At 39.2% G+C, this 72,089-nt stretch overlaps 1 protein-coding gene across 1 annotated transcript; it reads right to left on the minus strand.

Moving 5' to 3' along the window:
- Positions 1-11,573: 11,573 nt before the first annotated feature.
- RhoGAP100F (Rho GTPase activating protein at 100F) lies at positions 11,574-40,078 on the minus strand. The gene is made up of 23 exons (XM_028322136.1): positions 39,984-40,078; positions 39,170-39,299; positions 35,787-35,870; positions 35,155-35,253; positions 33,002-33,160; positions 32,207-32,324; positions 31,422-31,551; positions 30,168-30,332; positions 29,696-29,836; positions 29,439-29,572; positions 28,883-29,360; positions 28,709-28,794; positions 28,216-28,367; positions 27,552-27,804; positions 26,566-26,825; positions 25,988-26,173; positions 24,603-24,825; positions 23,515-23,715; positions 22,190-22,471; positions 21,099-21,179; positions 20,068-20,180; positions 19,274-19,484; positions 11,574-15,643 (listed from the first exon to the last, which is right to left on the minus strand). The coding sequence occupies exons 1-23, from the start codon at positions 40,076-40,078 to the stop codon at positions 15,333-15,335; spliced, it is 4,092 nt and encodes a 1,363-aa protein (XP_028177937.1). The 3' UTR covers positions 11,574-15,332.
- Positions 40,079-72,089: the final 32,011 nt, after the last annotated feature.

The raw sequence follows: 72,089 nt of genomic DNA on the forward strand, positions 1-72,089 counted from the left end.
CCTGGCCGATGAGGCCAGGCAGCTAATGATCCAACGTGATTAGATCAGAAGCTAACGCCCATTTTATTGTTTCTTATGACAGATGAACTTTTCAATACTTTATGATATTTTAATAATTCTTCTAGCATGTGTGCTGTAACAGCCTTGGTAAGAGACCACTAATTGAAACTCCTTTTGGTTATCAATTTATTAGCTAAAAGATCACTTACCATTTAGGTAATGATCATGATCACGTATAATTACTTGCTTTTCTTAGGGCACTGACATACACAAAGTGAACATCGAATTTTAATACGCTTTAAAATTACAGTAGGTACCTACTCGTATTGGAATTGATAAACACAAGATGAAAATTGTATATTCATTTCCCTTCGTTATTTGTAATAGGAAATTAAAAGAAAACATCGCCCAATTGTAGCAGCTGTTTGCTGTGCCAATATTGGAATAGCAGAATTGCTAAGATCGCTTGTGTAACCGGCGAGGAGTCACTGGCGTGAGCCAAGTGTCTCTGAGTGCACGCGGCAAACAATGTCCCATCTCGTATTCATTCCACAAATACGTCTTAAAATCGTCTCGATATTATCTGGATATACCTACTAGGATAGGTTACTTAGGTATGGTAATTTTATCACTTTGACTACCTTTTTATCCTTGTTTGTGCCTTTGATTTCAATTTGTCTTCAAGTTTTCAAGATGACAAATTTTGCCTTAAATCTTTTGCACTGTCCCTCGCGTCTATAAAGGAGACAGCCTAAGTGGGTGCCCTAAACCGCGCGACGTGACCACACGCTCGGGCTGGAAGACCTTAACCTAGTAGATACAAAATTCCAGATCGTCGTACCCGACGAAGACTGCCCCAATGATCATTAGGGCTTTTTTTCTTTTATTTCATTATTAAATACTACATTCCTTAATACACCTTTCAGTAAAACAATTGTATTAAAAAGTTCAATACTTATTTAGATGTTCCACTTTATGCAAAAGCCACAATCTCATACCTACAAAATTACACGCCAATTATTAAATTGGCGCTCGCTTTTTTCGATGTATGGAAAACAAAGAGCCACAATGGCGTTTGTGTCTTTATTTCTAGATGAAATTAGTTTTTTACTCTATTTGTATACAAATTGCTCTTTTTGATTTCGTGGATCTCTAGGGTATAATAGGATTACTTCAAAGAATCGAATGGCATCAATATTTTTTACAAGCTTTATATTGACTTCACTTGTTAGTATGTGTGCGTGGGACAAATCTTGCAACTAAATTTAAGACCAGTTTTCCCCAACCGATTGAGCTGAAATTTGGTATACTTATGTAAGTACGATGACAATGCAATATTATGGTACCATTGACCTGGTCTGATGATGGAGTCAGGAGGTTGCCATAGCAACTCCTTAACGAATCGACGGAATCGCATCGAATTTGGGTTCGTTGGATTTGTCTTTTTGAGCACTTTAGTGCTAGTTGATGTTCAGGATCCCGAGATTGATAAAAAACTAAAAAATGTAAAATAAAATTATAATTAAAAAAAACTTTTTTAAAAACAAGCTTTATTCTGAAATGCAGTTGTAATAAAACGAAAAAAATAATTGTATGCAAGATTCAAATAATTTCGAAAGCTTGTAGCGCAAACAGAAGAAAAGCGGAATAAATTCCATGCGCGATCAAGCTTTCGAAATTATTTGAATCTTGCATACAATTATTTTTTCCTGAAAAGTTGCTGTTTTGCAATTAGGGCAGTTTTCGTCGGGTACGACGAGATAAGCCTCACGTCATTCTCGAGTTAGTATTCTGCCCTCGCGCTCAGTTTCTTATTTCTTATATTTGCTTCATTCATGAGAGGTTTCGGCTTACTTATCTGTTAAATAACATACCAACTATGTTCCTAGTTTTTCTTTATCGTGTATCTGTCATGTGACCTGAGAGATAGAATAATCTAATACGTAAATAAGTAATAAATACAAATAATGAGGCTGTGCAATTTTCAGTCTTAGGTTTTATTATTTATTCATACCTAATTTCTTAATAGATTTAATATTATTATGCATGCTAGCTTAATCCGATACTACTTATGAATCTTTTGTTGCGGGAGGGTTAAACTGCGATAAGCTTAGGGAAGCTTGTGTTGAATGTCCATGTTTCGCCCTACCCAGTTTCAGTTCGGAACTCAATTACTCGAAATTGTTGACAAGTATGTCTACCTCGGACAAACGATTCAGCTAGGTAGGTCATTCATTAAAATTTAACTTTAGGTAGTCACCTAACCCAATATTTGAATTTGCATTATCTTTATCTTAAAAAGATCCAGGTTACCATCTGGATGGTAATGTAATAGATACATTGCGTATGTTGTTGTAGTACCGTTTCGGTATTCAAATCGGACTCTATGAATTTATTTAGTAGCTCCACAACGATATTCAAAGTACCTGTCACAGTGTGTTTCCAAACGAGTTCATTTAGCAGGCGCCGGCCCGTGCGCCGGACCCCTGTAATGCGGCGCGCTGACCCGGTTCGCGATATTAAATCAAAACTCAAATAACATCGTGCGTAAATCTGGGACTCGGCCGATATAGTGTAGGAAAGAGGGTGCAAATATATCAGTTTCCGGGAATACTTTAAGTTCTCTATATTTGTCCAACTCGTATTTACGACGAGTATAAGGTGTTTTCAACCGACTTCAAAAAAAAGGAGGAGGTTCTCAATTCGACCCGTATGTTTTTTTTTTCTATGTTTGTTACGCGATAACTCCGCCAATTATGAACCGATTTGAACAAATCTTTTTTCGGCGTATAGGTAATACCTCAAGGGTGGTCCATTTAAATTTAATAATAGAAAAAACAACCCCCAAGGGTGGAAAATTGGGGATGAACTTTTTTATACGCAATATTTTTAATTTTTAGTTTTTTTTTGTGTTCACGCATTTGAAGTCGGTTTTATTTTTAAAAAAAGTTAATTATTGCTTTCTAAAATATTATATCCCACCAAAAACATTGTCATATAAAATTTTGCCAAAACAAACCGTATGACCTGCACTGTGAAAAAGTTATTAGACCGCATGTAGAGCCAAGTTTAGTTCTATCGCAAATTCACAAGTGACAATAATCGGTGTAATGCTTGTTAGACCATACATGAACTGACCATGGTTGATCTGCTGCTACGAACAGTATCGAAAGTAGAGATGAAACGGATATCCGGTAACTATCCGGTAGGCCGGATATCCGGCCTAAATTTACTATCCGGCCGGATACCGGATAGTAACTCACTATCCGGCCGGATACCGGATAGTAACTCACTATCCGGCCGGATACCGGATATTAAAAACTAAGACAATTTCCTATTTATAAAATGTATTTCACATTAATCTTTGAAGTAAACATCAATAAAATGGCTTATAATAATGACGGCTTTTATTTAAAGTCCAAAAAGTTACAAAAAGTCATATTAAGGCCTTTAAAAAAGCTAATTTCTTTTTCTGGGCTATTCACTCTAATGACAAATACATAAATAGTAAATATCTGTTATAGCCCGACCAGGAACATAAAAACCCTGGCATAGAGGCGCGTCAATTGCATTTGATAGTGCAACACTGAGTACAGTCGTACCTGTGTTAAATTAATAGGCTAACTTTATCAGGATTCAGGATTACGGGCTAATTTGATATTTTCATAAATTAACGATTAAAGATTATTATTATAGGTAACCTGGTTTAAATAAATTAAATGAAACAATTAATCGAGTTAGTAGGATTTATTTTATTATTCATCAATAATCAAATTCAGAACTTGAATATTCAACTGCAATGTCTGCTCATGGCCGCTTCAAACTCGGTACTTCTTTTACAATTCCATAAAATTCAACACTTAAAAAGTGACAAAAAACTTTAAAATAGGTAGTTGAAACAAACCACAGCTAATTTTTATAGTGGACTGTACAATACAATATACATGTCAGTCAATTTGACAACCTTTCTCGGAAACATTATTCAATGAAAATATTGTCCGAACCCTTAGTATTTCTCTTCGACAAATACTTTAACACATTGTGAACCACTTTTCTTTCACGACTATAAAAAATTTTTAGCAATTTAATTCACAAAATCAATTGCACACATTTAAATAAAGTTTGTTTACACTTTGACAGCAATAGACAGTTTAATTATTGACATGCCAGGTGACATGTCAATGAAGTTTTCAGTTACTGTTGCCATTAAAAGAAATTAGTACCATTAGTTTTCCGCAACATGGCGAGGGTTTTTATGTTCCTGGTCGGGATATAAGTCGAAATATTGCCAAATAAAATAGGCGATCTTTTTTTCACTGATGATGATCTGATGTCATGATGCAGTTCAGTCAGATTTATGCAGCTAGTAAACTAATTTAATTTTCGCTATTCAATCACACTCACGAAGGCAACCGAAATAGCCCGAATTGTTCTTCCCCCTAGACAAGTGGCAAAATTTGACATTCTATTCGGACTTGTTCGATTTTCGAAAAGTGGGACTAGTCCACTGATCGCGTTTCAAGCACCTGTGCGGCGCTAAACTCGTCNATGCCACGCTAGACGTAAACGCTCTTAAGCCTAAGTAAATCTATTCCGTAACAATACCTAAGCCATGGTCGCAGGCTAGCTGCAGCAGAGCCTAAAAACTATAAACCCTTACAAATTGCAGGAGGCCTGAGTCCTGACCTATATCAGCTTAATTAGTTCCGAGAGGAAAATGAAACTCGCTTGAAAGTGGATCGCCGCTGATTGCGCGCTCTTTTTGTTGGTAAGCCGATTGGAACGGACTTCGGATCAATTGGAAGAAATATTTCCAGGTTCATTTTAACTTTTACAGTGATCTGTCGATAGTTTTGTATTTTATTTTAGCTTTTATTTAGTTTCATCTGTCCCGGTATCATTATAATTCAAATGTTTTCCTCTAAAGCTTACTTAATATGTTACCGTTGTGTATTTCTTGAAATGAGGACAAATCTAAGTGAATTAATTAACAAAAACACTGAATTCTTGTTATTATAACACCTTTGTTAATCCTTATAAGCAGATCACGTGAGTCCGACAAATCGAAATGTATAGACACATAGTATCATAATAATTGTGTAATTTAGATCTAGATCCGACTAGTATTTACAACGAGTGTTTTATTAATTTATATTCTAATATAACCTAATACGAGTGATTTCAAACACACTCATATAAAATTACATACGATGAGTACGTAGACGCGTCGTCCTTTTTGCAGAGATAAAACACCACGATCACATGTAGGTACGTGATTCTGAATATATGCAGATACTTGTAGGAACAGGGGGGTTACTCTTAACAACGTTAACCTAACTTTCGAATGGTGCCATCCCTCTCATGCAAAGTGAGATGCCAGCATGAGCGACAGTGACAGATAAACCCGAAACTACGTAAACAGCGTTTGGGAATAGTCTTGCAGGTAGGGAGGGAGTGCCCTCACGAGGACCTCTCGACCTCCGTATTGGGGTCAGGCGTAATAATTGTGAGCTGTCACTAATGTCATTACTTCTCATTCGGAGCGTCGAAAGTTATGACTGCAGGAATTTCATACTTTTAATGTTAATCAAATTACGTACTTACAAAGGTGAAGTCGACTAATTAATTTGTGACTTAAAGGTTATAAAAATTGTAGGGATATCTTTAATTTGTACCGGCTAGTTACCGGCTTATAGGTAGATTTATTTAGGTAAGCAATAGCTGGCAACCTTAGAATAATTACACAATGTACCTATGTGTAACTTATCTTTCAAACTAAAAAGATATGGCTGTCGAATCTCAAACGTTCTAGGCTTACATTTAGGAAAAAGCTGAATGCTTCAAAGATTCATCATGAGTTGAATTTAATGATTTTTAAGTAGTTAGTAAAAGTTACTAATAGTTAAATCATTCACATTCTTTACCTTTAGCCAAGTAGGTACTATTTAATACACAAGAACTATAATATCCTGTCGAGCACAATGGCACTATTGCAAAAGTATTCCTAAAGAAAAATATTCCCTCAATGTTTTATTAAAAATAGCAAGAGCGTGACTCAGATAGGGCACAGTCTACGTTTGGAGCTTGGAGCTATGCGCCAGTCTCAGTGCACTCGAGTGCACTAGAGGTATACCTACTCCAATGTAGGGTTATTCGATACCACTTCTGACACTTTGCTCGGCTAAGCCGGCCTTTAATATTGTTCTAAAGTATATCTGAGCTAAAGAAATTATTGGTCTACATTTTTACTAGATTGTAAATACTATTTAATTTTTAGACTCTTCATCTCATCTTGCCTGTAAAGCCTGTTTGCTGAAAATCAATGACTTTATGACTCATCAAATTAAACCGGCAGTTACAGATAATCTTAAAACTGGTCCACTGGAAATTTTATGATATTTCTGTAGTCTTGCAAAGTAATACTACTTATACCTATTATTGTTACGAAAACTATAACTAGGCTAGTAAGGTAATAAATACAATCCCCGCAAAAAATACCCAATATTTAAATTTAGCTTACAATTTTATTACCCTTTGTTTTTACATTTAATTTTCAATTTCACAGGTCTAAGTTAAACGAGTATATATGCGACAGCTTTATTTGTGATAAGTGAGATATCAGTGTTCCAAACTTTGATCAATTAAACTGCCATTTGCCTGACAATTAATCGTTCCATTAATTGGAGTAAAAGGCAATCGCGGGATGGAGGCGTACTTGAAAATAATAGCTCTTCCATTGAATTGATTTTATGGCACTTAGTGATATATTACTCCGGGCTAGCGTCGCCAAGAATATCTCCAAGAGGCATGAATTAAATTGCCTTAACATTTTATATTTCTACTAGCGGCCGCCCGCGACTTCGTACGCGTGGATTTACGATTGGTATACGTTATGTATGGTTCTATATCAGTAGATCCGTCGGATATTGAAGCAGATAACTTGGATCGCGACCACAGCGGCGACCAATCACCAGTCAGTAACCAAATCACATTTAAACGGTATCAGACATCGAGATTAGTCTTGTGGTTCTAATTTCCGCTGATAAAATGACGTCCCTTAGAAATGCTAGTAAAAACGATTTTAATTAAGTACATGCTAAAAAAAAACCGACTCCAAAAAACCTACACTAAAAAGTAGAAAAATAATTACTTATTACCTACTTATTTATTAGGACGAATTATTAATATTTATGTAGGTATACCATGATTGATACTTCTGGAGTCGGTGCCAAGATTATGAAACATGTAAAGTTTGCCTGCACCGACTCCAAAAGTATCAATCATGGTATACCTACATAAATATTAATAATTCGTCCTAATAAATAAGTAGGTAATAAGTAATTATTTTTCTACTTTTTAGTGAAGGTTTTTTGGAGTCGGTTTTTTTTTTTTTTATAAAATTTAACTTATTTCTTGCTTTTTAGTTGACTAATTATTACCTTGATGTTACCTCTGAAGGTAGGCAGTACATTGAGACCATATTATAAAAAAGTTCATCCCCAATTTTCCACCCTTGGGGGTGAAATATTTTCTTCAAATTCGCATGAAACCACCCTTTTGATAATACCTATTCAACAAAAAAGTAATCGTTCTAATTGGTTTATAATCGGCGGAGATATTGCGTATAAAAAAGTTCATCCCCAATTTTCCACCCTTGGGGGTTGTTTTTTTTATTATTAAATTTAAATGGGACCACCCTTGAGGTATTACCTATACGCTGAAAAAATATTTGTTCAAATCGGTTCATAATTGGCGGAGTTATCGCGTAACAAACATAGAAAAAAAAAACATACGGGTCGAATTGAGAACCTCCTCCTTTTTTTGAAGTCGGTTGAAAATTAGCTCTATCACGACGTCTGAGCTGAAGTGGAAAAATTTTATAGCTTTTTCTTGGAACGAATTCCGATAAAACTTTAAGGAATAAAGACTTACCATGACAAAGTCCAAAAAAACTGCAGCCGAAGAGTTCACGAGCACACCGCCGATCACCGACTCCGACCGATCAAGAGAGATTCCCGGAATAAATATCTTCAAAATGTATCACATACACATATTAGGTACATATTCTAGCACAACACTAATACATCCGTAATTAGCAGAGCATTACAGCACTTCACAGCAGAGTAATAATATCAGTACCTACGTTTATTTATGACTTCACTAGTCCAAAGCGCACCGTTAGAATTTGCAAATCGCAGAGAGAACTAACCTACCTTCATTTTTCATCCCAGTATTAGATTTACCCATTTAATATTGAAATTAAATGCTGGATTATTTTTCTAAAATGAAAGTAGCCTAAGTTATTTTTAATATCAGCTATCTACTAATGAAAATTTCATCTGAATTGATCCAGTCAATATCTCAAGGCGAGATTGGAGCCTACAAAGGCGCACTAAGCTCTATTTAAGTTCACCTCCTGATCGGTGCCATAAACACCTGCCTTTAATTAAGTATTGCAACTTTTTCTCAGAAGAACTCCGTGATTGCAAAAGAAAGTGACGTTCACGTCGGAAAGAAAGGTTTTAATATTCATAAAACAAGTACTTTATATTCAAAAATGAAATTAGTATGCCACTCAAATCGTGATGGAAGGCATTTTTCATGAGATATTAATTAAAAACGTGTCCGAGCCCCTACCGGCTGCGTAAAGTACGCAGTAATTTTTGTCGGCCCTCTGCTTCCTCATTTTTGGCATACCTGCCAGAGGTGTCCTTAGATCCCAGCGCATATTTTACTCTTCATAATTAAGCTGAATACGTTTTTATTTTTCGGGTTAAACCTGCCAACAAGCTTTGATAAAATTCAACCAAAAAAGAAATTGGCAAGGAACTGACTCATTACGTAAAGTGCTTCTTTGTTGATATTCGCCTTGAAATTAATTCAAGAACAATTGCTCTGGTCATAAATTCCATGAAAATACAAAAAAGTTTTTTCCAATATACTTCTAACCAATAATATTAATGGAGCAACTGATTGATTTTTTCATATTCCCTCGACGTCCTAGGACGCAGTATAATTACCGTTACAAATGATTTATTAACTGAGTGCAAACAGCTCGCTATTAAAGTACCTTTAGGACGTAATAATACTCCGCTTGATTGATGATGAGCGTGAGTCTCACAATATTCCCATTTTAATCGCTGAACAACCATATTTCATGTCGGGCAACGAAAATACGAGGACCGATGGTCGTATATAACCCTTCAATATACCCTAATATACGAGTACAATGTGCATCGAAATAACGCAAATATTCAAACAATTGAATAAGATATCTTGGTTCTATCTTTTCTATTACCTAAATAATACGACATATAATATTAACTAATACTAACACATAATATGTAATTAGGCATAATTTTCGTAAGGCAATCCCTTACAAGAAGATAAAAATGTTTTATACCGATGATCCGAAATTCAAAAGTTGTTACATTATTTTTTTAATTTATGTAAGTACCTAAGTAAGTTACTCTCAATTAAAAAGTCAATGGATGTTAAGCAAAACTTTTAACTCAAGCAAAGTACTACATAGCATCTCAGTAAACTGAACGCCATTGTAAATCAGTAACTAAAAGTTAAGCTTAACTAAAGTTTAAGTCCGCCCACCTACCGTTACCGTTATCCTGTAGAATGTTTGAGATTCACTTGTGCTATTTTCAACTCAAAGAGATAAATGAGTGTTTGGGGACTCAATTTTTAATGTATTCATGACGTGAATTTTATGATATTGGTAATACCAATTTAAAAGCCATAAACTTAGCTGTTATTTCTATTACAACCTCTTGCAATAAAGAAGTTTTATGAATATCAAAAAGAACTGAAAAAGATACATATGAATGGTTCTAATAAGTATTTTTTTCAGTTCTTTTTGATAACTCATTCAAAATCATTCACTCATAATAGATTCTGCATCGCGATTGGTGTATATTGAAATGAAGCTGTACTTGGAATTAAATCGTGTTTCAGCATAAATATTGCTGCTAACTGACTTTACTAAATATTCGCAATAACTTGGAGTTACTTCCAATTTCTTTTACAAAGTTCCCATGAAATATACAGCTGAAAAGCAAATTCAGAACTAGAAAAGACTTTCGGAATTTTAATCCACTTTACCAAATCATGCTTACAAAAATGCCTACGTGCGCACTCTTTTCAATTACCTACCCTTTGGCTCGAGCGTATAAATCGTCATCCTTCGCTCGGGCACCCAAAGAAAGCGAATTTCATTTCGATTTACTCGAGAAAGCATAGTCTAGGGAACGATGTTCACTTTTCAATTTTCATAGACTTTTTTATGAATTTGGTCTTTGATATTGTGTTTTGATTGTAAATACTTGAAATGAACAGTTAAAAAGTGTTTCTAAACTAAATTTAGTAACCATGGATTTTCAGCCCAAAGAATAGTTACTTAATTTTAGTCAATATCTAAGCGCTTGCAAGAATAAAATAACTTTACAAATACTTACCTACTAGCCACATCACAATACTAAGGCTGAGTTGCACCACCTAACTTTAACGGTAACTATGACGATAACCGGTGCTTTTTGTATGGAGTTTGAACGTTTGTCAAAGTTAAAGTAAGATGGTGCAACCCAGCCCTAGTAAATAATAATAACAGATAAGTGAATTGTTAACAAAAATAAGCTAAGAAGAGTTTACGGAAAAGCAATAGGTACGTTTGTACGATCCCATTTTCTTTTGAATCCCCTCGCAACTTCTGATATTATGTGATTGCCTATCTCCTGGAGCTAGGAGGCCGGATGCCGTCGCATCAGTGAGCCGGTTCTAAACGGAATTACTGTGTCGGGGCTTTTATAAATATTACACAATTTCTGACAGAGAAAAATGGGCTCCTACTACGTATGAAAACGTAAAGAATTACCTCTTTGAGTAATAGGACCGCTTATGAGTTTGCTTGCGAATAAATGTAATTTAAGGTGTGAGTGTATCCGAGCAGGCAATGTAAGTAAACGGCGTTTGTCAGTGTGTTTTTATTAGACCATAACAAGGGTAGATTGACATAAATTTACCTATTTTATTAATGTTTTATGGGCTATTAATTAATAAAAATCTATAATAACAAATTTGAAAGGATGCAAAGTACACGCACCTAAAACTTATCAATCTTCGTAAATAATTTCTCTACCAATACCTAAGTTACCTAAAGTCAATTGCCTTGCTTTAGTCAAGATGATTATGTCATTCATAAAGGGCCTTAGAATATTTTTATGACTTCTGTCCCCACTTGATATGACATGCAATATTCTATAAGCTTTATCGAAAGGCATTAATTTCAATTATACTATTGTTAAGTAGAGACATGGCCCGTCGTGGCTTGATATCATTCTTTGAAGATTCACAACGTATTTATTTCGTACAAGGGTTTATTATTATTATATGGAATTGGAAAAGGATAGGTGTTCAAGTAAAACAATGTGGAATAACGTCGTATTATTTATTTTGTCTGTGTTCCAGCCGCCCGGTACAGATACGAGCGGCCATTACTGTTACGTTAAGTACACGTATGTAGTAACGCTACTTTACCAAATTTCGAAATACTGATATTACCTTGGGCCCGGTGCCCAGCAACGCAAACGTACAGCGGCAGAAACTCTGAGAGGCAAACACTCGCTCACCAATCATATCTAACATTAACACATTAACTACACCTCATAAATTCTATAGTCTTTACAAATTAACAAATTCCATATAATCCATCCTACATTGCTAAACCGTCATCGGTTGTGCGTCGACACAAAACGACGAATCCAGAATTCAAATAAATAGGACTCAGGTCGGCCGATCACATCACAAAGGAGAATTAGATTTCTTAAATATTCTACTACACATAATATTTACATAAAGTTTCATTGTCAATTAGGCTAGACATAATATGAAGATCATAAATAACAGCGTTAATGGATTTCATAATATTGTTACTGAAAGTAATGTACAGCCCATTAGCATTACTTGATATCTAATGAAATAAGAATGGATATTGTTTTCATAATTTAAACTTTATCATTAAAAAGTTACAAGTCTAATTTTATTAGACATCAAGTTTCATAATAGATTACATTATCTCATAGACTGTAATCCCTTTATTTTTACAAACCGTTCCATTAATTGAGTTGGAAGGTAAATTCTAAGTTGGAGTATAATTTCAGCCGACCTTTCCACACAAATACAAAGTGTTTATTCAGATTCTGTACAACAGATATTAATATTATACATCATTTATTTATAATGATATCAAATAGTAAAGATAAAACAATCAAATTCCAGTCACTTACAACAAGAAACTTCTATAGCATTTTGTATACAATAGAAACATCAGATAGGATCTCAACAAAGAAATAGCTAAACGGATTTAGACAATTTGAGCCCGAAGACGAAAGATTTTTAATACAAATTAAAAGTTTATCATTCGTTTAATCATAGAAAATCGTTATCACCTTACACTTGAAATAATTAAAACTATTTCATCCAAATCATCTTAATCTATGTGTTATCTGCATTTTAAGTGTACATTTCAGTTTTTGATTCTTGTTCTTGATCACTGTCTGATTGTCTACAAAATAGATACATTGAAAAGAAACAGATAGCTACTGACTCACTGATTTAGGCCATTTCTTGTTTTTTTATCCAAATGGTCTTTTAATAAAATTCTCGTCAACGAATAAAAACACAACTATATGGGCTACAAAACATTCGTTATTCTATTAAGCGAATCTCGATGATACATTCATCACCAGCCGCAAATCTTTCGTATTCGCTGCCTAAATCCGTTCAGCATAGTCTTAATAGAAACAATCTATCAACTACTTCATAACAGTCAAGTGGTGATCCCTCAAAGTTAGTGCCGAAATGAAGCCAACTGAAGCCGTGCGCCGTAGTCACTACACACTACTCAGGCGCTATAGTCATCAAACTACGACCCCCGCTACAACGGCTACGAGTTTCGTAGCTACAGTACCAACTACGACGGATTCGTAGTTTCGTAGTATAGAAACGCAAGTTCGCTTGTTTTCTATTACATGTAGCTCTTATAACGATGGTTAAACTTTCTTACTACGTCTCCGCTGCGAAGGTTATTGTAGTTTCGTAACTATGTTAGTCGTTTTTACGGGCGCGGTAGTTTTATAACTACACTGCCGCTACTACCGCTACACGCGGCCGGCTACCGACTGTCGAGCGACAATTCAAGTCTTACGTTATCATAGTGTGGGCGAGATGATGGTAGTAATATTAGAATGCTATATAATTTTACCAGGTATATAATTTTAATGTTTTTGATCTTAATAGTTATTTATATTTGAAAATACATCATCTCAACCACAGTAGGTAATCCTATATTGTCTAGTCACGATTACTATCATAGGGAAATAAAATATCTGCTTTTAACTGGGAATAACGATTGTAGGTATAGTATAAACCATTATAGCAAAGTACTTGAAAGCTAATATTAAAACTTTTAAACAGCGTAAGTTGCCCTTGGCATTCAAAAATGTAGAGCAGATATTTTTATCCTGAAGATAGTGAACGAGTTTTCACAAAATCTTTACGAAGACGCTCTCAATACTCACGATGGATTAAAATTATCGCTACATATTATCACCGAATGTAACGACTCCATAAAGGGTTTTGTATAGGCGCTATCTGAACACGAACTTCATCTTTATGAATAACATAATAAGTGATTATAAAAGCCCTTGCGAAACAATGATTCAGAATGACAAACTCGTATAAGTATTGGTTATAAAACTCCTACACACATGAAATTCGTGAGCAGATATGAACAGTTAGAGGTACATTAAAGGCGAGGTTCTCAACATAACTCTATTTATCGTTACAAACCAGGAACAAGTACAAAAGTAAAAATATCAAAAACTTTTTGTGTCCCATATCAGTCGTGTTATTTGTGCAAATCTATAAACAGTAGACATTAAATAACAAAATTTCGTCTTGAAGTGTCGCTCAAAAGTAATATTATAGTAACCGTGTAGCCTCCGACAGACATATAAACAAGTGTATAATATATGTTTTCTATAATAAATGGACCAATCATGGCAGTGAAGGGTACGGTCAGTGCTGTCATTGGTCGATTTCACCCACTCTTATATGTCTAGCAGACGCTAGTTATAGAACTGAGGTGGTGTTTTCGGAGTTTAGAATCCCTGTACCATTCAATCCTTTAACCCTCAAGCATAAACCCTTAGGAAATACCAATAAAGTTTGCTCTTGTCGTCAATTCAAATCGTATAATTTATTTTATGATTATTTTCAATCTAAGATTTGATTCGTAAGTTATTGGTTTTTGAACGCTCTGACTTTCAGTGCTCGAGCGCATCGATATTATTATATACTTACTTTATTATCATTTACTAAGGTCCCAAATATTCCAAACCCAAACACAGCACCTCTGATCTTGAGATTGCGACCGATCTCAACGGGTAAATACTCCATCCCTTCATAGAATTAGCGACTCGTAAAAATGCTCCACTAACACTATTATTATTTTATATATCGTTATATATTTATTAAGTTATTAATGAACAAGGATTATTTAGAATATGTTTAATGTTCGTTCCAACAGGTCGCGAACTCCTGCGCAGTCGTGACGTAATCGCTCCTTCTACGACGGATCCCTGCGAGAGGTGCCTACGAGCTACTCTGATATGGTCTCAGTCTCAAGACAGTCCGTACGTCTGATCTATGATACACTCTCCCTAGTCGAGCTACTGGCTTGAGTCCGCTGTCGACACACGGACCTTGTGGACGTCTATTTACTTCTAAGTCGTAATGTAATAATCATAAGATCGTTCTGAGAGATCGATTTGTGAAGATAAATACTCTATTTATTGTTTAAGTCATTCTAGCTCTCATATAGTTTAAATATTGCTTCTATACAACGTCATAGATATACACATGCAGCTATGAGAATGGATTCGCGTTGTGTGCCCGCTGCCGTGTCGATAGCGTACGCAAGTCTCTGATATGTGGGATGATGTGTGTAGCGCCGCGGCCGCCCGCCGGGCCTCGCCCGAACGGTACAAAACTGGAGCGTACCTACATATTTATATACAATGTACAATACAATATCATAAACACTATAGTGGCTACGGGGCGGGGCGGCGGCGGGCGGGAGGCGTGCGCCTCGCGCGTCAGCAGGTATACATTCACACAATAATATACATCATAACTCGCTCTATATATAACAATTACACGAGCGCGCACCACGCTCGTTAAATAACATAATATACAGCGGAATCGTAGCACTCTTTCGATTCGATTAAAAAAATTGACTAGAAAATCTCAATTCGCTATGAGCACTATGTGTGCGCGGAGGAGAATATGTCGGCGGCGCGCCAGGCCTCGGCCTCCTCCTCGGCGTCGTACTGCTGCAGGAAGGGGTTGGTGGAGCTGAAGCGCGGGCTGAGCGCGCCGGCCGAGTTGAGCGTCACGGCCAGCCCGGCCGACGTGCCGGGGATGGCGGCGCGCGGCGACTCACGCGGCGTGTTCTCGCGCGGCGTGTTGTCACGCGGGGTCGTCGCGCGCGACGTGTTCTCACGCGGCGTGTGCGCGCGCGGGGAGTCACGCGGCGACGCGCGCGGCGAGCCGCTGCTGCGCGGTGAACCGCTACCTGTGTACCCGAGTGCTCGTGTGAAAATCATGACGTAATCCAGTGTTAGAACAACCTTGATGACTTGCTTGTCGTGAAAGTCTGATGTGGGCAAAAAGCAGAGACATGGTCTGACGAAAACAAAATACTGGTGTATTTGATAGTGCCTGCGGGACTGGACAAACTCTCACTAGACGTTAGCGCTTCAGTAATGAGGTAATTGGTGAAGGATCAACCATGACAGTGTCCACGAGACTGTGACAAATCTACTGTTAAAGTTATTCTCCAACTGTTATCCCATTACGCATGACCTATTGGTGTTATGTGTGAATACTGGACGACACCTGGTGCCTGCAGGGCCGGGTTACCAAATCTACTGTTAGTGCAGCAGCGTTATGAAACGAAAGTTCTCATGGGAAGCCGCAGCGAGGAAGACATACTTCAGTAGTGACAACATGTGACTCAAATATACGGGATGGTACCTCTCAGTGAGGCTGCCTGCTCCGGCTGCGTTACTTAGGAGGCACGGGGCCGTTGAATATTACGGTGACTGCGGTGCCGTGACTGTCGGAGCTACTGCTACGCGAGCCTGGCGAGAACACCGTCACTTGATTGAATTGAGGCTTGTGACCAGACCAGTGCAGCAGTGGTAGCAATATTCATCATGTGATACTCGTTGAGGTACATCTCCGACACTCCCGCTCTGATTGTTAGGAAGCTATTGTTACAGTACAAGCAGCATCAACAACCAGAAAGATATTATACTCCAATAGTTAGAATTATCTTATAAACATGCACGCTCCAGCTGCCACAGGAGAGAGGTCCAGAGCTGGCTGTTTTACGGTACGATCCTACTGCCGGGCGAGGCATAGTAACCACTATGTCTCTTGACTGTACTTTCACTGGGACTAGCACCTCAGTACTGTGTGACGCCAGATTGTCTGGCCGACAAAATTCTATGCTGGACAGAGTCAACGACAGTAGCATATGGAGAAGAGTGACACCATACGATATTTTCTGTGCGAATACAGAGCAATGGCCTAAACCAAAATTAGTCTTCTTTACCCAAATTAATTTCCTCAGACTAGGAGACGATGAGATTGGTGGAGGGCTTCATTAGGAACTACAGAGGGATGATAGAATGGGTAGAAACGAAAGGTCCCAAAATTTCGTAATCGTCATCCCTAGGAGCAGCGCAGCTGCTCATTGTCAGTCCCTATCGAGAACAGAACACCATAAATTAGAGCTATGGCCTAGACTAAAATTAGTTTTCTGGGAATGACAAACCCAAGTATGGAGTTCCTCAGACCTGGTGACATGATAAGGTTTGTGAAAGTCTCCTTTAAGGACCACTCAGGGATGATGGAAGGGAGACACCAAAGATCTCAAAATTTCGAAGTTTCCCTACGAACCCTACTAATGGCCCTACCGGGAACAGAACCCCGTACCTCTGGGCGAGGCCGCCCGCTCCGGCTGCCGCAGGATAGACGACACGGAGCCGGTGTGCTTGATGGTGTCGGCGGGGCTGTGGCTGCCGCTGCTACTGCTGGGCGAGCCGGGCGACGACACCGTCACTTGACGGGAGCGAGGAGGACCGAATAATAGGAGAGAGAGGACGCTTGACCGAGACGGTAGCATGCAGGTAAGGGTAACAACATACATCAGAGCTACGGTTAGGCCAAAATTAGTCTTCTGGGAATGTCAAACTCATATGGATTTCCTCAGACCTGGAGACATGATGAGATTGGTGAAGGGCTTTTTCAGGGATCACTCTGGAATGATGGAAGGGGTAGACCTCAAAATTTTGAAGTTTCCCTTGGAATGTCCCTATCGAGAACAGGACCCCATACCTCTGGGCGAGGCCGCCCGCTCCGGCTGCCGCAGGATAGACGACACGGAGCCGGTGTGCTTGATGGTGTCGGCGGGGCTGTGGCTGCCGCTGCTACTGCTGGGCGAGCCGGGCGACGACACCGTCACTTGACGAGAGCGAGAAGGACCGAATAGTAGGAGAGAGATGACGCTTGACCGAGACGTTAGCATGCAGATAAGGGTAACAACATACATCAGAGCTAGCCTAGCCGTGCCAAAATTAGTCTTCTGGGAATGTCAAACTCATATGAATTTCCTCAGACCTGGAGACGGATGATGAGATTGGTGAAGGGCTTATGCAGGGATCACTCTGGCTGGAATGATGGTAGACACAAAAGACCCCAAAATTTTTGAAGTTTCCCTAGGAAGGTCCCTACCGGGAACAGAACCCCGTACCTCTAGGCGAGCCGGGCGACGACACCGTCACTTGACGGGGACAGACAAAAGTAACACAATGGATTTCCTTAGTCCTGGAGACGCAATGAGATTGGTGGAGAGCTTCTTCAAGGATCTCTCTAGGATGATGGAAGGGGTAAACACAAAAGATCCCAAAATGTCGAAGATTCCCTAGGAGCATCTGCTCTCTGTCCCTACCGGGAACAGAACCCCGTACCTCTGGGCGAGGCCGCCCGCTCCGGCTGCCGCAGGATAGACGACACGGAGCCGGTGTGCTTGATGGTGTCGGCGGGGCTGTGGCTGCCGCTGCTACTGCTGGGCGAGCCGGGCGACGACACTGTCACTTGACGGGAGCGAGGAGGACCGAATAATAGGAGAGAGAGGACGCTTGACCGAGACGGTAGCATGCAGATAAGGGTAACAACATACATCAGAGCTACGGCTAGGCCAAAATTAGTCTTCTGGGAATGTCAAACTCATATGGATTTCCTCAGACCTGGAGTCATGATGAGATTGGTGAATGGCTTCTTCAGGGATCACTCTGGAATGATGGAAGGGGTAGACCTCAAAATTTTGAAGTTTCCCTTGGAATGTCCCTATCGAGAACAGAACCCCATACCTCTGGGCGAGGCCGCCCGCTCCGGCTGCCGCAGGATAGACGACACGGAGCCGGTGTGCTTGATGGTGTCGGCGGGGCTGTGGCTGCCGCTGCTACTGCTGGGCGAGCCGGGCGACGACACCGTCACTTGACGGGAGCGAGGAGGACCGAATAGTAGGAGAGAGAGGACGCTTGACCGAGACGGTAGCATGCAGATAAGGGTAACACAATGGATTTCCTCAGTCCTGGAGACGCGATGAGATTGGTGAAGAGCTTCTTCAGGAATCACTCTGGGATAATGGAAGGGGTAAACACAAAAGATCCCAAAATGTCGAAGATTCCCTAGGAGCATCTGCTCTTTGTCCCTACCGAGAACAGAACCCCATACCTCTGGGCGAGGCCGCTCGCTCCGGCTGCCGCAGGATAGACGACACGGAGCCGGTGTGCTTGATGGTGTCGGCGGGGCTGTGGCTGCCGCTGCTACTGCTGGGCGAGCCGGGCGATGACACCGCCACTTGACGAGCGAGGAGGACCGAACAGTAGGAGAGAGTTGACGCTTGACTGAGACGGTAGCATGCAGATAAGGGTAACAACATACATCAGAGCTACGGCTAGGCCAAAATTAGTCTTCTGGGAATGTCAAACTCATATGGATTTCCTCAGACCTGGAGTCATGATGAGATTGGTGAATGGCTTCTTCAGGGATCACTCTGGAATGATGGAAGGGGTAGACCTCAAAATTTTGAAGTTTCCCTTGGAATGTCCCTATCGAGAACAGAACCCCATACCTCTGGGCGAGGCCGCCCGCTCCGGCTGCCGCAGGATAGACGACACGGAGCCGGTGTGCTTGATGGTGTCGGCGGGGCTGTGGCTGCCGCTGCTACTGCTGGGCGAGCCGGGCGACGACACCGTCACTTGACGGGAGCGAGGAGGAGCGGGCAGCGGCCCGCGGAGAGGCGACTGCGGACGATATTGGCCGGCCCTGACTGATGAGAGAACCTGGGTGGGAGAAAAAACACTATTAAGGTAACAAGCCTAGCCATTTGTTTAATAAGCAACACAGTTGCAATAAATACCCAAGATTGCAAAAAAAAACATTCGTTCAAAATCTGAACAAGATGGTTTATTTTAGTGTTTTTTAGAACGCACATTAATTGTTCTCATGCAGAAATCTACATTTGTAATATACATAAATCCGAATATTGTATGTTTATTTTATTTTATTTTATTTATTGACAAAGATCTACCAAGTTGAAGAATTTTGATTTCTCTTTTTCACCTTTAAGAGATGGATACAGATCTCCAACAGAAAAGATTATTTTTCGTTTCACACTCAACTTTGAACTCGATTAGGTAGGTACCTAATATAATGTTTGCTTCAGTAGTCTCAAGGTAGTCTCACTCGAGAGAATTTGCGGTGGAAATGTTCAACTTTTGAGTTCTATCGTGCACGCAATGTTGCGGTGGGCAGTTGAGGAGCACGGCCCTAGTGAGCTGGCGACGAAAATGGCACAGAACCTGCCGTATAACGCTCAACAATGTACTCTATAGGACTCGCGATAAGGCTTGTTACCATACTTACATGTGCGGGCGGCGAGCGGTCGGGCACGGGCCGACCCGAGAGAGCTGGCGGCGGAGATGCTGCTGATGCTGCCGCTTGAGGCCGATATGGACTGACTGAGGGCGGAACTCGGCCTGCGTCAACAAACGTTATAGCAATGAGGGCTGTCGTTTTTATACTTAACAGTTGGCACCCCTGGCGATTGACAGGACCTTACTCTACAGTGGCGCCATCTAGATGAGTGCAAATGCGACAGTCCTCCTACCACTTCAGCACTCACCAGATGGTGCCACTGTCTTCGCTACTAGCAAGTGACAGGACCTTACTCTACAGTGGCGCAAACTGGTGAGCGCTAAAACGATAGCCCTCATTAAATACTCATTCAATTAGTATGGCAAGTTTTATTTCAAACCTGACAATTTGTTTATTATGTTACAATGTAATGCCAATAATAATACTAGCATCGCATACAACGACTTCAAAATACTATTATTATAAAATGATACATGGAAAATGATAAAAATGTTTATGGTTTACAGATTATCTTTGTGTAGGTATATGTGTATGAGAATATAGATTTCAAAAGAAACGTTTTGGGAGCCTATAAATTGACCCCCAGATCGATAAATAGAAAAGTTTTTCATTCAAAGGAAACAAACTTACAAGCTCCAGGTTAGTTGGCTCCAACTTTAATACATTTCGACTTCCTTCTTTAGATCTTTAGTGACAGAACCCGTTTTACCATTTGTAATGAAATGATTTCATTTTATTTTTTAATTATTCAGTTTATTCAGTACATAGGCCCTTTCCAGGGCACTTATACACGTCCCAAATATAGCTTGCCCTACCACCACTTCGAGACAACGTATGGGCTGGTGTTGAGAAGAAGTGGCAAAAGAAACTCAGTCACCTTTATCAGTTTGTCAATGTTGTTCTAAAATAAAATCTTGATGGCGGTTGTGGGTACTTATCACGTGGGGGTTAGATCTACCTATCACTTGGGGGAAAAGACTACCTATGTGACTACCTATGGTGGTGGGGTTACTTATCACCTGGGGGGAGGGTGGCTGAGGCCGCTGGCGACGCACTGACTTTGCTTCCACGCGGCCCGGTTGCTGGCTCGCCGCGCCGAACTGTCTACAAACATACATGCGTTAAGGTTCCGCTTAGATCTCCACAACCACTTGCCACTACTGTCTAAGGACTACAGAAAATAAACACGGTTATATGCACTCTATGTGACACAAAAATCTTAAAAACAATCTTGAGGACTTATGACTTTACTCAATTGATAAACAGTATAATTTTGTCGTAAAATACTAACTAGGGTGATTTTTAATGATGTTTTATGGATGATAGAAAATATTTACGACAAAAATTTAAAATTAACTTTTAAACGATAGATTGCAATTCTTTTAATTTCTAACACAGAAGTCACATAAGCACGTCAATAGATTACGTACATAACCTGTTAGTTGAACAGCTTTGCAATCTGCTCTCTACAGAACATGCCTTGGACAGTAAGTTCAACAAAATATAATCAAGCGTCTGTACCTACTACCAGTACTGATGTCAAGTGTCGAGAAGATATCATGCTAATGTTGATCACCAGTCACCACGCACTAAATTGGGTAGTTGACACCACGAACCAATAATTCCATGACTTCTTTTTACAAAATCTTCTGTCTAGCTCCGAAAACCGAGTTAGTTTTCAATCATACAAAATCTGGCCTTGTCTTTTCAATCCACGACCAAATGACAAACGGTTCGGAAGAACATTGATCTTTTGCTCAGTGACCTACGCTACACAGACGTCATAGCTTCCATTTGCCATTCAAAATCTAATATCTATATATATAAAAGAAAGTCGTGTTAGTTACACCACTTATAACTCAAGAACGGCTGAACTGATTTAGCTGAAAATTGTCAGGGAGGTAGTTTAGAGCCAGGAGAAGGACATAGGATACTTTTTATCCCGTTCGAAATTAAAAAAAGTCTGCTTATTTATTGCCATTAAGGCGGAACAAAGTTCGCCGGGTCAGCTAGTGGGAAATAATATTATATGCATTTTGACAGCTCATATTTTAATTGACTGGTGGTGTCAACTACCCTATTATCAAACAGAAAAACGAGGGTACATTACCTGAACGCTTAGGCGGCGGCCAGATCTGCAGCAGGCATTGAAGGACATGTATCGGCCTCTGGTAGTCCAGGTCATTTGCCGGTTGGGAGTGCAGCATCAATGGCGGTGCTAGGGCCACTGCCAGATGTTGAGGGGACATCTTGTTTCTGTCCTGGGCAGCCACCACCAGGGCGAGGTGGTCGAGGAGGAAGACGAGGGTGGCGCGCGCGGCGCGAGGGAGGCATTCGACTATCGAGGCCATGAGGCGCGCGTTGCCTTCGCGGTCGTCGGGGAGGCAGACGCCTAAAATAATTATATTATTAGTTAGTAAAGATCTTTTCATTTTTTTATTTTATTTATTTATTTATATTAGGGAAACAAATAATTTTGATATACAGACAAATAATCACACAAAAAATAGGACAGAAATCAGCAAAGTTTCCACAGTTAAAATGAATACAGAGTGCACACTAAAATAGTAATAATTTATACATTAATTTCTAAATGTCAAATAAATAAGTGTCAATTATAAAATGTCAAACAGTTCAATTTAATAAAAATTATAAAATGTCAAAAAGTTAAAAATTAATAAAATTATATAAATCAAATGTCAGATAAATTATAATTATAATTATGTAGGTCAAAGTTATATATTCAAACATTATCTTAATTGTTTTTTATAAGATGGTAAGGAAGAATTAAAAATGTCAATCGCGTTAAACCTATTATCATATTCCTCACAAGATCTAGGTACAAAACTGTTACTAGCATAGTTAGTCCTAGTGAGAGAAATAGAAAAAAGTTTTGTAGAACGCGAACTCGTCCGAGGGCACCTAAAACCAATATTACCTACTTCATCCACGAAGAACGCGCCCTACCATTCTTCTGCTAATGTTTGAGTGTTATCGGTACACGCTAAATTATGAGTGCACACGCACACTACAATAATGACGCTTGGATTGCTCGGATCAAACTCCCCGCACCTTGCGCTTCCCTCGACCAAAAATTGGTGGAGTGAAACGATCATACCACAGTTCCTTTACGACCTAGGTATCAAGTATATCTATGTACGATGACTTTGCCTGCTTCGAGCCCACTATAATCATCTCATCTCATCATTAGATAGCAGTGTGCTCATAGCCAGAATCAAAGGCTTAAAAATTACAGATCAATTCAGCATCAGTTACATTAGGTACGAGTACTTATCAACACAGTCTATCACTGAAGAACTAAGTTAAAAGAAATTATGAAAGATGCAAAAATACACAAAATATCATGAGCATTCTAAATTATTGATTTAACTCGAAAAAATGATTTTTCAAAAACCATCCATCTTCATGACTCACCAAGAGCATCCAGTGTCATCTGGTACAGACACCGGCTGAACAGCGGCTGCGGGAGCTCCCTTAAATAGTCCTTGAGCAGGCCGGTTATAACGTTGATGTCGGGAACCGAGTCGGGCGTCAGCTCCACGCCTCGAGCGTTCCTTTCGAACGCTTCTCGGAGAATTCGCTTCTTGCTGGCAGAACCGCAGAGGCGGTAAAGACCTGGTGACGGAAAATTATGTTCAGTAAGTAATACTATTGTTATTCTTACCCAACTGTACTCAAAACATAGAAGGAAACAAATTAAAAATTGCACTAGTACCAAATAAATATTTTTTCTTTCTTTCTTTCTTTCTTTTTTCTGAATTTCAATGATCATGGTTAACAGTGTTCACAAATGCAGTCGGAGGCGTGGACAAAACTAGTCTAGTCGTGGATTCAATTCCTGCCTTAGGCAGTTCGATTTTTTCAAGATGTTAATTTAAAATTTAGTCTCTAATAACAAAACCGTCACCATTATTAATTAAAATAAATATAAATAAATTATGATCACCAGGTCATTTATTTCTTCACTGTAATAACTTTCTAATATACTCAGAGCTAAATGGACAATTAGACCTACTCTTCCCATGTTAGATAGTTTGACGAGGCCTGAAGTTCTACAATAATTGTCTCTAAGTTGCTAATAAGGTGGCCTCTCAATCTCATCAATGTAGCACCGTTTATAAACCAATATCTCTCGTTCTCCTCAACCCATTCAATTAAGTCCTATAACTCGTGGGAGTTATACAAGCAATAGAAGACACAGAAGTCATAGAAGTCACAGAAGTCACAAAAGTTATATAAGTTACTGCCGGCGCGACAGCCCGCGACTTCGTACGCGTGGATCCCGTTTTACTCCAAGAGGTCCCAAAATCCCGCCTTAGTGAGTACCTACGTTACGTTTAAAACGAACATGCAAAATTTGAGACTCCTAGGACTTGTAGTTTCTGAGATTTCGTGATGAGTGAGTGACTCAGTCAGTCAGTCATTCAGTGACCTTCCGCTTTTATATTTACATTTAGATAAGTCCTAACAATCATTTGTTTTCTGCAAAGGCATTTACTTACCAATGATGTCCAGCCCTCTTCTCTCGATCTCCTCAACACATCGGCGTACAATGAGCGGTACCGGCGGCGCGTGCGCCGGCCGCATCTCTCGCGCTACCACCGCGTCTAGTTCCGCGCCGAACAGCGGCGGCGGTGACATACGCGACGGCGCCGGCCGCCGCCGGAATAACTCGTGCGGCTCTGTGTGGCGTACGCGCACGTATAACGTCCCTCGGGGCTCCATCTGTGAGGATGATTTGGAAAGTGAGAAAGTGAAGTCACTTTTTTTTTGTACCATACAAAGTTTAAGCCTAGGCGCAGACCACCGATTTTTTATCGGCCGATAGTTTAGTCGGGCAGTTAATCAGTATGGGCATGTATGGAAGTGCGCACATTACACCGATTAATTCTTAAAACAAACTACATTCCGTACTGTTCAGCAGCCTGATCCAACTATCAGCCAACTAAAAATCGGTGGTCTGCGCCCTAGGCGCAGTTGCTAAAGGAGAATAATATTTGACAGCTCACAAAAAGTTATAGTTTCAAAATACTGAACTGTCCTATCGATGACATTGACAGCGGGGCGCCACCGTCAATACCGAATCGCTGGTTCCGATTTTTGCCATGTTGGAAACCATAAAGTTGAACGATGGTAGCGCCCCCCTGTCATTGAGTTTGGCGGGACAGTTCAGCGTGGGTCATCTATAGTCAGTTGTTGACTTTTGACGACAACTAGACTAAAAAGCGATATCTTCAGGCCTCAGTTGTAAGCACGTGCGCTTGCTGGCGTGTGAATAATGTCCTCTTCCTAGTTGATGCCTCAGCAATTCGGCTGCTGATCAGGAAACGCGGAAGAATACTAGAGGCAACTGCCATTAGTGACGTCCCGCATGTTCGACTCGTATGGCTCACGCAGGACACTGTCCGTAGCTTCTCTGTCGTGTTTTAAGTTACCTTTACCTTTATCACCAGCTAGCTAGCTAGGTCGGGCAGCATAAAGCACAGCTTGTAGCGGTGCTGCGTGTCCCACGACACTGTGGCGACCTTGCGTAGTTCATGAAGACTGAAGTAATTTGAACCTTGTGACTCTTGCAGTAGGTACCTTTATCGCCAGCTGGTGCAAGGGCAAGCGCGCTAGCAGGTTGGGCATCGTGACGGCCCAGCGGTAGCACAGCTTGTAGCGGTACTGTGGCAAGCTTGCGTAGTTCATGCAGACTGAAGTAATTTGAACCTTGTGTCTCTTGCAGTAGGTACCTTTATCGCCAGCTGGTACGACGGCGAGCGCGCCAGCAGGTCGGGCAGCGTGACGGCGCCGCGGTAGCACAGCTTGTAGCGGTACTGTGGCAAGCTTGCGTAGTTCATGCAGACTGAAGTAATTTGAACCTTGTGTCTCTTGCAGTAGGTACCTTTATCGCCAGCTGGTGCGACGGCGAGCGCGCCAGCAGGTCGGGCAGCGTGACGGCGCCGCGGTAGCACAGCTTGTGGCGGTGCTGCGGGTCCCACGAGTATACAAGCACGTCTAGTTGCCGGTTGTCGACCAGCTCTAGTTCGAACGACTCATCCCAGTCGAACTGGAGCTCGCCCGTGCGGACCTGATGGACACGGGATATAATAATAGTATTTTGAATCCAGCTGAGAAAACATAAGACCAACATAAGAAGAAAAGAAGCGTTATGATAATTTTAATAAAGAAATCAAATCGGTTTCCTATCGGGACAGTGGAATTTTATCAGTGTAGGTACTACATATTGCCTATGATATTCTCTTTCTGGGATATCAAGTTTATGGTGAAAAAAATTTTTTTGGAATGCAATTACCTATTGATAGAAAAAATAATTCGAGTTTTCCACTCAAGATCGTGATTACAGCTTTTAAATGATAAGGACATAAAAATTAAAAACTTAGGCGGCTAAAGTCTACAAGATATCCAAACAGAAAATGATGTCTAAAACATTGACAACTGCTGAAATACAACATAACTCACCACAGTACGCGCTTTGTGCACTCGATCACACTCCAGCACACAGTACAAGTCTCTAGGCGCCACCGGCGGCTGGGCCGGCGCCAAGGGCCCGGACGGCGGCGACCCCGGGGAAGCCCCGGATGGCGCCGGCCTTAGTCCCCGTCCCGCTAGCAAGTGCACCCACAACATGCCCGAGACCCCGCCCGCGAGGCGGGAAAGACCGGTCATGGACGCTGAGAGACCGCCAGAACCAGGTTTCTCCACTTTGTATTTTAGGAACTCTGTAATAAATATATTTGGAAAGCTCAGTTAAGGTTGGTCAAGAACTTTAAATGTTAACTTTCAGGCATGTAATTGAATCCTCCCAAATAGAAAAAACACTAAATGTTTTGAATGCCAATACCGTGCAGTCATTTTCATTCTTAATTCAAGAACTAGTAATTTTTACTGAATTCTTGAAATTATGAATTAACGATTTTTGCAGTCAAAAGTGGTTTTGACCGATTACTAATCAAGGAAGTAGGTATACATACCATTTGTAAATGGGATGGATCCCCGGCGGTGGCCCCCCGGCGCGCAGCGGTGGGTCCCAGCTGTTAGGAAGAGAGCGAGCGCGCGTGCATACGTGGCGGGGGCACAATCACTGAAAACACTCACCGTTGGGATTGATGTCAAGATGCCTCTGATGGCGCGAGCTGGGCGTGGGCACGGGGCTAGGGTTGGGGCAGTGGAACCGGGACACCAGCTCCAGGAGTTGTCTGACGCGTCTCGCTGACGGTGACCCCCCGGCGGTGGGCCCCAACTGTTGGGAGGAGAGCAAGAAAACACTCACCGTTGGGATTGATGTCAAGATGCCTCTGATGGCGCGAGCTGGGCGTGGGCGCGGGGCTAGGGTTGGGGCAGTTGAACCGGGACCCCAGCTCCATGAGTTGTCTGACGCGCCTCGCCGTCGGTGACCCCCCGGTGGTGGGCCCCAGCTGCTGGGAAGAGAGCAAGAAAACACTCACCGTTGGGATTGATGTCAAGATGCCTCTGGTGACGCGAGCTTGGCGTTGGCACGGGGCTCGGGTTGGGGCAGTTGAACCGGGACCCCAGCTCCAGGAGTTGTCTGACGCGCCTCGCCGACGGTGACCCCCCGGCGGTGGGCCCCAGCTGCTGGGAGGAGAGCGATCGCGCGGGCAGGTGGCGGGGGCGCTCAATGCGGCGACCGGCGACGCCAGCTAGGCCGAGTGAGGAGCCGAAGCGGCTGCCGCTTTCCATCTGGTAATATATTGAGATTTGTTAAGTACTTCAAAAGTCGTTACAAAGAAATAATAATACTTCTAACGCCAGTCACCAACGTTTCCAGATGTTTAAAACGAGGTAGGTATGTATCGTTTTTCACTAAATATTTGACATAGCGAGTGACAGTATCTCCTGGTTAGTCCAAATGCGACAATCCTCGTACCTATTCAGCGTTCACCAGTTGGCGTCAACAGTAGCGCCAACTGGTGAGTGCTAAAACGAGAGCCGTCATTAATATGATCAAGATACTTCATCGCGTTGGGTAAGCGCGGACGCAGCATCTCGTATAGCGCGCTGGTGAATGTTCTTACGGATTGGCATGCACTTGATATGATTCGATGCATACGCATGAAAATTATGATCTGTGTTCCAAAATTATTTACTTACGTTTTTCAATGCATCGTGTATATTCTCAGCTGAGTAGTGTGTAGGCAGCCGCGGGCGCAGCGTCTCGTACAGCGCGCTGGTTGACGGCGCACGAGACAGCCACGCGCGGTACTCGTCCGACGTGAACACTGACGGCGAAGACGTGAGGCGACCTGCCAGTTAATATGCGGTCAAACTTTCCAAGTAACACACAGGTTAAGGCAGATAAAAATACCGAAACCCAAAAGAGTACAAGAATTCGACGAAACGTTTCAAGAAAGGTACATAAAGTAGACCCCTGCTCTTCCGTAGTGACGTCTTGGAGGTGAAAAGTAATAATTGTAATACTCTAATCAAATAATTTTAAAACCATTCGAAAGTGAGCATCGTCGGGCTCTTTCCCAACATTTTTCCTTGTCTACTTGTATTGTAATTTATATTGTGTTTAAGATAAGTTTTATGAAAGTATGTACATAATCCTATCCTATATTATTTGTATACTCTTTATATTTACCTCTGGAAGAACGTAGATCTAAACGCGAAGATAAAGGTTCCGGCTCATCTTGAAGAACACTCCCGGCGCGTCTGCTTAGTCCCAATCTGTCCAAAAATTACATTATGAAAATAATACTTTTGGAAAATTTATCTACTCTAGAATGAAAAATGGAAATTTTAGTATGGTTGTTACCTTTGACCAGTGTTCCTAACATCTCTTGGCAGAGAATTGAATTTAGATCCGATGTCTCCTCTACCAAGCGTACTGCTTCTGTAGCCACTCAATCCCGAATAATATGGTGCTCTTGTAGGCGCCGTCGCTTCTGTATCCGACGAATAGTCCAAGCTTCGATTCCTTCTCGTTGTGCCGAATTTGGAGCCGTATGATGGTAGACCCAACCCTGTCGTTCCATAGCCTCCTCCAAGAGTTGATCCTAAGCCTGTTCCACTTAATCCAGTTCCCAATCCTGAACTGGTAAGTCCTGAGCCTACAAGGCTAGAGCCAGTCAAACCGCTGAGTCCAGTCGTCGACAGGCCTGACGGAAGGCCTGGCCCTCCCAAGCCCGGTCCTCCTAGACCACTTGATAATCCAGTCCCTGTTAGGCCACTTCCTGGCATACCAACACCACCAATTCCTCCGTATCTTTGATTATATCTTGATAGACTCGATGCTAGAATAACCAAATTATTATTTTAAAAAATCGTCAAAGTAACAGATACTATCTAAAGAGGTAAAAGTGTATTCGTACCACCACTGCCAGCAGCGGCCGAAGCCTTCAAGCTAGACCTCAACAAAGAGTGTCGACCAAAGTCTGAATGTGTCTCAGCTCTCGGTAACTGTTGTTCTGATCCAGAACGAGGGACTCTCCCTCCAAACCGCGTACTGAAACAAAACATGACGTCACCTCTTAAGAATATTCTATATTATTCTTCGAAGTCTGAAATATATCATCAGACAAGACTGGCACTGACTTACAGGACAATGATCTTTGTTTTAGTTACTGACCTGCCACTATCCGCTGGGTACAATGAATGCACCTTCTCTGCCAAACTTTCAAGCGTGTTAGGGTAAGACCGTTCGTATGGCACAAAGTGAGTTGCTGAAGACTTAGGCTGTTCCGTTATTACTGGAGGCGGTGGTCTATAGCTGCAACAAAACCAAGGAACAAATGTAATACCTAAATCTACAATAACTGGTGAAAAGAGATGAAATAATTATTAAATTTTCAATTAAATAAATAAAATAAATATTTTAAACAAATTGTTTCAACTTTGTCCAAAATTTATATTATAGCGTATTGACGCCTTAATCATGCACATTAAATTAGTTCCCAACAATATACTCGACTCGAACCCATAACTACAGTGCAAATCACCGGAACATCAAAATAAAAGTAATTTTTAAGCATAATACAACAAGATCGTCCATGTATAAATGTATTTACTTATCAGTATCCTCAGATATTCTTCCACCGTACCTCCACGTGGAATGGTCGGATGGAGGCCGAGGGTTGTAGTAAAGGTCCAGTGCGTTGGAATCTGGTGAAAGTGCTCCCAGTTGGAGTCGGCTTCGTTCTTCCCTCCCATCACCAACTGGTCTGACGCTAGATCCTGGACCACCGGTAGACCGAAGTGTTCCATGCCTGGTGAAAAGAAATATTGTTTTATAATTTTAAAAATTACTCAATTGTTGCTAGTTAGATGCATTTTTCCTACCGTGATTTTGTTCTTGTTTATATGAAAATCATCGAGCGCAGCATTGACGGGAAACCTGCTCTTGATTTGCCAAGTAAAAGAAGACTATAGATCATGCTATCCACGAAGACGCGTCCCACCATTCCGCTAATGTTTGATTGTTACTCGGATCAAACTCCCCGCACCCCATGCTTCCCTCGCCCAAAATTTGTGGGGCGCGTCTTTGTGAATGGCACGATCTACATACATATATCTAGGAACTTACTGAGAGTACAGTCCATCGACGCGATCCCTGTCCCTGTCATCGTCGTCCCGGCAGTCCCGCTTGAGCACCACCACTGGCGGCGGCTTGTGTTCCGAGCGCGGCATCGACGGGAAACCTGGTCCTGACTTGCGAAGTAAAAGAAGACTATCTAGATACTTACTGTGAGTACAGTCCATCGACGCGATCCCTGTCCCTGTCATCGTCGTCCCGGCAGTCCCGCTTGAGCACCACCACCGGCGGCGGCTTGTGTTCCGAGCGCGGCATCGACGGGAAACCTGGTCCTGACTTGCGAAGTAAAAGAAGACTATCTAGGAACTTACTGTGAGTACAGTCCATCGACGCGATCCCTGTCCCGGTCATCGTCGTCCCGGCAGTCCCGCTTGAGCACCACCACCGGCGGCGGCTTGTGTTCAAAGCGCGGTATTGACGGGGAACCTGGTCCTAACTTGCCAAGTAAAAGAAGAATATTCAGGCACTTACTGTGAGTACAGTCCATCGACGCGATCCCTGTCCCGGTCATCGTCGTCCCGGCAGTCCCGCTTGAGCACCACCACCGGCGGCGGCTTGTGTTCCGAGCGCGGCATCGACGGTGAACCTGGTCCTAACTTGCCAAGTAAAAGAAGAATATTCAGGCACTTACTGTGAGTACAGTCCATCGACGCGATCCCTGTCCCTGTCATCGTCGTCCCGGCAGTCCTGTGTTCCGAGCGCGGCATCGACGGGAAACCTGGTCCTGACTTGCGAAGTAAAAGAAGACTATCTAGATACTTACTGTGAGTACAGTCCATCGACGCGATCCCTGTCCCTGTCATCGTCGTCCCGGCAGTCCCGCTTGAGCACCACCACCGGCGGCGGCTTGTGTTCCGAGCGCGGCATCGACGGTGAACCTGGTCCTGATTTGCCTAGCAAAGTTATTTTCCACATTTTGTAATCGTTTAGTACGAAATTAGTGAAGGAAGGATCTACACTCAGCAAGTTGATTTATCCATCATTGCGACTGTATTAACTACTTTTAAACGGCAAATGACATAGAGATAATTCGTAGGTTTCTTTAAAAAAAGTTTACTGATATCAAATAACTCAATTTATTTTTAAAAACCATTTTAGGTAGTAGCATTGTTACCCCTTTCATCTTAACGACTAAAATTATCGACAAACCAATAAGTTAAACAAGGTGCTTTAAATTTTATGAAAGGAATAACACTTGAGCTAACAAAGCATTACTTAGTAGCTAGCTACACCCAATTCCTAAGGTTTTTGTAAGACAGTAAACATTTTATTTTAAAATGAATTATAACTCTACCTTGATATCAAACAAACTCACTCTTTTAGCCTAGGTGCACTTTTAGTTTGCCGATATGAGAGCCGAGATGAGATTGGGCCCGATTCTAATTTGTATGAAAAATCGGCCGATACCAAATTGGTGTAATGTGCGCACTTTCATACTGATCTCCATACTGATCAACAGCCCGATCCAACTATCGGCCAACTAAAAATCGGTGGTCTGCGCCTAGGGAGTTACTCTATGAATATTTTATCTAATGTTATAATGCTGACCTTTCCTCTGCCTCGTGCACAGCAGCAGCCGCCTCGGAATGGACATGATGATGACGACGTCGTCCAGCGACATCCGCCTCACGTCCACCAGGTTCACCGCCAGGATCTCATCTCCCACCTTTGAACAAAATGTAACGTTATTCATTTGTTTTTTGTCAAGAATTATAATATCGTCGCTTGAATCTTTACAATAGAAAACCAATGAACGTCAAAAATAGAAAACGGTACGTAAGTAAGTGAGTGTGTTTTGTTTTTTATTTTATTTTATCACGAGCACCAATATTTTTTAACATTTTTTATCGCGTTCGTTCACATTATTATAAAGTTGCGCTTTTTGTTTAGGTAGGTAAGTACATCAATTTTCAGGAAAAAGAAACGCATGAAAAGTAGAGCAGTAACAATATTGTATTTTAAACCTCTTCAACCTTCACAATTAGGGTGCGTTTCCACAGAAGTGGAGCTGCGCGGAGTTGAGTGGAGCAGAGCCGTGTAAATGGGTATCGGACTGAATTGGAAGTTGGAACGGAGATGAGATGTGTATTTTGAGCAATGTGATTGGTCAATTTTTATAAGTCTCTGCTCAGCTCCGCGCAGCTCAGCTTCTGTGGAAACGCACCCTTAGGTATACAATACACAAAAAGTCACTGATCAACGTTGTTAGACAGCTGTCTATCTTGAAATATCTAACTTGCTTGAATCAGAAGTGGGCTTCACCACAATAATTCAGCGGTCATTCAGCAGTGCAACACAATTTTTATAGCAACATGATAGGAAAATGTAGGTATGTATTTTTACCTTCAAACACCCGCTGTTGTACACGGCCGACTCCAAAGCTATCCGTGATATGAACACCCCATCAGTTCTGGCGCCGCCGTCGCCCTCTCGAATGTAGAGGCCCAGGGTCTGCCCCGGACGCTTCACGATCTCCACTAGTTGTACTATGTGGCGGGCGTCCTGGAACAAACATTACTTACTGTAGATTTCCCTTCGTGTAACAGTTTAAAAAACATTTTGTTACGATGTGAAAAATAGACAGCTACGAGTATCATATCCACCACACCAACATGAAATGTACCTACTATTTTTTTTTAATATTTTATAAGTTGCAGTCAAGAACATCCTACAATATTAAGTTTATGTGAAATTCAAATAGCTTAATTTACAACTGAGAAAACCTCTGTTAGTGATTGATTGTACACACGACAGCACATCAGGTTACACATTTTTGTTGCAAACTCGCCCCTATTGCAACGGCACAAGAACCCACAGTGGTTACGTTGACGTGCCGTCGTCCGTACATAATACAAAAAAAATTAAAACAAATGCTACAAGAAAAAGCTAAATTTTCTTGAAATGCGGATTACCTACTTTACTTTCTTCGTAATGACATCATATAAAGCAAGTACATACCTAAATAAATACTTAACTATTTAGTTACGATAATATTTACCTAAAATTAACAACTGAAATGCGCCACACATTTTCCTTGTAAAAAACAAATGAATGTTAGGATGTTTCCAAAAGAATAAAATTACCAGCCAGTAATATTATCACGCTACCAAATAATTACAAGGTACGTGCAATTAAAAACTATTTTGAAAAAAGTTTCTGTCTTAAAAAGTATAACCAGCCAGTTATTATTGTAGAATTTAAAAAATAATTTAAGTGGGTTTCACATTTCACAGTTTGGTGCATCCGCAATTTTCGTTATTCAAAACATGCATTGTTCTACCATTTTTATCACAAAACAAACAACATAGCCTTCTCCTATTGGTTTTGTGTACCAATAATGGGAATTCGTGTCCCCGATTCAAATATTGGATGCGGCCACAGCGGTATCGCATAGCAAAAGCCGTGAATGGAGGTGTTTCAGTTACAAAGCTTCCTAAAATTTAAAATATAAAATCTCTTACAAATACAAATACCGTTGTTGAAAAGAATTTCTTATAAAATAATTATAACAAAAGATAGGTACATCAAAACACTTATTTATTTAGATTAATAATTTTATGTGGCCTTCATTTTTTAATGAGAGAATACAAACTTTTAGAAGTTTATCACATGAATAATTCCATTAATTTCCACTCGATTTGCACAGCTTTTTAACGTTTTTCCATCATTTTAAGGCTTTACTAAATAATTAGTACTTTAACTAAGAAAAAAAAATTAAAAGCACAGAACCTACCCATAATCCCAAAAAGAAATAACTACCTACTAAAAAACTTCTCTAAAGCGTGTAGATACGTAGCTTATGACAATTTCAACTGTAACAGATGTACTTCCAAATCAGCTACCCCTTTGATCGAGTATCGAGCATAATCGAGTGACAAACACACTTTCCCCAATATTGGGGTCATCTCGCGTTCCAAATGCTTGACGCTCTATTTGCATTTCTGCGTATTCCGAATATCGAAGGACCGCAGCAATACCGACGGGGACCGCGGCAATACCGACGGGGACCGCGGCAATATCGCAAGCGCGCATCTGACAATGCGCCTAGATTGCGTTCGCATTCCCAGCGATCTAGGCCACTAACAATGGGGTTCAGTAGAGTAGGTTCTTTCAGCGGTCCCGTACTAGGTTACGAGTTTAATCCGGGTCAATGGAGCGGGGGCATTACCTGTTTTTCAAGAGGAACGCGCCATTTATCTGCCTACCCGCAGGCGGTGACGAGTATGCAGATACAAGTAAGTAGGTATAGCTGCGTACGAGTCGAGGCAAAAAACGAAGCTGTTTGAGTTTTAAGTCAAGAAATGAGTATTTTATCACTATGATATTTCACATTGTATGCAAACCCCAAAAAGTACGAATAATAAAACAGATGTTTAATTGTGTTTGGCCCAGACTTTTCTTTTAATAAAACAATGATGTAAAATTGGCACATCATCTCGCAGCGGCTGCCAAATTTTAATATGGGTGCAATATTAATTAATTATGTTGTTTAATACCTGCAATGCGAAGAATTTCTTGGCGGCTTCAATATTGTTCCGGCCCACTTGTCTCAATTCCAGTATCCGAACGATCATCTCGCCGCGTCGCTCCACCGCCTGCAATAATATGCATTCGAAATTTTAATAATAAGTTGTTAGGTAAGCAAAGGGTAGGTACTATTCCACATTTCCATTGATCCTATCATCATTATTTTTCAGCCACAGGACGTCCACTGCTGAATATACCTCCCCCAATGATTTCCAGATTGGCTGGTTAATAGCGGTCTGCATCCAGCGCCTTCCTGCTAATTTTATGGGAACGTCTCTCCACCTTGTGTGGACGTCCTACGTTGCGCTCACCGGTACCCTGGCCTCCACTAAAGAACCTTGACGCCCCATCGGTCGTCAGTTCTGCGTGCTCTGTGCCCTGCCTATTTAACCCTTGGGTTATGTATCAATACTGAAATCCGACGGACTGTTCAACCTTAGTAGCTGTCTAAAAAACCGGCAATACTTATTTTCTTACAATAGTACCAGTTTCAACTCTTTTTGTATTTATCTAAATGCCGAAAACAACCACAACAAAAGGTTTTTTATGAATTTATTTGCATTAGTAGGTTACTAATGATATTAATTAAATTAATAATTACCTCAAGCGCCGCAGCCGTGGTCGTGTCGTGATCATTTTCAACCATTTCAATCTGCCTAAATATTTCATTACTGACTCCCGACACCTGAAACAAAACAAACACTATAAATATATTTTCACTTATACCAATCAATATTCTTTAGTTTGTTTTCAATCGATTATACAATATCAATCTTAACACTAAGAAATAGACATTAATTTTCAAACAAAGAGCATGATTTGCATCTAACCCTTCAAGTAGCAGAAAACCGCTTAGGGTTCCACGGGCTAGATTGGTACATTTTAATATCACACTACATTATAAGTCACCAAGGCCACAAGGGCGACTACTGTATTGTACTCCGAAACTTTTTTATGAACATTAATTGCACAACACGCTTGACGATCTAATCACTACATTATACTAAGACATAAAACTCAAATCATAACAACAGTTTATATACAATACACACTAACATCCAACTTAGAGATTCGCAAATGCACGAAGGAAATGCACCAAAGGAAATGTAGAGTCAACATAACAGGAAATTGTCTCACGCGGGAAATAGCAAAGCTGTATTCGAAATAAGCAGTCGATTTATTGGTGTAATAAAATATCAGAGGAATGACAACACATTTTAGAATACAAAAATATAAACCTCAGTATTCTTCAGTCTACTTTTCTCACTGACAACTTTGTTCATGATAACAGACAATAGAATTCGGTTCGCAACTCTTATCTAAAAGAAAATCTGTATCACGTCTTTTTGAAATGAAAGATGTCTTTATTTTTAACATTCTTAACATTCATAAATCTATTTTCCCTACAAAAACTTCCAGTTAAACATTTGACAAGTGCTGAGAAGAAGCACCGCAACAAAGTACATAGGCCTACCTACATATTATACAAATGAACATTTATTTAAAATATGTATAAAAGTAACAACAGATACAGGAGCAGTTATAATTGATAATTATACCTAAACATGTGAAGTTTCACATACACAACACTTCATAATCATCAGGTCATTTAGTTTGCACACACATCATGATACAAGATATTCAGTACAGTTTTGTTAATAAAGAATCTCAGTTTTACTATAAATATCTCTCTTCTTTCGTTCTTTCTTACTTTAACCGCCTTAGGGGTCTTAGGGGTCATAGAATAGGCTTTAGTGGCCTTACAAAGATCTTGACCCCTACCGCAGCAACATATTACAGAAGTAAACCTCATCGACAACAAAAGATAGAGCTCACTAACAGGCTTTCTTCCTTTAATTTCCCTAATCTTCTGCTTCTTTAGGGTGAGATTCTTCTTCCTTTTTACTTGCACCATCTTACGGGTCAAGATATAGGTAAATGACAAAAGACGAACGAAAAAAGGAAGAGGACAATACTGCTGCCTAGAATTAGTAAGTAGGTAATCCTCGTTGATAACTTGTCCTCTTCTTACTTACAATAATATGTATTATCTGGAAAAAAATACATACAGAGCATTAAGTTTCAACAACTATTCTTTTTATTCTTCAGAAATCTTGGAGTCTGACTAACTTGCGCCGCCTTAGGGGTCGAGTTATAGGCATAAAGCATTACAAAAAGCCTATAGAAACTTCCTCGACCCCTACAGCGGAACAAGTAATCCTCGCCGACAGCTGAATTCTTGCTGCTGAATTCTCTACTCATCTTCTGTATCTAAAATAACTTTATGGGACAAATGGGATCCATTTTCATTCAAAACTAGCTGACCCGGCGAACTCTGTTCCGCCTTAAAAGCAATAAATAAGCCATCGCAATTTTCCCTTATTTGCTCACCGTTTAGACCTACCCTGGACTACGACAAACGTTTTAAAACCAAAATCAGCTCAATCGGCCCAGTCGAGTTTTAATCAGACTAACGAACAGCAATTCATTTTTATTTATATAGATAGATGTATAGATAGCCATGCCATCCACGAAGACGCGCCATACCAATTTTTGGTCGAGGGAAGCGTGGGTGCGGGAATTTGATCCGAGCTTCAGTCGTGAAATTTATATAGTGTGCGTGTGCACTCGTGGATAAATTAGCATGTACCGATAACATTCAAAAAACATTAGCGGAAGCATGCATACATAAACTATAAACGATTAGGACGAAAGGAGGGGCGCGTCTTCGCGGATGGCACTATCTACTCGTATAGTGAGTAGGTATAGAAAATGAGAGCAAACAAAATAAGTAAGTGTATTGGAAAGCTTGCACAAGTTTGGAAACGTGCCTTATCTCTGATTTCCTTTGGTGTATTTGTAAAAAGCAAACCATTTCATATTCTAGTGCAGGTTGCCAATACCTATACAGCAGTACACAATTACAAATAGTAGGTAAAATAGAAATTACACAAGAAGACAATAGTTAAACAATGAACAGTCGACGGCACATTTGTTGATAAATAGAACCTAATAGGTACAACTAATTCTGATGCGACAGTGTTTGTAGCTTGATATGATATCGTCTGTACATTTTTACAATATAGAGTATAGACTGCTAAGCTGGTAATACCTTTGTTTATTAAATTTATGTCTCATGCGATTTCATTAGTTTACTTCTAATAAGTGTCTTGTCACACAAGAGTTTCATAATATGCATAGGCCAATGACAGGACGCGCGACCTGTCATTGCCCTATGCACGCGCAGTGATCGCCATCGGTTTGCCTGAAGTTTAATACATTTTAACATTTAGGATTGTGCCGTGAAATTGTATCTTCTTTTATCATTCTTCTTCTTTTAAAGGCTGCAATTCTGTTCTTCTTGAAGCAGGCTACTTCCGCCGCCTTTGGGGTCAAGGTTGTATTATTCATACAGCTGTTGACCCCGGAAGCGGAAGAAGTAATGATAGCTGAGTCTGGAATTCGCCAACAAATTGTTTCACTGTTCTGCAGCACGCCGAGGGAGCATTTAGTTTCTCTTCAATCAAACGCCTAGCGGGATGGCCAGCCGGGATAGGTGGAATAGGGGGAACCCTATTCGACCTATCCCACCTATCCCACCTGGCCATTCCATGTCTTCCATCTGCCATCTTTGGTTGCATTCAATATTCATAATGTCTTCAACATTTAACCAACAACGTAACACTGTAGCACGCTAGAGGGCGCATGGTTGATGCTCTTTGGCGTGGTCATTCAGACGTCGCGTCATTTCAGACATCACATGGACATTTTCTTTTGCCCTCTGCCTTGCAACTATACTATCTTCATAGCTACCAACAGTTATCAATAACGTCGTACCTTTCGGAAGTCCGCATGGTCGCCGCATCGTCTTCTAGACGCTGAGTGGTCATTTTATTTGGCTTCGACGACGTCGTCATCTTTCAAGGCATTTTCCTGCTTTTGCCTTGGCTACCAGTACTGACAACACCGTTAACCAACACGTACCTTTCGGAAGTCCGGCTGCAGCACGCAGGGGGGCGCATGGTTGGCGCGCGGCGGCTGCGGGGGCCCGGGCGGCGCGCGCCCGGGCGACGCCGTCAAGTCAGGCGCCGCGCGGCCATTCTCCTGCGGACGAAACAATGCGTATTAGATTCAGATTGACGATAGCAAAGAAATATTCATAGTTTCATTAACCCTTTACCTACGGGCCCTTGGAAACCAAAGTCGCCTCTCAATACGGGGTATTTTAACCTATAAAATTGTTTGCTCCACTTTACATCAAGATATTTTAAAAAGTATGAGACTTACGGTATTGAAATTTGGAATCATTTTGGAATATTATATTCTGCAACTAATGTACTTTTATAATTACAAGCGCATTTTAAACTTAATTTGCAATTTTATTGTTTTTTTGTCGTAAACCGTGATTTAGTATTGGCTTTGCCAAAATAATAATAGATGCCACCCGTATTGAGAAGTGTCTTTTGAGTTGGCAACTATAGGTGCCTCCCGTAGGTAAGAGGTTAAATTCAACGCGTGCAGAGTGCGTGCGCGATGGCGATCAGATGTCATGTATGACTTTGTAGCGATGAGTTCACATCAACGCGTCTTGTCATTGGTCGCGGCGATCTACGCACGCGCAATGATCGCCATCGCCATCTCCGACGCGCGCTGCACGCGTAGGTTTTTTGGCCTGAGCTTAAAGTCGCTAGGCAAAGGCCTTATTTTTCGTCAGGAAATAGTTGCCATATTAGAAATAGATGAATAGTTTAAGTATGTGGCTCTCCCTACCAGATGGGCAGGGCCTACCCACTAAAACCTGATGGTGTCCTCCAAAGTCTTGGTCTTGGGAGGGAACTGCGAGTTATTGTCCAGGCTAGACGGTTTCAACAACTGGCCCTGCGCTAAACGCATCCAGGGTCTACCTACGACCTTCCCTAGATCGTCAGCTCTGTGTTTACAGTGAAAAACTACTAAACGTAAACCTCCCCCTCCCCCTTTCGTATTAAATAGTGCGGAACCACACTCTGTTGAATTTGAATTAATTTATTATATCTATTTAATATTTGTTTTAACAATGTTTCAACGGCGTTTAATTAATATACTTAAATATTCGTACCTACCTACTCGTATCTATTACAATACAATATCAAGCCTTGCGACAGGTTATAGAGAAATAAACAATGACATTTCATGATTTTAGTGCCTTATGTAAAATACATAAAAATTAATATAAATTACCTATCACCTACGTCAAATTAGTACCTACTTAATAATATAATACAATCTTCACTAGATCAACAAAACGGGACTATTCCCACCTCTCGTTCCCACCACTGCAACTCCTGTGTAGCCAGGATCTACAGCTTGACCGCCACAAAAACCCAACCAATGAAGGTCAAGTTTGTCCCGGGGGAAAGTTAAACTGTCATTGGACCCGCAACGAAATTAATCAGAAGAACATAGGAGGAGTTCGAAATTAAGGTTCGACTTCCCTCCATTGCCAAGCGGGACTCTAGAGGGTTCACTAGATCAACAGTAACGCACCATCGAAACTATGTGCAAGAAGCCTTATTGTACAATTAACTTTGAATTAACTATGAATCTACAAGTATACTTGCAAAAGTATGGAATCACCCAAGTTGTCACAGAATATGTTTGGTTCCGACCCGAGCGATCATAAGAACTGAATGACTGTGTACATGTAGTACATATTATTATGATATCATTTATAAGTATACAGGGTGGAATTTTGTAATGCCACCTTAGAAAATTTTACTCAAAAAAAACATTCCTTTATTTTTTAAAAGAAAGAGAACCACATTCAAAGATTTTCTAAATTTTTTCGAAAATTCACCACCATACCATAAAATTGTCTGTAAAATTTAAATTAAATTAAGAAATTCATGGTTTTCCTTTCATTTGATTTATTAAATTTTTAGAGAGATTTCATCCTTATACTTACAATAAATGCAGGGTGTACCCTATATTTTTATTGCATTTAACAATTTTTTGTTGGTTCGATTCCCGGGTATGGCAAGCTTTTTAGAAATCTTTGAATGCATCTATCAACGCACAGCCCAAACCACTGGACGGATCGGGCTGAAATTTGGCCTGCAGGTAGATGTTATGACGTAAGGGGGTAAAACGGGATCCACGCGTACTAAGTCGCGTAAAAAAAAAGATTTATTATTATTATTGACTATGCACCACACAGTTCACGTACAGCGGGCCACAGTTCCAGCTACGCATTTCCGATTTTTCTCTCGCTCTTAACAAATGGTTTTGTTTTTGCGATACAACGAGACGACATGACCAGAAATGGGTAATTGGAACTATGGCCTTGGCAAATTGTGAACGACATCTAAACTTCTGATAAAAGATAGGTACAATTTGTTACAATTTTTGCGATTAATTTTCTTCTTCTTGCGCAGAAATCCTGAAGATAGATACTTATGCCGGCTTAGGAGTCGACTATAGGCTTTTGTGGCATTACAAAGTCTAAAGCCACGACCCCTACAGCGGCAGAAGTAACCACGTCGAGCACTCAGACAACAGTTTACAAAAACACAAATCAAATAAAATCAAATCAAATCTTATTAAAAGGTCTTAGTGCGAGTTTGCATTGAACGTTTTCGCTAGCGAGTGCGTCAAAAAAACCTATGAAGATTTTAGTTCTTGAAAGTAGGTATTCGCAAGGGACAATGTCGTTTCTTAAAAAACTTGCACTAAGTGTTTAGTACTTCTTAGGTCCTTTCGGCGCATACAGAGTTTTTAGACCGTTTCTAATTTAACTTCTAAAATAATAACTGACTAGGTAGAGTCGACAGTACATCAAGCTGCATATTGTGGCTTCTTGTCTAGTAATTTATTAAACATTTTTGTTGCTAATGTACCTACTACGAATTATTTATTTAAGGATAGTACACAGCACACTATCAATTATGGTTACAATTATGTTTTAGTATATGAATATTTTGTAGGCCAAATATAACTTCTAGTTTCGTTATACCTAAGTGACAATAAAAGGATTTACAAAAAAAGGTCAGTTTCAAGCTTATGACATGTAGAGATTAATTTTTATCGATGGTTTGTTTGATATTTGCAATTTGCATGAATTTATGGTTGTGCCTATTGGTACTTAGGTAATCATCATTTGTGATTTTTTTATCAGTGCATCTTGCTCATCTATACAAAGTACTTAGCATTTAGCTGAAAAGCATGCCATTTATTTGAATAGGAGTTTTTTTTTTCAGATTCAGAATCAGCAATATGTTATCTGTAAAACACATGTATAAAATACCTACAGGTGTACTAATGGACCGGCCTTTAAACTCGTAGCAAACTAGAGCGAAGCAAATGCGACTTGACTTTGGGTAGGACGAAACAAAAAATATTTGGGCAATTTTGTACAGAAACATAACACAGCGTTACATCCGTTCAACATTACGCGTTTCCGTTAAGAAAATCCCGGATCAGAGGCGCAGAAACCGTAAAAATAAAACCAATAAAAATATCCATCGAACCCTTTTCATTCAGGAATTATTACTTTACAAACAAATAAGAGCCGCTCGGGCTGTTTCCGCCGTTTTTCCGCCTGGAGCAATATCGTCACATCCCATTTTGGCGGCCAATCGAAACAGTGATCAAAGCGAATACTCTCCAACCGAACGGAAAGGTTGTTTAAACGAAAGCAGCAAAAGAAATCTTAAAGTTTCTTGGAGCAGTGTAGGCGTAGAGCAGTGTCCGATAGTTTAATGCTTAACTAACTGGATAATTCCTTCATCCATTCGATAAAAGTCACGACGGATAAAGAAAAGTGAATTGTAAACTCTTGGAGAGAAAATTATGCTTGCTTAAAGCATTGCGATGATTAAAAAGTGCACATAGCTGAAGAAAAATTGCTGCATCTTTAATTTCAAATAAGTGAGGAGTAATTGCAAACGCAAACACGTGTTTCTTTAAAAGACCGATGTGCAAAGGCATGAAAGCTTCGAAATCAAACTTAGACAAAGACTCACTGCTCCAGAACACAGCCTACATGCTCCAAATTCCATTCGACTGTCTCATCAACGTCCTCACAACCAGATTTGAAGTAAATGAGCCGTGACAGCGATCACATTATTATGACAGTGACCTAATTCGGCGGGAGTAGGTCCGGTAACCGTTCAAAAGTCCGTTTCTTTCGGAATGCGTTGAATTTTGGCGGTCGATCGGGTGCGGAGACGGGTGGGGCGTAGATGGTAGGGAGCCGTGACCCAGTTTCGGGACCCCCCTCCCCTACCCCTGGCGTACGCACGAGGTCACTGTACTGCAGTTGCAAGTCCCGAGTACCGCAGGGTGAGTGGACTTCATCCCGTTCCAGAGTATTGTTCGCGCATTCACCGTGGGACCGTGCAGAATGAATTCTATGACGTAGTTTCGCATTCACAAATCACGAGCTAATAGACTCGTATGCATCGATTCTCGAATTTATTTTTATCATGACACTTAAATAGTCCTACAAGCAGCAACGACGGTATTCAAAGATAGATAAATACGTCCCATTACACCACACAATAAACATTGATTTTATTAAGATTCTGATCGTTGTGATCGAAAAGAAAAATACACAGTTTTTCACAGAAAATTTTCCATGTAAATATCTACACAAAATTAACTATTTACTTCAATATTCTTCCCCGTACAAACATAATAAACCTCCATCATCAATTATTCACACCTCCGGACGTACAAAACGCCACAACAAGAACTGAATGCCCAACAATTTTTCATAACAGACCTGCCCACGTTGATTCATTCCGCCCGCCGACAAAAAAGTCGAGTTGTAAGCGAAATAAATCTGATTATCAAATCGTACGCCATCGGACGTGACTCTCCCAGCCTTTTCTGTAGCGAAGCAATTACTCGACCTAACATGACCGTACATAACAGAATGATATCAAGCGATGCGCGGCAAATTATTAAGTACCTTCAGTTGCAAAAGGATAAGAGTCAGTTTGTATTGACTCGGGTTTTTAATATTCAGACAATAAGAATGCAGACCGGATAATAGAGTACAGTCGGTTGTCATGCAATATCTCGGCAAGATTAAAAAGGCAAGGACCAACAAATTGGGTACAAAGGAAATCTGTAACGTTTAATGTTGTTTTTTTTTTCAATTGTTTTACGGTTTTGGTGAAGGCTTGTACTCGTACCATTAGATATGTGATTTTGCATAAGGTTTAGAGAATAAACTGATTTCGTTTATATTACATACGTACATCTCTACTTAAATTCGATGATTTTTTTTTTATGCTAGCCAAGGCAGGTATTTGACCGCAATCGCACCTGGACAGGTGTTAAGTGAGATGCAGTCTAGGATGGTACATATCTGCCCTGGTACATATTTTCTTATTTAGTACTTGTGTTACTGTTCTAAAATTATGTAACCACAACGACCGCTAGAGTTTTATGTAAGTAAGTGGTAAAGTGTGCTGCCGGCCAAAAAAATAATTAAAAAAGAAACAAAAAGGTATTTCATGCAGGGAATCCTATAAAGTGCGCCAAAATTGCTTTTGTTCCTTTGATTTTTGGCTACGACATGTTCGTATGAACGTGACACTGGCATAAACCGCTGTAGTATTTTACCAAAGTAACAAACACATCTTTCTTCCAATAAGAATAAAGCTGTTACTTATTCTCTGATAATAAAGTTATCTTTTATATATTTTTATTTCAGCAATAAATAACAAAGTTGTGAAACCTACTCGTACTGTTCTATCGAAAGATTTTTACAGCACTTCTTGTTCATTTTTATAAGAACCCGCCTTTGTCTTCGCAACTGTTTTGGACTTAGCATACCATTATCCCGTAACTTACAAGTCAAAACGTATTGATTTCGATCCCACATCAACCTGACAACGGTTGCAAGGAACCATTGTATAATTGATTAAACTATGTAGGTATAGTTTATAGCAATTAATATCCAAGTAAAGGTATGTAGTAAATAATATAATTTGATGAATTTATACTTAAATTAAATTAAAAAATGCATCAAACAGATTATCTTGATGTTTTAGAGCGAGAAGGGCCTGACCCAAACGAAATAAAAAAGGCATAAACATAACGGCAAATTATGAAAATTAAAACCCTTTCCTAGCGTTCAGTATTATTAATAGGACCGAACAATAAAATTCTTATTATTTACTCGGTCTTGGCGCCATCCAGTCCAAGTTAGTCGTCAGTTGCAATCATTTATTCAGCTTCGGTCCCGATATAGCTCGTCTATTCAGAAAGAAACACAAGTTTCTTGGATTTTATTCGAGTACCACTGACTGCGACGGCGGTGCAATGTATTTTTAAGTTCTCCACTGATTTCACTGGGGATGGAAAAACTTAATGAAATCAAGTTTTAATAGGAATATTACAGTTTAAATTAAGTTTTGTGCGTTCTGCTGCGCTTGCGTTGTAAAAGTTGCCTTTTCTTGATGCAATTTTTTAATTGACTGGAACTGTTTCGAGTAATTTGTGATGTTTCGAACTTACGTATTTTTTTAATTATGCTTTTAAAAGTTGACTATTTTCTAATGCATACTTCTACGATAAGCAAATATACTCGTAATCTCTCAAAAACTTGAATTCAACGGTATAATTGAAAATTGGTTGCCAATTGCTGCTAAAATATCATCCCTACAGCTTTTCCTGAGCCTACAGGTGCATAATTAATGGCGCTATAAATTACGGGATTTGTTTCATTTTCAGCCTCACCAGCAAAATCTAATTACTTAGGTATATTTATTTAATGTGGATTCCGTTTTGTTTAAAATATTGTTTTATTGATAAAGAAAAATACCAAAGTATTGAAATGTAGATTTGTTTACTATCTATAGTACTTTTTCGTTCACGTGACATCTTATACAATGTTAGTAACACTTTATAGCATCTATGTAGAGCTCCAGTCTAATGAACATATCGATTTGAGCATGCTCAGTCAAAATAGCAACAATCCTCTTTGACTAAGCGAAACAGCTCATAACTTCTCATGTTAGATATTTGAATAAACTTCCCGAAGTCGCTGCCACATGGAGGGAAATATTTCAAATTTCCCTTTGTAGCTCGTAGGTATGCTAAGCTTTTGTAAACAACTTGCTGCGAAAATTAATATTCATTTGAAGGATTATATACTTCAATTCCTGGTAAATACGGTAACGTTATATTGTAGAGTTGAAACAATACGCTTAGTTCTACGTAATATTGTAGTTACAAGGCAAATAATCCGTCTCTTTTATAGAATTTAATTTAACAAAGCCATAACTAATTCTTTAGAAATAATAATAGACCCAAATTAATAAATGTTATTTTCATTTTATTACACTAATGGCTGCACAAACGGCATATTTAATGCCGATGATTATTCTCTACCAATCAACCATTGATCAGTGTGCCTACCATGAGTTTACGTTAGGTGAGCTCGCTAGCGAAAACGTCAAAAAATTCTATGAAGATTTTATTTCTTGAAAGTAGCCGCTAGGGGCGCTGCACAATATGTCATACATTTAAATGTCATTTTTTTACGCAGTCGCTAGCGAGCACACCTAACGTAAACTCATGGTAGGCACACTGGCCTAGAGAAAATGAGGCGGTGCATTAATTTGGATTTGGACTAACATAATTACAGAGATAAGTTATTAGATAAGAGATAAGTAATTATACGTTAAGAAGGAGCAAATGAAATCGCTACGAATCTGCTAGCAAGCTCTCGTTTGCTACGAGTTAATAGCGCGAGAGTAGCATGTTACGAATCGTAGTTACTACGAATACTTATTACGATCGCGTAGTCAGAACTTTTCATTCTACTTAGGTCTTTTCATACTACAAACTCGCACAACCTAGAAATCCGTCAATGCAGCAATTAGCTCTATGTACCCACACATGAACGTTCATTCTCAAACGAGCACTCCGCTGTACTAATAACGAGTCTTCCGAGTACATTTTCTGGAGCGCAATATCTTGACCCGTGGATTCACGGGAGTGGGCTGGAGTACACTTAAGACCTAGATTTCTTAATCTTCTCAGCGAGCCTCGAGGTAAGAGGCAAAATAAACTGGGAATTGCTGTCACTTGTATCTGTATTTATCTTTGTTACTCTTTGTTCATTTGGCTTTTTTAACGTCATCTTCATTCATGCCATAGGTAGGTACAACAGTTTATTTTATAACTTATCAAATTAAGTATACAAGCATGCAAGTATGTAACCTACTACGTAATCCTAACTAAATACCCAAAGATACTCATTATAAGTACACTCAACGGCTTTGGAAGGTTTACTATTTTCCCAATTTGGCATGTCTCTGTATCCTCAATATAATAATACCATCAAAGAGTACTTTCTGGTTTTGACTTTCAAATACTCTAGCAAAGTACATACTACCCTTCCAATTTACGGCCTCACTTAGACGAGTTATAAAGCCAAACCAATAAATCATGCATGGGCATTCCACAAATTAAAAATAAAGACAGACCAAGATAGACGAAACGTTTCAAGACGATAGGGCGGTACTCGGCACAAATCGATGGAAAACCGTACTCTGAATCGATATGCGTACTACTAGCTGAATGACGTGCGCGCGCCGCCCTCGTTACGTAACGCGCAGGCAACCTGTTGCGCTACTACTCGCCTAAACGGTCAGAGCGGGGAGTCCCCTGAGACGTCAAAATGTAGCCGGCAAGGCCTCTTTTCAATTCGGCCGGGTGACCGGAGTCAATGCACCGCAGCAACCTTCGGCGCTGCACTCAAGGGTGCATAGTAGTAGCAGATGATAATGATCTTCGTTAGCTTTATTGGAAGGTTGTAATGAAGCATTCATAACTCTTTATGCTTTTTTATGGCGGTATAAAAGATTTATAAGCTTTTACTGCAGCGCATGCAAATGTAGGGGAAATTCAATTACAGTTTATTCTAACAGTGGGCTTAGTTCCTCGGATCTTGTTAGCATTGTTTTTCTTAATTGCAAGTAACCTGAACTGGCTCTGCATTGTGGAATATGATCCAAGTCTCATCAAGATAACCTTTATTTTGAAGAGTAATGGTAATTTAACGCATTGCCTATAAAAGTAAGTGGGAGCAAAAAGCTTCAGACAATCAAGTGCTTTCAAACAAGTTTATTTTATAAACGTTATTTTTAAATTAAATGAAGTAAGTATCTTCTTATAACATTTTTAACCAAGCAAATATTCTCTCAGGCTTCTGAATACAATTTCAAATAAATAATAACCTCTTCAAAAACTAAAACCGAGCGTAAAACAACATTTTAATTTAATAAGTACATAAGATGAATTTCAAATTCGTCTAAAAATAAACGATTCGCCTTTTTCCACAATAAATCTAATTTACTAAAGGTTAACGGAGATGTGGGAGGCTATTTCAAACCCACGCCACGTCTTTATATGTACCTATATTCATAATTAAATAAGAGATTAAATATCAAACAAGCAATTTAATCGCCCACGCAATAGGTTCTAGGAGTCCTCGAGTCTAAATTAAGAGTTTAAAAGAGACTATTTAGTTAGTCTCCTTTAAACCCTTAATTTAGACTTTAGTTAGTGTAGGTCTAATTACAATATACCTATTATAAAGTGGTATCTATGTGTTAAATAAGTGATGAAAGACGGCGGTACATTTTCAAGTAGGTATGATTTTTAACGTGATCCCTAATGCCGATTGAATTTAAAATTCAAAATGTACAATTTATATGCATCGCATTATACTTACTTACTGATTTATAAAAGAGGTTAAGCATAGCCCTATAATAACTCTTTGTGTTCCTTTCATGTGACCGAAATCGAAATGTTTTTGTTTATCATTCCGTTATCTTTTGTTAAGTAGATGTTCAAAAAAATTTTAAGTTGCACCCCAAAAATATCTTTATTTGTTGTGCAATAAAGCCATCGTAATTTATGTTCTTTAAAAAATCTTTTACTCTGACAATTAACTAAGCCACTCTTCACTGGGATATTTAATTAACTAAGCCACTTGAAGCTACGATATAAAGATTGACAAAATTAGCTGGCTGCTATCCAGGGGCTGTGTTTTAGGGTGCTACAAGGCTACGTGTCTAGACAGCCCCCTAGGCCAGTCAGTTATTACCATTTCACCCTGACATGACGTTCATTACTTCCATTGAGGGTACATAAACAATCTAGGATGTGTACTTGAGACGTAATCGTGGAAGACGAACTTATTGTTGAGTCAACTCAAGTAAGCAAGTTTGTTAGACAAAGGGTGCTTGTGGCGGCATATTACATTCGTAATGAATGGTTTTGCGACGTTTATTTAGATACTACGTACTTCCTTTAATAAGTTAACACAATATTATTTTGAAAACGATACTGGACGCGTGTGATATTTTGTATTTGTTCATCTTCTACCGTAGTGAATTTAAGAACCGAGAAAATTGTGGTCTAGAAACTAGAGGTAATTTCAGTAATTGTATTACCTATTTGTATTTGTTACTCTTTTCATCAACATGGTAAAAGGAATCTGAATACTTGCATCTTAGAATGTTCTTGTTTGTGTACAAAATTGTATTCATATGTTCAAAGTAGAACACGCACGAAAGAAATACAGAATTTATCGAAAAAATCCTTGATTTCTATTCTTCAACAGCGGATAAGTAAACAAAATGCACTTAAGCTTTCAAAGTAAGTGATAAAATGAATAAAATAAGCGCTAAGCCGTCTAGACAGGCGCCGGCGGCCGTCAGAGCTTCTATTAGGCCCGGTTTCCATCAAGCCGGAGCGGTGCGAAGACGAGAGATGTGTGACGAAGCTCACAGGCTATTTCCAACAAAGCGGAGCGGAGAAGAGCGGAGGCGGAGCGGTGCGGAGACGAGAGGAAGTGTGTGAGCTGTGCGTAGCTGTCAGTTGTCAGTCTATTGCTATCTATGAAACACCGCACCGCTCCGCACATATCCGCACTGCTCCGCTCTTCTCCGCACCGCGTCGCGCCACGCCGCCGCAGCTGTCAAATTCTATAGAAAAACAAATGCGCCCGACACTTCTCCGCTCTTCTCTGCTCGATCCATTTCTACGGAAAAGGAGGAGTGGAGATGTGCAAATAATGGAATAAATAAATCCTTGGACATTTTACACTGCGCCTCTAGTACCAAACTAAGCAAAGCTTCTGCTTGGTTAAACAAAAAACTTATCCACTCCCCATTACTCCGCCTTGGTGGAAACAGAGCCTTACAGCCTCAGCCATCTGACGCAATTGCTAAGTCTCCGATAACGAACTTTGTCGTACACTTGACGGTTGATCGCACACCATTTTCAACCTAAAAGCCTACTCAAATATAATGCTGCAGAAAAATATTAGAATATTAAACGCCCGGCACGTTTATTGTTTCAGAAATTGGAGCCAATGAAGGTACGAACATCAATAACTAGAATTAGAGTTTATGTTCAGACAGCGGTGATTGATTGAGTGTATTTTACATTTATTTAGGTAAGTACATGTCGCAGTCGGATTGTATAATCCGCCGTTTTACATTACCACTAGGCATTTTACATTACAGCTCTGTTTTGTAATACGGCGGTTCAACGTTTAGGCGGATTGTCATTGCGATACGTTCTTCAATACGGCGGCCCACGTTTAGCCGCATCGTAATACTATTTAGATTGTAAGGTGACCATACTTACAAAATAAAACAATGTTTAATGAAAATAAATTTTAATTTTAATAAGACAGATTTCTTCTCACGATATTCCTTAGTAATTAAGTAACAATTATTACTGTAAGTAAGTAAATTATATATTTGGCTTTAGTCATTTTTAAACATAATGAGTAATCACAAGGTACAAACATCTTGAAATAAAAGATATCTCAAAACAATTAATAAACATCTGTCTTTTCTTTCTTTTAATTTGTAACAAAAGTATGTTTTTTTACTAACAAATTACTCATCCCAGAAATGATGATTACGCATTTCATTAGCCTTCCCCGCAGGCAACACCTGTTTCCAAGTGTGAGGTGACACATGAGGTGCTATCGCTTAGCATAGGGTTGGCACGTCTTAATTATGATTTCTGATTTACGACAGCGTTTAATAACCCACCACCAGCATTTCAATTTTTTTTGTACGTAAACATTTGTATGAGACAATCTATAAATAAATATCCTTGGACATTTTTACACTGCGCTTCTAGTCCCAAACTAAGCAAAGCTTGTACTATGGGTCCTAGACAACGGATATAAACATACTTAAATATAGTATAAAGATAGTAAAAGTTTCATGTTATTGGGTCGAAATGACAAATCGCCACTAAGCAAACTGCTCCTGAAAAAGTCCGTTCTACACCAAAACCTTTTACAAAAAGCTATCATGATTAAATCACAACAACATCTACTATTCCCAAAATATCTTTCTTTAATACGCATTCATAGTAGGTATATTACAGACAGAGCCTTCCCGGACTTCCATTTGACTAAATCCCCTCATTATATGTATAACAAAGCAAACAGAATATCTCGAGATCAAACCACTCTCCCGAATCTCTAGCGATTTGTGTAACCCGCACATAATGGTCCCTATTTCCTTATTTCCGTGAAAAACGTCCCTATTTACTTCGACGGAGTTAATTTATCCCACTTGTCTATTTGCATTATAAAGGGTTAACTGGGGCACAGTAAACAATACGAATTAGGGTGCGTCTACAATCTGGAACGTACCCTGAATGTTCGGTGAAGCTGCTGTTCGCTCGAATGCACACAAGTGATAAAATTGTCTGCCTCTTTTTTTCCATGGTGGTAAATCTGTTCAACTTATGTAACTCAATATCTGAAAAACGTGTTCGTTTTGAAAACGATACATGATATTGGAATTCATTATTTTTTAACCAGTCTATTCTATCACTTATCCTTGGCAGTCGCTTCATGTCAAACACATGGCAGCTTGTCAAGTCTAACTACTTGTTAGTCTTAAAACATTACCATATAAGAACTTGGAAGTAGCTCACGATAAAACTGTAAACCACAAGGTCTTAAATTGTCAAGACAAGTCTCGATTCTATTCGAAGTTAATAGTACGGTACCTAACAAAATGAAATCTTTACCACACAAACCATTGTGGGCGATATACGTGGGCGTTGTTACTATCGACAGGTGATGAAAATTAATGATTTTAATAAATACAAGGTACTATTGACAGGCAGTTTCATATACCTACAGTACGATACGAATCAAGGGATATTCGTTTGACTCTAGATTTAGTGAACGCTCGAAACTAATTGTTTTAATTAAAAACCTACTGTTAACAGGCAGTTTTCATACTACAAATCACAGTATTCGTCTGACTCATACATTTTAAGAACGTTGGGGGTGATTCACTCATGTAGATGCACCCTAAGTCTGTTCTAACTGAACGCAGCATACATAAGAGCGTTTCAACTTCGCGACATGGCGGTACCAAGACGCAAACTCTAAGAACTAAACTAAATGCGAACAATACAACTAGTCCCATTCCACTTTGAGAAAAGGAAATTGAATAACAATTTTTCAAACTGTTTGCTGCTTCTCATTCTTTGAGAATAGGAATATGAGCAACTTGAACCGTGTCACACTTTGTTAACTTAATAAAATTCTACGTGTTTGTATAACCAACAAACACCTTGACGTCAAATACTATAATTTCGTTACTGTGTCAACGACTAAACCGATAATTATTATTTACTTCCCTTTTATCGTCCATGTAGACAAGATAAATACATTATAATACCTATAATAGTAGGTACTACCAGTACTACTAGGTTTTGTATATTTTTCTGACATTGTTTTAACTCTTAGCAAAATTATTTAAAGCTCTTTTACATTATATTACTCATTTTTTTATCAGTAATAATTATGTAAGTAGTGTTCTAATTTTAAATCACTAATCATCAAAGCGTGTTCATCACATCATCACCTGAAATAAACAAAACAAGAAAGTCAGAGCAGAGACCCTAAAATGGTAGGTAGCTAAAGTAAGGAGCTTTAAGTTTTCAGAGAAAACAGTAAAATCCATCCCCACAAAACCCGGGGAAATATGCAAAGGAACGGACGTAAAACGTCAGCTAGAGCCAGTGCGGGTATGGGATAAAATAACGTTAAATAACGTTAGTCGTAGCGGAATTTACGATAAACGGCCGAGCGGTGAACGCACATAAGCATAGAACGTAAGCCTAGGCGAAGACTGCAAACTTTTTGTCGGCCGACAGTTTAGTCGGGTAGTTAATTAGTATGAGCATGTATGGAATTGCTCACATTAAACCGATTTGGTATCGGCCGATTATTCATACAAATTAAAAAGTAACTAAAAGTCGGAGGTCTGCGCCAAGGCTATCAGCCCCCCATTATAATATCTGTGAATTCACATACTTACCTACTTATGCACAACTAAAGATACAATTTCGACCACAACAAGAACGAACGCAGTGTTCGTTTTGTTTAGAGACTTGTTAGAACAAACTTTTTTAGTAATTGAAAATGAAGAAAAATAGAAGATATCGTGGGGAGAAAATTTGAAAGCTGACATGACTGGACGTACCTATACACAACCAAAAAAAAAACTAGTAATCTGTTTATGAGTTTTATCTTTTTTAGGACTCCCTCTATGCCTTTTTACTACTAGCCTATAATACAGTCCATTGGTGTTGGGCCTGCAATCTGCCACACTCAGCCGTCATATTTCACCACTGGATAAAACATATGCTATTTTTCAATACATATGGCCACTAAGTTACTTAACTATAAATTGCGGGTGTAGTGTGTTTTATGGGATAACTTCAGGTATTCTGTCCTGATGGTTATAAGTATTGAGATGAAAATAGCTTCTAGAATACGTTACATTCTAAAATACAAGTGATTTTCGTGTCGTATTTACGTGTTCTGAATATCAGACAAAAATAAAAACTTATTGCCCATGATAAATAATTATCACAATAAGCCAGTAAGTAACTTATTGTTTTTTCATTGACAATTCTGATGATAACTAATGAAACAATATAATATGAAGAATTTCGGTATTCTCATGACCAGCACTTATCAATACAACCCAATGGCACCTATCAAGCAAGTAGTAGTAAAATTTAGTACGTAAGTAACTAGTACTTAATTCTGCTTTCCTTTCTTCTCCCATGAGTCAGGCTCTATCTAGTGAGGATGTCTGTCAGTCACCAAAAAAACCGTACTTAAACTGTTTTGTAAAAAATATGTTATAAGTACTTAGTGAATCATTTCATTATTATATTAATGTGAAGTGATCACAACTCATTGCATTAACGTCCAGACCCGATTAGCCTAAACGCCGCTCTAATATAAGCGCCCGACGCCTCGGGAAGCCCTACGCGGGATTACCAGATGACGCTTGCTTTGTGACTCATCGGCTGGCCTGTTTATGGTTTAGTTACACCGCTATAAACCCATGGTAACGTTTTAAGAGGTGCACTCTTTGTTTATTTGCAAGGGGTAAAAGAATGGCCGATTCTACACATCTCACGAACTGGGTCTTTTTTTTTTATTTCCTGTCTCGCAATCTCTGACCTTGAATTCGAAAAACGGGATAAAAGTTATGAACTCAAATCTCATAGGATAATTATTTTATCCTGAGACTATTTTTCTTGACGAATAAATAAATTATTACCTTCTTCATGATTGCAACTGTAATTAATTTCATTTTATAGAGGCTCGCTGACTCTATGATGATCAAGCGACTTGCATTTGATAGATCTTCGCAACCGTCATTGTTATGTTATCTGTGACGGTCTTTAAAATTATTTTCAAGGCATTTAGTTGTGAACGAATTATTGCTTTATTTCATAGTAATAGATGCATGATTCAAAACCAACACGCATTTAAAAAACTGTTTAAAGTATTTTTCAGAAAAAAACATTGCTTCGGAACTAACTTCCTAAAATTTCACAGCGATTTTTCGCACGTTCAGTATATTAATGTCCGTTACAGCGTTGCTAAGACGGCACGTCGCCCATTATAAAGTTAGCGTTGACAGCCCGCGTGTAGCCCCGGCCTTATTTAAAGGGGTACTTATCGCCTCCGTCATTAAACACAGCCTCCTTGGGAAATCATTTTTGGTAATGCCTTTAAAATTAAAGTTCCGAGTGACGTTTGAGCTTTTGAAGTCTCTTTACTTAAAGTAAGTACTTAGGTCCTAGGTACTTGAATTTCTCTTTTTCGTAGTGGTTACGAAATTGAAATCCTTCTTTCTTGGAATATCAATTAAAATGGCCTATTATGATTTTATTATTCATGTGAAGTTATAAGAATTTTCGTCGGCCTTATCTTCTGATTCTAGAAGCAAAGTTGTGCATATTTCTAGAGGATTTCTTCTAGCCGACTAATGAGAGCATTCTTGCAATGACAACGGTTTATTGTAATGTTATATGTGATGTACCTACAAAAGTATCCTTCACCAATCGAAGCATTGCTTAGTTTGCACCGCTGAAATTTTGAACCAAAAAAAAAATTAAGAGCTTTAAGTTATTTAAGGTGATTTTAATCTGTTTTCGTATGTAAAATTACATTTTAATTACATACCAGCATGATCATATTAAATCCACAAAGAATCTTCAGAATCTCTGCATAAACAGCAAAACTTATTAATCCCTCAACTCCGTTCAAGCAAACTCGAAAACCAACAAAAAGAGCTTTATCAATCTCAGACGTCTGCCGTCTCAATCTTTCACGGTAAAGTGAGCCCTACTGTTTTGAGAATAAGCTTGGTTCTTCTTTGGAGACAGTAGTTCGTTAGGGCTGGCACAAGCGCCTGGAGGAGACGGCTGGCCACGCCCTGAGGCTGGGAATAGACACGTTAATAGCATGAAAATCGTTTTTAAGTGCTTTCTCGCATAAATCACAGATTAAACACATTGCAGTGATTTGGACGTTGTTAGTGATTCACACCATTTTTAGATAAATGCCCAATGGAAGGAAAGGGGTTAATAAGTTAACTGAGTGATTCAACCATTTTTAGATCGATGTGCAATGGAAGGAAAAGGGTTAATAATATGTTAACTGTTCAGAATAAGTTCTCTACATTATTTCATTTAACTTTTATAATTGCAATTTATATGCATTTGTTAGTAGAACTAACGTTTAATGTTTATGTTCTAGTAGTTAAAATTAATATTCAAGATTAAGAAGGATAACAAAGTAGTATTTCAAGTATCGTGTTGTATTCATAATTTTAAACTCAACATGAATGCATATGATTTTAGTTGGAAATAACTTGAACTTTACTCTAAATCACGTGATTTCACTATACTTTTTAGATCAAAGTAACTATATTTGTACTCACTAGAAACAGAAACGTTAACTGATTCTAGTACTTACGTCTGGACACATAAATCTGTAAACAGACTGATTTATTATGATAATAAGAAAAAAGAAAATACTGTTCGCCTCTGTTTTAGCCCTTTAGAAATATTACCGAATTAGGCTTGAAAAATACTTAGTACTAAGCTCTATTTTATTGGCGCTATTTGTTACCAGACCTAAATAATAAATGAAGGGTAAGCACATTTTTTTTTAATTATTTATGTAGTTAAAAAGTTGCAACTTGAGCTACTGGATGAAAAATATAAATGAGATGTCTGGACTGTCATTTTCATGTGTTTTTTACGAACAATTGAAATCACATCGATGTTATGAGTGAGATGTGATCTGATTAACTGACAAAATAGGGCTGGGTTACACCATCTTACTTTAACTTAACAAATGTCAAAAATCTGTCAAACTCCATACAAAAAGCATCGGCTATCGCTATAGCTACGGTTAAAGTTAGGTGGTGCAACTCAGCTTAAGTATCAACATTTCCTCACTCCTCAAACCATCATCAAGGCATCGTTTTCAAAGTCATGGGCGCGTAACGTTACGTAGCAATGAAATTACTCTTTAATTGCCGGGATAAGTGGTACCACCAGAGCTCTTAGCGTGTCCCTAAGGACCCCCGAAGATGAGAAGCCTTCATGTTAACTAATTAGCTCCTTAAAAATGTACCATTGCCCTATTTGGGCTTTTAGCGGAGATATGACACGCTTATTTACTGCGTAACTCGATTGTCTCGGATTCTCAGTCATGGCGTTTTTTTTTAATGATTTTACAATCGAAGAGACAATAGAGCCGAACGGTGAAGGTACCTATCGAACTAGCTGACTCAAGATCCGAGGAACACTGGTTCGAACCCCGCAATCGCTGGTCTACGTACGGACTTGATATTGCACGAATTACTAACATTCTTTAAAAAAGAGTTCTAAAACAACATTTAATATTTTATCAAATTGCAGTACTTTTCCTTTACATCTTTGTCATCGGAAGGTACCTATCGAACGGTGAAGGTACCTATCGAAATAGCTGACTCAAGATCCGAGGAACACTGGTTCGAACCCCGCAATCGCTGGTCTACGTACGGACTTGATATTGCACGAATTACTAACATTCTTTAAAAAAGAGTTCTAAAACAACATTTAATATTTTATCAAATTGCAGTACTTTTCCTTTACATCTTTGTCATCCTTAACAATACAATATTTAAATATTTCTTTAACATATAAGTACTTTCAAAAAGATATTCTTTCACATGCTACTAAATCTTCTTCATCTAAACATTGTAAAACTCAATGCATTTCAGTTGTAAACTGTAATATCCAATTCATTTCACACCGTGGCTAGTCCCAAAAATAAAATTCAATTTGAACGTCCCCCGTGATTCGCGCACTGCACCGCGCCATGTCCGTGATTATTGCCCTCCATTCTACGAGTACACACGAGTGCTGTACTGTCTATTCGACTTGATTAAGTGGCGAGAAGGGCAATTTATCACATCCACTCATAACCAGCTCGCACCGTAAATCAAATTAAACGTCATGTTATTAGAGAACACGCGACTGTAATTCAATAAAAACGTAATCAAAATTTCAACGACAAATCATATTATTACAGCCAATCTGCTCATCTTTTTAAAGGCTTTCTTTCAAAAGTAAGTGCGAAGAAACCGCGCGTAAGAGGATAAAGCAAGAAAAATCCTTGCCGCCAACACAGAGCGGTAATATCAGTAAGTGACACCCGTCCAACACAACGGGGTACATACCGTTTGCACATAAAGAGCTGAGAAACAAAACGCTACGTCTTGAGGCACAATGGGAGGCCGGGGCGCCTCCCTCCCCCTGCCTGCTCTGCGAGCGCCTAATGAGAAGCGTTGAGACCTAAAATTTGGTGCCAACTCGAACTCTGAAGAGCTCTAGACAGTCGAGAGCTGAAACCCCGCTCGGGGCGCCTCCTCACATCAAAGGAAACCAACCCTTATCCCACCGTGATAAGCACCACGCCCCATGCAATACATCACAGACAGCGAGTGTCAAATGGCGGTATTGATAGGATTTTACGGCTCTATTTTTAAGAGCAGCTTTTATGTTGGCTTTAACCTGTGGGCTAATTCAAATGCATTTGTCGAGAGTAGAAATCGTCTGTCAAATAATTTTCTAGTAATCAATTTTGAACTGATTGTCAAGGTAATACAGTTGAAAATTGAATATCAAAGCCAGACTACGCCTAATGTCAGATCAGCCGATGGTAGAAGATGCCAAATTTCCAATATCGCGTACGAAGACGGAGAACTTTGTCAATATAGTGGTACATAAGGGTCATAATTAGTGGATGCCGACGATTTTCGCGCTGTCATCTCAACGACTGCCCACCCTTGTCGTTAGAGCAGTCGACTGGATAGAAAGCATGGAATTAACATGGTGATTGATAAACTAGGTGCAAATAAGCATAGGTATTTTATAACCACAGAATGCTTTTTGCTTAAATTTGAAAATAAAGGATATTGTTCTGCGTCCATACATCGTTCGCCCCAAGACCCCCAAGCAATGAAATAATGATTTTTATATGTGAAATTACTTAACGATTGTCACCTTATACTCCACTAAGTAGCTTTTCGCTCGCGGCTTCGCGCGCGTGGCCTACATTAGGTACCTACATATTTTACGGAACCCTATTATTTTCCAAAATAAAATTTAGCCTGTTACTCGTGGATAATGTAGCTTTCGAATGGTGAAAGAATTTAATAAAAACGGTCCAATAGTTTTTGAGTCTATTCATTACAACCAAACAAACAAAGTTTTCCTCTTTATAATATTAGTGTAGATACTTAAAGCACGGATAAGCGGGAGATTCGTTACAATAGGAAAAATGCTTCAGATTTTGAGGTTATTAGCATAACAGAAGTACATNCCGGTGTGCTTGATGGTGTCGGCGGGGCTGTGGCTGCCGCTGCTACTGCTGGGCGAGCCGGGCGATGACACCGCCACTTGACGAGCGAGGAGGACCGAACAGTAGGAGAGAGTTGACGCTTGACTGAGACGGTAGCATGCAGATAAGGGTAACAACATACATCAGAGCTACGGCTAGGCCAAAATTAGTCTTCTGGGAATGTCAAACTCATATGGATTTCCTCAGACCTGGAGTCATGATGAGATTGGTGAATGGCTTCTTCAGGGATCACTCTGGAATGATGGAAGGGGTAGACCTCAAAATTTTGAAGTTTCCCTTGGAATGTCCCTATCGAGAACAGAACCCCATACCTCTGGGCGAGGCCGCCCGCTCCGGCTGCCGCAGGATAGACGACACGGAGCCGGTGTGCTTGATGGTGTCGGCGGGGCTGTGGCTGCCGCTGCTACTGCTGGGCGAGCCGGGCGACGACACCGTCACTTGANATAATATAAGTGTAGATACTTAAAGCACGGATAAGCGGGAGATTCGTTACAATAGGAAAACTGCTTCAGATTTTGAGGTTATTAGCATAACAGAAGTACATTTCCATTTTCTATCATCTATAGGTACCTACTTATAATAAATCTGTAGAGAGGTCAACTCTGTACATGAAATATATTTTCAAAATAACTATCAGGGGGTGATACTGATGCCAAAAATGCAATCAGTAAAATTTTTGTCTGTCTGTCTGTCTGTATGTTCCTTATAGAAACAAAAACTACTCGACGGATTTTAACGAAACTTGGTACAATTAAGGTAAACGGCTACTAGTTCGTGATAGTACGTAAGTTCGTAAGTTTTTTTTCTAGCTCAAATAATAAGCAAATGGTATATTATTTATAAAAATTCTTCATCACTACAAAAACTCTATACTTTAAGCTATCTAAAAAACCTAGTACCAACATTGTGGCGCCAAAAATGAGAGCAATACGAAGCTTCAAACTCTCAGAGAGCCAAAATCAGCCGTGCGGCGTGAAAAGGTTGCTCTCACCGTAAGGTTAGCACTCCAACTTCTTAAGCTTATAGAAAGGCGAAGGAACGTCCATTTGAATAAAACTTATAATAGTGGTTTCATCTGTTCCTTAACAATTGATTTGACTTAGAAAAAAGTTATAAGAAAACGTAGAACTCCTTTAAAATTGCGATTATTTGACTCACGAAATAGCGTACATATTTTTTCTCGGGTGTCCCCTATTTCGTGACACTACCGAATCAAGGATATTATGGATAACATTTTGATGCTTGGTTTTTAAATAATTATTTATGATAATTTAAATGTAAGTTATGAAACAAATAATACAATTATTTAAGTTTCTCATGACCTAAATTCGGTATATGTTTCGTTCACTAGAATTTTCATGACACGAGTTTGAAGTTCATATAAATGACCAATTTTAAGAGAAATTAGCATAAGTACTACCAACGTAATTTTGGTTTTATCTTGATGTTTTATTTATATTTGTTGATTTGTATTGTATATGAGATAGATAATAGTTAATTGACACAATTTGACAATAATCCATAAATTTTACTTGGGGAATTTGGAATAATCAGTATCACGAAACAAGAAACCGTATTATTGTTACTTTTTTCCAAGTTCGTGATATATAAATGTATAGTGTTAGGTAGTTTTATGANTTTTTAAAAGTAACTTTTCTGATCTCTGCAAAAAATATCTAAGTTTATGTAAAAAAAAAGAAATTTAAAAAAAATCTCAAATTTTGAGATTTCATAAGAAATACCCACATTATTATAATAGTTTTATTACGACACGAATTTATTATTATTATGGATGAATCATTGTTATTTCATTGTTGACTCATCCATGTTAATGGGAAATAAATAATTTACGTTGAATTGGAACTGGAACATGAATGGGTTTCAGAAATAATCACTGGTTCTCTCAAAACGTTGGTTTAAATTGTATTGGAAGTAGACAGGCTAACTTTAGGACTAGAAACTAGAAACGAAAATGAGATGAGTCATAAGGTATGATGTGTCGGCAAGTAATACCTTCTCAATAAAAAGGCAGTGAAATGAAATTAAATACATAGTTGATTCAGTACATAGGCCCTTCTCAGGACAGTTATACATGCCCCAATCCCAAATATAGCTTGCCCTACCACCACTTCGGGACAACATTATGGGCTGGAGCTAAGAAGAAGTGGCAGAAGAAACACTCACCTCTGTCAGCCACTTTTACAATCCAATACAGTAATTTATAGCTTACATGACACGTAATAAGTGCGAGCTAGACAGGTAAAGTCCACGCACTCTTGTCATTTAAATGATCGTTTACTTTATAGTCCTTTTTATAAGGATTTTAAGAAGAGTAAATAAGTAAGTAGTAAAAAATAGTTGCAGTAATTTATCTTCCAGTTACTAGCAGGTGCATCATTTATCCTGATAGCATCCTCATTAGAAAACCCCCAGATTTTGCGGTTGGAATCCGTCATAGCGGTCACCAATAGTGCAACGTATAGTCTTATGCCCCACCAAGATTCCGTCATCATAAATGATTTTACAGTGAACATTATCAAGTGTTTATACTGACCACACCTTTGGTTACTTGTCTAAATAAATAAACAAGCGTACTCTTTTTTCCATCATTGACAGGTCAAAAAAGGCGCCAAACATCATCACCGACCACAGTAATCGTATAAGGTAAAACACACAAGTGAGGTGGTCGATGATTATGTCATGATGATTGCACGGCCTTGTCGTGGGAGGCCGAGGCAAAACATATGTTTTCTGTTACTTATTAGTTATTTAGTTCAAAAGGGAGGTGATTCAGTTTGCGGTGAAGTAGTGGACATTTGACAGGTATTGTGACCACCTCATGACGTCATGAGGTTTACTTTTTCACTAGCATCTAGCGAGGAGACTCCACCGGTGGATTTATAGATACATTTTTCCTTTTCAATCCGTTTTATGAGCCTAATATCTAAATAAGCGCAATGTCACAGATGATTGATTGATGATGACTGATTGACTCATCACGAAATTTGATGAGTGCTACTGACAACGCCACTCTTGTGGCGGAGTTTTGGGCTGACATTGTGTAGGTTTGTTGTCGACACGAAAAGAAGAAGATCACGAAATCTCAGAAACTACAAGTGCTAGGAGTCTAAAATTTTGGGGTTCCTTTTAGAACGTAGGTGCTGAGAACAGATTTTACAAAACTCCACCACTAAGGGTAACCCTTACGGGATCCACGCGTACGAATCGCGGGCGGCCGCTAGTAAATAAATAAATCTAAAAGAACGAATATTTTTATATTGAAGGGTTGCTATTGATATAAAAATATCTTTAGCCCATTTATCATTAGCTTTCCGAGCCACGAATTGTTCCGGTGACTCATTTGGGAATAACGAGCTTATCTATTCAGTACGAAAATAGGCCAAACATATTTTGGTACGCTATTCGGATGATGTTTGCAGAGGTAAGTCTCAAGATGATTTGAAGATGCTTTACAAAAGGTGGTGACTGAGTTTCTTCCGCCACTTCTTCTCAGCACCAGCCCATATGTTGTCCCGAAGTGGTGGTAGGCCAAGCTATATTGGGACGTGTATAAATGCCCTGAAAAGGGCCTACATACTAGAATTTGTACGTACACGGAAAAGAAGGAAGAATAAAAACCGCTCCATACAATACAATCTTATAAGTTGTTTTTTTTTGCCAGAAATGTGTAGGACCATGGAAAAGGACATAGAATTACAAACTGCAAGGTGGTGATAATAAAATTTTTGTAAGGCGATTAAATTAAATTCCGGCAGTTAGAAGTAAGATAGCCAGTTCCTCCGTGGTTGAGGATTCTGGGTGAAGCTCGCTTCCACCTTCGGCCTGATCGTCACTTACCATCAGGTGAGATAAAGGCCAAGAGCTTCCTCGTTGTGGATAAAAAAAGAATTCTCATGTTGGCGATAAAATCTAATAATGCGTGCGCTACATTTTCTGTGACAAACAGAACTCCACGCTGCAAAACTGCAGGCAAAAACCTGTTCGTTCGTTCGTTCGGTTCGTTTCAGCCAAATGACGTCCACTGCTGGACAAAGGCCTCCTCCAAGGTTTTCCACAATGCACGGTCCTGCGCTGCCCGCATCTAGGCTCTTCCCGCGACCTTTACCAGATCGTCGGTCCACCTAGTAGGAGGCCTGCCCACGCTACGTCTTCCAGCCCGTGGTCGCCACTCGAGAAAAACCTGTTAAATATTTAAAAACCTGTCTAGACGTGTGTATTACAATATTTACCGTATTTTCCTGTAACATGGCGTAACATATTCCTTTATTATGTCAAGGTTGATTCGCGCTGATTCACGCTCCCATTAAGCACTAATTGCAGGCCCATTCATGCCAAAAATCTAATGACTCATAATAATTATACTATAGCTTTTTCTTTTGACTGTGCGCGAATCAATTGAGACTTGCCATCACATTTTTTTACATCGGAAACTGATACATTCTTGGTTTCACTCGAGTGGGTTTGGATCTTTCAACGAGTACTTTGAGTATACCGCGCGACGCTCGATCAAAATCAAAATATTTTACTAACAACATAAAATATCTACAAAATCTTTAAGAAATGAGGTACATAGTTTTATTTTCTTTATTTTCTTTTTGTATGGAAGAAATTACGTTTCTGTAAATATTTCGAAATTCTTAAACGATGTCAAGATGCCGATCACACATGTTATAGTGATGCCAGAATTATAGAGAGATGCAAGAATTATAGACAACCTGTATAATCTAGCGTTAAGAGTTGCATCAAACTAAACTTGAAAAAATCTAACAATCGAACCCACGACCTTGCATGCGGGGCGACTTCTCTTCCATCTGAGCTACTTAGACACTGGATGAACCCGTTGAAATTTTCAAGTGTAAATGCTTTTAAGGACTGCGCTTTTTTCATCAATGTAGCTATGTAGCACTCACTACCCCATGGGTTTGATTCCCACCTTAGGCAGTTCGAATTTTTCAATTTATAATCTAATGCTTAGACCGTGGAGGCATTTAGTTAGACCATAAGAAGACTTTCCCATACATTTGATATGCGAACAAATAGACAGATGCATTCTTAGCTTACGTAGGATAGCAGCAGATAAGCTGAACAACTAGGATCTTATGCAGTAGTCATAGAGACGGTCTTGCAACAGCAATGTGTATAGTCCGATGCGCTAGCGACTGTAGACTAATCAAATACCTATCAGTTCACACTCAAACAACAAAGCTGTGTTTGCCAAACCTTTCTACGTTGGTTCCGAGAAGTCCAACGGTATTGCCACAGAATAATAATAAGTAGTGTATTGCCGACAAACGGAGGCTTAGAAACTGCGGTTCTAGTGCTTAATTAAATCAGTCAGTGCTTTTTTTGCGACTGGAAAATGCACCATACCATACCCAATGATGAAAAAATGGCCTGGGGGACCAAACGGTTATGGGCGCTCTCCCTGCCCCAGAAAACATTGATTATTATGGCTTGACAAAGCATACAAATCTGAAGCACATCTGAATTCTGAAGTCTCGATGACGTTGAACGTCACAGAAACATTCCCGTGCCGCTTCCTCCCATGCTTCAAGTACTGACTGCATTAAGTGCCTACACCTATGGTCATAATTTGTACCTAGTTTTAATGTCATGTCAGACGCCTATAACCTCACCTATGTAGGTCCGTTGATATACTGTTAATCCACACGTAAAACCTAAGTACGAGTCCTAATTACTGTTTGCCTTTTTATTACGTTTTTACATGGCATACCTAAACGAATTTATATGAATTTTCATGTAGAGATAGTTTGAAACTGGACAAAGTACGGTTGAGAACACAATAAGCTTTAGATTTTTCAGTGTATAAGTTTATAGTGGTATAGATTTGTAAAAACCATTTTTTTGTGATTTTAGTCAGAAACTAAGTGAGATAGACTCGTATTTATTTATTTATTTATTTATTTATTTAGTATGTATTCTTTGTGTCTATGATAGACTGATAGACCAAATTCCACTTCAATGGACCACACACATCTTACTTAACGCTAATTCGTGGTCCAAACATTTGATCCAACTGCCCAACGACGGCCAATGGACCAATGTTCTTTGGCTGACGGCCAGAAGTATGGACTCATTTCGATGTTTGAAGCAAGTTGGAATCAAACGCCTATAATTTAATATGCTCTCTTCAGATGAGTGTTTTGATGTGTGGCCTTTATGTTATGTGTGACGGAATGTGTGCTGTAGATTAAAGTATGGGACTTTATTAGACACGCTGTCTCATTAGAAGATATACAGCAGGGATGTTATGGATATCCGTAACCGTAACCGTAACCGAAACTTTCGTATATGTGAAATAAAAAAAAATCCGAAACCGTAACCGAAACCGGTATAATATTATTCCAGTATCCGTAACCGTATCCATAACCGAAACTACATATCCATAACATCCCTAAATAACTCTCGATTTAGGGGCCTTGGTTTCGACTCCAACGAGGGACATATTATATAAAACTGAAAATTTACTAAACGCCATGCGTCATGACATGATCAGGGTGTCCACTGCAAATGTTCGAAAAAATTCCCTGACTTTTCCCTGACTTTCCCTGACAATTTTTTCAAAATTCCCTGACCAACTATGTATACAACGTGTCCCAAAATTCAAGGATAAGCCGACGCCACAGGATGGACATAGTCATGACTACTTTAGGAAAAATAAGGAAAAAAATCTATCTCAATTATTTTTTTACTTACACAATAAATTATGAAATTCAACGAAAATTGACACCCCTTATGATATTTTACATTACCACGACCATAATTTTTCAATTATTCCTGGTTTTCTGTTTATATTGGCAACTTAAGTAGTGCTGCTGTTCACCCCAACTCTTAAAACCCCCATTAACTTTTGTGTAAAAACTGCAAGGATTCTGGGGGTTTTAAGAGTTGGGGTGGACAGCAACACTAGGTACTTAAGTTGCCGATACAAACAAAAAACAGAAATATTTGAAAAATAGTGGTCGTGGTAATGTAAAATATCATAAGGGGTGTCAATATTCGAAGAATTTCATAATTTATTGTGTAACTTAAAAAATAATTGAGATAGATTTTTTTTATTATTTTTCCTAAAGTAGTCATGACTACGTCCATCCTGCGGCGCCGGCTTGTCCTTGAATTTTGGGACACGTTGACTTTTCGGATAGATCCAGTTAATTCTGTAACCTATTACTGATATCGTTTGAAAGAGCTCGTGAAGCACTTTCAAGATCAGTAAGCAGTTTTTCGATATCTTTTGTAGTTTAGAAATAATCGAATGAGATCACTTATCGTTTCCACCCTGTATTAATAGCACTCACAGTGAACTGCTCACTAGTCTGCACTCAATAATCAAATCAATAAATAATTATAAAAAAAAATATAAATAAACATAAGTTATAAGTTACACTTTCACATCGACAATAGAAAATATATCATTTTACTGAAACAAAAAATTACAACTATTAAAACAAAAAGGAGTAATCTAGTTATGACAAAAAAAATCATAACATAGATCACTCTAATCCTAAAAAAAAACTATATGAAAGTAATCTAATTATGAACAAAATTATGTCATAATTTAGATCAATCCACTTCATTAGATAAAAAACTAAAAAGGAGTAAATAATTATGACTAAAAACAAAGTCCTAATTTAGATCACTCCAAACCTGAAAAAAAATGCTTCGATAGTCAAGATCAAAGGTCTTTCTAGATCATAAGTTAATTAAATCCCTCATTTTACAATCACTGGGAAATTTCGGGAGACAAACAGTGTTTTGGTAGACAAAATCTCAATGTTTCCCTGACTTTCCAGGTGACCCCTCTATTTCACTGACTTTCCCTGACTGCTATGAGCTTCCCTGACTTTTCCCTGACTTTCCCTGACTTTCCAGAATGTGGACACCCTGATGATAGACGCCGATTCATAAGAAAGGGTAACAAACATGTTTATTGTATTACAATACTATAATGATGGGATGACCAATGGTGTGTTGGTCATTGATATCATCCTGTCTAACGAACGATGACTGTCTCAATGACTTACATACGAAATAAAACAATGATTTCTTGGTATCCAGATTGAAACTAGAGGCAAGAGGTGACCTAGATTCAATTCTAGGACTTAATAGCAGTCCTTGAGTAAACCTACACCTTTTGCCTCTCCAGTTGTCTCCAACAATGCAAATAAAATGTAATAGAATATCTAAAATAATCTACTATTCGAAAATTATTTTCTGGAGGTAAAATACAGCCAAAACAAACTAGTTAATTTGGTCTTCACTTCTTCAATCGTGTAGATTGCAACAACTAGTCACAACAATATTGATATCAGAAGTCTGATTGAAGTCAAATCAAACCTTGATACAACCTATCCATCAAATCATGTTCCGCTAACGGTGTACCGCGGCACCTGGAGTGTACTGTGTGGTCACTAGATGGTGTGCCTCGGAAAAATAAGATTATCTTATAAACTTATTTTTAGTAAGTAAGGGTAAGACTAATAAAGGTTTTAAATTTAAATTACCTACTTAAAAATTGATTTTTCATGTGTGGTGTACCTCAAAAAAATTCGTTTTCCTAGATTACCTTGAACACAAAAAGATTGCGGAACACTGCATTAAATCACATATTCTAGATTTCAGACAAATCTATCGTACAATTGTCTGGAGGTCACGGCGTCTTCTCAGAAGCTCGGTATCAATTGGCAGACCTTGTGAGACAGAAAGTATCTGTCGAACTCGACCGGCCTTCGGGCTCCGGTTTAAGGCATTCGATTTGACGGGTTCGAAGCAAAATAATATTAATTAACCCGATATTATCATAGTTTAGACCCGGTTTCCACCAAAGCAGAGAGAAGAAGAGATGTGTTTGAAACCAATCAGGTTTTGTTATTTCCACAACACGTCAACACCTCTCTGCTTAGCTTCGGTTCAGCTCACCTCTCTTTTTCGCTTTGGTGGAATACGGGTCTGTAATGGGATCTATTTTGCATGACTGTTTTAGTCAAAAAGACCCAATGGCTGCCATTGAAACTCAACCAAAATCCTGTACTTACTAAGAGGTTTCATTTTTAACGCTGTTTCTTTTTTTGATCCCGTTCCCATATGGTGCTGGCAATGGGTCTGGTTGGAGCATACTACAGGAATCAAGGCAGCATCTTATCGAATCAGACAGTCTATCATTTTATTTAATTTAAAATCTTGCCAGAATGTACGTGTGAATCGCTTCAGTTTATAAATTAGCCGCAGGTTACATCAGCGATCGATTAAGCGAGTCAGTGTCATCGGTTCACTGCATCGGTCCGTTGCGATTGACCTAATTAATAACAGAACTGTCCGAATCTTTGACGAATAAAGAACATGAGGTTGACCTTTATGAAGATAGTCTTCTTTGGGGATATTTAATTGTCGATAAGCCAAGAAAGAATGCAGGCCCCTATCGCCCTGTGGCTGAAATGATGATAAAGTCAAGGAATGGCGGATGGGGATACATTCTCTGCTCTCGCATTTGGACGACACTCTTTGATCCGGGGAGATCAATCAAGCCAAATATCTTTCGCACCTTGGTTTATGTAGGCGCCGCATATTATTTTGTATAAATAGCATGCGGCATTTTGGCGCCTCGACTAACTGGCGCCTAAAGATTGCTCTTTAAGCTTTACGCTACAGAATCTAACAAATAGGTACAGAAGCATGTACGTAATGGTAGGCAGGAAAGTTCTTGAGTGGCGACCACGAGCCGGAAGACGTAGGCCTCCCACTAGATGGACCGACGATCTGAGGAGGTGCCTGGATGCGAGCGCCGGTCTTCGTGGAAATACTTGGGGGAGGCCTTTGTCCAGCAGTGGACGTCTTTCGGCTGAAACGAACGAACGAATGGTAGGCAAGGGCCACAAGGTGGCAAAATAAACTAAAGGAAGGCCGCCCCTGGAATATTAACCCGGCGCGCTACGTATTAATAATACATGTATTTTTTTTTTGATATTTTTAACTTATTTACAAAACATTTACGCACCGCAGGTTGCCGACCGCTGAACTAGACCAATCTGCCTAAGTTTGAATCGATATTTGTTTGGACCCAGTCCAGCAGTACGGTCTGACATTGGATGATTTTGATGCTTTCTCTGATAAAGCTGAATGAAACAAGATTCGGGCTAACGGGGCATCCAAAAGGACGTATTAAATTGCTAAAATTATTCAACGCAGGCCGAGCAGGATCCGAAATCGGCACAGGATGCCGATTACAAAACTGGTTTATTTTTCGACAGTATAGGCATTTAAGCGTACATGTTGTTATGCTTGTAATACTTGTAGTATTATGTGGCGCGTTGAATAACATGTTACGTGCCGCGGTGAATATATTGTGCCCCGGGTTCGTATCCTGGTCGTGTCACATTTAGGAGAACAAGGGAAACATCTATGGCAGTTGGCAAGATAAGATAAGATAAGATCATATAGTATTGATTGTAGAAAAAAACAAATACAAAATATCAATAACATTAATTAACTTATTTTAGGTCCTTAACAGGGCACCTAAATAGGTCCCAAATACATTATACTTGCTCTACCAGAGTCAATAATGAAATAATTTAATTAATTCTATAATATCCAATAAAGACCACAAAATAACATTAATGGACAGGAAATTGGTTATCCTCATTAACACAATGAGTTGATTGATAAACATTAATGCATTGTATAATTGTTTAGTGATAAAACATTTTCCCGTTTTATTCAATGAATATTACCCGTATAATTATTGTTGATAAATAAATAAATAAGTCCATAGCGGTCACTATTGTATGTTGTCTCATAATTGTTATTTTTATAAATTAGTAAATTAAATCAACAACATTCCTAAGATAGTTATTTCAAATAGATAATTAATTTTAAAATGGCGTTGAAAAAAAGAAATTAAGGACATGGATTAATTATTGATTGAGAACTGTCATCAAACCCTAACACAGCTTTTAATAATGTATGACAAAACAAAAGAAGACGGATTAATATTGCTAAGTTGTATCAAAAGTAATGGGATAATAATAATGCAAACATTAAATTGTAGTTTAATTTTTTATATTGTGAATTAAAGACATAATATTGATAAATCTAGACAGATTAAGTAAAGAATATGTTTGTGTAAAATTTAATAATTTTATTAACTTAAACTGAGTAAGATTGATGCAACGTTGAACATTGAAACAAAATTACCAAGAAAGGTCAATGCCTAACATTGATAATAATTCCAGTGCATCTATTAATAATTAAATTATGTACAGAAGATATGCCATTAAGATAATGGGTCAACACTCTGACAAACCTAATAAGTAAGTAGGTATTTGTTATAAGTATACACCAGGCCAGACTAATTTATTGGTTTCAATGTTTACACTGAGAATTTTTTTACGATAACATGTTTTTCTAACAAGCCAATTGTAGCGCAAACTAACGTGAAAAAGGCCATTCTTTCACAGTTCTATTTAAAATTTGTGATGTCATACAAATTATGTAGGCGCAAGACAAGGCCAAAAAAGTTAACAGGGGAACTCATTAGAACGAAAATTATACCCGAAAGAATTCTTACGTGGGCAGGGCACCCTACCCGACTCGCTCGGGACTTCCGCCCATAGAAATGTAAGGAAATCCCAAGTTTTTCAGACGATTGCTAAAGCACTAATGTCAACAAAGCAAAAATTATCTATTACGCTGATGACGCCTACACGAGTTAATAATTAGGAATTGTCTAATGATGCTACAGTTCACGAGGAACAAGAATAACGATAGAATTAGGTTACAGAAAGCTTGCGATCGATATATTTATACGAAATCCTGAAAGGCTCCTACAAGATGGCGGGAGTGCAACCCGGCCGAATCACGGAGAACGGGAACAGTAGGAAGTGCACCGCTAATGAGACGACCTAAATTCGGTCGGGTTATACATCTGATCGCACAGATGTAAGATTTCTCATTTCCTACGCGTTTTCTGTAATGTTCACAGGGTTGTAAACATTGTATGTGATGAGTTGGGGTGTTAAGTCTCTGTACTCACCGTTTTTGTGTTCCATTAACGCGTAAACATCACAAAACACTAATTTTTTTGCACAAGCACTCACACGCCCATACGGTATGTAACAACATCACGAGTACAACTGCGCCCTCTATCGATTCACAATGGCAGCTGCAGTGAGTTACCTGCTGCTATGTTCACGTCAGTGTTAATTTTAATTTTGAGACCACACTTTAAACTTTATTTAACTTTAAGAGCGTTGTAGCAAAAAGTTGGCGTTCGAATTTTAGGTTTTTATTGCTTGACGTCGCGTAGTGAGTGCGCAAACTGCATTTATCTGTACAATTTCAACGCTGCGTCGACTAAACGATCTTAATCCGTCGTTGTATCGTACCTAAGACAGTACATCATACATAATAATAAAGAAATAATGTATAATTTACCTATTTGATTTTTTCTCAGATCAGACTTTTAGCAAAATCAAGTTACGTAATTAATGTATTTTTTACACTAGTAAATCCCGCGACAAGTTTATAATCTTTAAATTGAGTAAAGTAATAAGTTGATGGGTTTGAAAGAATTTATGTTTTATTTTG

Source organism: Ostrinia furnacalis, unplaced genomic scaffold (genome assembly GCF_004193835.3).
Source record: "Ostrinia furnacalis isolate ACB-3 unplaced genomic scaffold, ASM419383v2 OfSCF7602, whole genome shotgun sequence".
NCBI classification, from domain to species: Eukaryota; Metazoa; Arthropoda; class Insecta; order Lepidoptera; family Crambidae; genus Ostrinia; species Ostrinia furnacalis.

Excerpts from the sequence above, each read along its gene's own strand:
- RhoGAP100F (XM_028322136.1), bottom strand. The coding sequence starts at position 40,078 with ATGCGTTTAGCGCAGGGCCAGTTGTTGAAACCGTCTAGCCTGGACAAT. Across the intron at positions 29,361-29,438 it reads GGCCGCTGCTGGCAGTGGTG|CATCGAGTCTATCAAGATAT; the intron begins GTACGAATACAC and ends TGGTTATTCTAG. Across the intron at positions 28,795-28,882 it reads GTTAGGAACACTGGTCAAAG|ATTGGGACTAAGCAGACGCG; the intron begins GTAACAACCATA and ends ATTTTTGGACAG.